Raw genomic sequence first — 72,089 nt, forward strand, 5'->3', positions numbered from 1 at the left:
ATGTGTTGTGACCCCCGGTACACGTCTGTGAGTCATTTTTCGTGATTATTAAAAACGATCTGAAAAAGGCAACACGAAACCTTTGGAATACTTTGATTTTCATTATTTTGGGCCCTGTGGGTCAAATGTGTTTTACTGTGTTATTTTCTGAGAAATCAAAAATATTTTTAAAAATCCTCAGAGTTAGTGAACCGGGGTACACGCATGAGTGTTATTTCGAATATTTCTTAAAATGAAATTAAGGACGCCTATTTTGGTCCCCAAGTAGACTTAGGTTTCTAGTGCATTGATTTCTAGATGGTAGAAGTTTATTATGAAGCCATTTTTCTAAAGATTTCAACAATTATATAAAATATCAATGTTCAATGATGCCGGGTACACGCGTGTTAGGCATTTTTCGTGATTATTTAGAACCATATTAGTAGGGCAACACGAAATCTTTGGAAGACATTGGCTTTCAATATTTGGGGCTCTTTGGGTCAAATGTGCTTTACAGTGCTATTTTTTGAGAAATCAAACTTATTTTTAAAACCCTCCGAGTTGATGAACCGGGGTACACGCCTTAGTGTTATTTCGGAGATTTCTTAAAATTTAACTAAGGATGTCTCTTCTGGTCCCCACGTAGCCCTAGGGTTCCTCTGCATTTATTTTTAGACAGCACAAGTTCATTCTTAAGCCAAATTTCTAAAGATTTCAACAATTCTTCAAAGTATCAATGTTGAGTGACCCCCGGTACACGCCTGTGAGGCATATTTCATTCGTGATTATTAAAAACTATCTTAAAAAGGCAACACGAAACTTTTGGAATACTTTGGTTTTCACTATTTGGGGCTCTTTCGCTCAAATGTGCTTTACTGTGCTATTTTCTGAGAAATCAAAAATATTTTTAAAAATCCTCGGAGTTAGTGAACCGGAGTACACGAATGAGTGTTATTTCGCAGATTTCTTAAAATCAAACTAACGACGCCTCTTCTGGTCCCCAAGTACACTTACGGTTCCTGTGAATTGATTTTTAGAAGGTAGAAGTTCATTCTGACGCCAATTTTCTAAAGATTTCAACAATTCTTTAAAATCTCAATGTGTTGTGACCCCCGGTACACGTTTGTGAGGCATTTTTCGTGATTATTAAAAACCATCTTAAAAAGGAAATACGAAACCTTTGGAATACTTTGATTTTCACTATTTTGGGCCTTTGGGTCAAATGTTTTTTTACTGTGTTATTTTCTGAGAAATCAAACATATTTTTAAAAATCCTCAGAGTTAGTGAACCGGGTACACGCATGAGTGTTATTTCGAAGATTTCTTTAAATCAAACCAACAACGCCTTATCTGGTTCCAAAGTAGGCCTACGGTTGCTGTGATTTGATTTTTAGACGGTAGAAGTTCATTATGACGCCAATTTTCTAAAGATTTCAATAATTCTTTAAAATCTCAATGTGTTGTGACTTTCGGTACACGTCTGTGAGGCATTTTCGTGATTATTAAAAACTATCTTAAAAAGGCAACACGTAACCTTTGGAATACTTTAGTTTTCACTATTTGGGGACCTTTCGGTCAAATGTGCTTTACTGTGCTATTTTTCTGAGAAATCAAACATTATTTTAAAAATTCTCAGAGTTAGTGAACCGGGGTACACGCATGAGTGTTATTTCGAAGATTTCTTAAAATCAATTTAAGGACGCCTCTTCTGGCACCCATGTTGACTTAGGTTTCCTCTGCATAGATTCCTAGACGGTAGAAGTTTATTATGAAGCCATTTTTCTAAAGATTTCAACAATTATAAAAAATATCAATGTTCAATGACGCCGGGCACACGCCTGTGAGGCATTTTTCGTGATTATTTAAAACCATCTTAATAAGGCAACACGGAACCTTTGGAAGACAGTAGCTTTCACTATTTGGGGTTCTTTGGGTTAAATGTGCTTTACAATGCTATTTCTGAGAAATCAAATATATTTTAAAAAACCCTCCGAGTTGGTGAACCGGGGTACACGACTGAGTGTTATTTCGGAGATTTCTTAAAATTAAAATAAGGATGCCTCTTCTGGTCCCCACGTAGACTTAGGGTTCCTGTGCATTTATTTTTAGACAGTAGAAGTTCATTCTTAAGCCATTTTTCTAAAGATTTCAACAATTATTTAAAATCTCAATGTTTAGTGACCCCCGGTACACGCCTGTAAGGCATATTTCGTGATTATTAGAAACTATCTTAAAAATGAAACACGAAACCTTTGGAATACTTTGGTTTTCACTATTTGGGGACCTTTGGGTCAAATGTGCTTTACTGTGCTATTTTATGAGAAATCAAAAATATTTTAAAAATCCTCAGAGTTAGTGAACGGGGGTACACGCATGAGTGTTATTTCGGAGATTTCTTAAAATCAAACTAACGACGCCTCTTCTGGTCCCCAAGTAGACTTACGGTTCTTGTGAATTGATTTTTAGAAGGTAGAAGTTCATTATGACGCCAATTTTCTAAAGATTTCAAGAATTCTTTAAAATTTTGAATGTGCTGTGACCCCCGGTACACGTCTGTGAGACATTTTTCGCGATTATTAAAACCATTATAATAAGGCAACACGAAACCTTTGGAATACTTTGGCTTTCACTATTTGGGGCACTTTGGATCAAATGTTCTTTACTGTGCTTTTTCCTGAGAAATCAACCATATTTTTAAAAATCATCCGAGTTAGTGAACCTGGGTACACGCATGAGTGTTATTTCAGAGATTTCTTAAAATCAAATTAGGACGCTTCTTTTGGTACCCAAGTAGGTTTAGGCTTCCTGTGCATTGATTTCTAAACTGTAGAAGATCATTCTGACGCCATTATTCTAAAGATTTCAGGAAATTTTTAAAATGTCAATGTTCAGTTGCCCCCGGTACAAGCCTTTGAGGCATTTTTCGTGATTATATATAACCATCTTAAAAAGGCAACACGAAACCTTTGGAAGATTTTGGTTTTCACTATTTGGGGCTCTTTGGTTCAAATGTGCTTTACAGTGCTTTTTCGTGAGAAATCAAACATATGTTTAAAAATCCTCCGAGTTAGTTGACTGAGGTAACGCATTAGTGTTATTTCAGAGATTTCTTAAAATCAAATTAAAGATGGTTCTTCTATTCCCCAAGTAGACTTATGGATTCTGTGCATTGATTTCTAGACGATAGAAGTTCATTCCGATGCCATTTTTCTAAATATTTCAATAATTTTTTAAACTTTATATGTATACTCCTTTGAGACAATTTTAGTGATTATTTAGAACAACTCTAAAAAGGAAAAACATAACCTTTGGAAGGCTTTTGTTTTCCACTTTTGGGGTCCTTTGCGGTCAAATGTGCTTTACAGTGCTATTTTGTGAGAAATCAAACATATGTTCAAAAATCCTCTAAGTTAATGAATCGGGGTACACGCTTGAGTGTTATTTAAGATATTTCATAAAATCAAACTAAGGATGTCTCTTCTGATGCTCGAGTAGACTTAGGGTTCCTTTGCATTGATTTATAGATGGTAGAAGTTCATTCTGACGCCATTTTTCTAAAGATTTCAACAATTCTTTGAAATCTCAATGTTCATTAACCCTCTGGTACACGCCTGTGAGGCATTTTTGTTGATTATTGAAAACCATATTAATAAGGCAACACGAAACCTTTGGAAGACTTTGGTTTCACTATTTGGGACCCTTTGGGTCAAATGTGCATTACAGTGCTATTTTTTTGAGAAATCAAACATATTTTTAAAAATCCTCTGAGTTAGTGAACCGGGCAACACGCATGAGTGTTATTTCGGAGATTTCTTAAAATCAAACTAAGGACGCTTCTTCTGCTCCACAAGTAGATTTAGGGTTCTTGTGCATTGATCTCTAGATGGTAGAAGTTCATTCTGACGCCATTTTTCTAAAGATTACAACAATTTTATAAATTCTCGATGTTCAGTGACCTCCGGTACACGCATGTGAGCATTTTTCGTGATTATTTAAAACCATCCTAATAAGGCAACAAGAAACCTTTGGAAGACTTTATCTTTCCACTACAAAAAAAAACTTATATAGCGACGGATTTTTGGAGACGGATATATATCCGTTTCTAATTTAGAGACGGAATATTAATAATCCGTCTCTAAATTTATTTAGAGACGGATTTTTTAAATCCGTCTCTAAATTAGAGACGGATTTTTAAATCCGTCTCTAATTTAGGGACGGATTTTTAAAATCCGTCTCTAAATTTAGAGACGGATTCTAAAAATCCGTCTCTAAATTCAAATACGAATATTTTATTGCGCTTCTTTAATTTAGGGACGGATTTTAGAAATCCGTCTCTAAGTTAGAGACGGATTTTAGAAATCCGTCTCTAAATTAGAGACGGATTTTCAAATCCGTATCTAAGTTAGAGACGGATTTTCAAATCCGTCTCTAAGTTAGAGACGGATTTTAGAAATCCGTCTCTAATTTAGAGACGGATTTGAAAATCCGTCTCTAAATTAGAGACGGATTTTAAAAATCCGTCTCTAAATTTAGAGACGGATTCTAAAAATCCGTCTCTAAATTCAAATACGAATATTTTATTGCGCTTCTTTAATTTAGGGACGGATTTTAGAAATCCGTCTCTAAGTTAGAGACGGATTTTAGAAATCCGTCTCTAAATTAGAGACGGATTTGAAAATCCGTCTCTAAGTTAGAGACGGATTTTAGAAATCCGTCTCTAATTTAGAGACGGATTTGAAAATCCGTCTCTAATATATCTTCTACATATTACCAATATTATGTAGAGAAGTATACAAGTTGTATTGGGTGTAGTTGGTTGGAGCTTCTTCTCGTTTCTTTGAGGTTACAAGTTCGATTCCTACGAACAGCGATTCTTGCGACTGTGGAGTCTTCTTATCCTTTCCCTTGTAGAGCTGAACCGGGTTTACTTAAGGGATATTCCTAAATGGTAATGAGATCAACTTGAACTAGGTAGGTAATAATAGGTGATTAAATATAATCATGATAATATTAGGAACTATCGCGTTGTTAATTTCGTTTATATATTTTATATTTTCAGCGAATTTAGAGACGGATTTCCAAAATCCGTCTCTAAACTTAGAGACGGATTTTGGAAATCCGTCTCTAAGTTTAGAGACGGATTTTCAAAATCCGTCTCTAGTTTAGAGACGGATTTGCAAAATCCGTCTCTAAGCTTAGAGACGGATTTTAAAAATCCGTCTCTAACTTTAGAGACGGATTTTAAAAATCCGTCTCTAAGCTTAGAGACGGATTTCTTAAATCCGTCTCTAAGCTTAGAGACGGATTTCCAAAATCCGTCTCTAAACTTTAGAGACGGATTTTTAAAATCCGTCTCTAACTCGAATTAGCGACAAGGGTTTTAGAGAGGGACAATATCCGTCTCTAAATCCGTCTCTAAGCCCATATAGCGACGGATTTGACCTATTTAGGGACGGATTTTGTCCGTCTCTAAATGGACTTTTTTTTGTAGTGGAAACTATTTGGGGCCCTTTGGGTCAAATGAGCTTTACAGTGCTATTTTCCGAGAAATTAAATATATTTTTAAAAATCCTGAGAGTTAGTGAACCGGGGTACACACATGAGTGTTATTTCGAAGATTTCTTAAAATCAAACTAAGGACGCCTCTTGGTCCCGAAGTAGACTTACAGTTCTTGTGAATTTATTTTTAGACGGTATAAGTTCATTTTGAAGTCATTTTTCTAAAGATTTCAACAATTCTAAAAAATATCAATGTCCCGGTACACGCTTGTGGCTTTTTTCGTGATTATTAAAAACTATCTTAAAAAGGCAACACGAAACATTTGGAAATACTTTGGCTTTCACTATTCTGGGCCTTTTGGGTCAAATGTGCTTTACTGTGCTATTTTCTGAGAAATTAAACATATTTTTAAAATTTCTCAGAGTTACTGAACAGGGGTACACGCACGAGTGTTATTTCGGAGATTTCTTAAACTCAAACTAAGGACGCCTCTTCTGGTCCCCAAGTAGGTTTAGGGTTCATGTGCATTAATTTTTAGACGGTAGAAGATCATTCTGACGCTATTTTTCTAAAGATTTCAACAATTCTTTAAAATCTCAATGTTCAGTGACCCCCGGTACACGCCTGCGAGGCATTTTTTGTGATTAGTTAAAACTATCTTAAAAAGGCAACACGAAACCTTTGGAAGACTTTGGTTTTCACTATTTTGGGCAATATTTTCTGAGAAATAAACATATTTTTAAAAGTCATCCGAGTTAGTGAACCGGGGTACACGCATCAGTGTTATTTATGAGATTTCCTAAAATTAAACTTAGGACGTCTCTTCTGGTCCCCAAGTAGACTTAGGGTTTTTGTGCATTAATTTCTAGATGGTAGAAGTTAATTCCGACGCCATTTTTCTAAAGATTTCAACAATTCTTTAAACTCTATATGTACACTCATGTGAGGCATATGTTCATTAAGTACCTTGTCAATTAACCTTAATTAAAATCTATTTATTGGAATATCTTTTTATGATTCACACTAGAAAAAGCCTCATTTGGTACGTGACAAATATTGTGGATTTTTAAGAAAACATAATATTTATGATCACCAAAAAGAAATTTGACTTAAGGTTGTGAAATGATATTCTTTTGTTGAAAAACGCATAATTTGGATAAGTAAAATATAGGAAAAATTGACGATAAAGGTCTCAACTTTGGGTGATAATTTTTAAAAGGTCTGAACTATTGATTAACCTGTGTAGGTCCCAACTTTAGGGTGTATTAACTTTTAGCGGGCCTTAGTGACTTGAAACTGGTTTAATAGGTCATAACTTGTAAAACTTGGGTCACACGAGAAGACTTAATTGAGGGAAGGAAGTAGGAACTAGGTGAGATTTAAAAAAACATCGTCAGTTTTAAGTCACCGAGACCCTCTAAAAGTTAAGTCCCCTAAAGTTGGGACCTACACAGGTTAATCAATAATTCAAACCTTTTAAAAATTATTGCCCAAAGTTCAGACCTCTATTGTCAATTTTGTTCTAAAATATATAATGCTCCGGTTACTATAATGCGAGAAATGGGAGCATTTGGAAATGGACTAATGCCCACTTCACTGCATCTCTGTTGCTCCTCATTGAATCTAGCCTCTTAGCGACAATGAAGCTCATCTCCTCAAAGTTTGTTTTTGTCTCCTCCAAGGTGGTATGCTCATTCACTCAATTCTCTCACATTAAAAAGTATACATGCAAACTGTACATTCTGTAATGACTGAAAACTTGTTTTCTAGAATACGCACACCATCAAAACCCTAAAATAGTTCCAATCTGCGCCGCCTCGAGCCGGCTCGCTGGTGGCTGGCTGAGCGCGCGCCGCTCTCTTAGCCGCCGGCGAGCCTGCTGCCAACCTTTCCGACGGTTAGATTTTAGTTTTCTTCAGTTTCTAGGTTAGTTTGGTTTTTCCTTTCGTTGTTATACTTCCCCCGCCCCGTCATCCTCCGTAGCATCCGTCCGTCCGTCTCAACCTCCGGCGTGTACCCCTCCGTCGTCGTTCCCCTTCCCGTCAGTTTTTTAGCCCTCCTACAACCCCTGTTTCCAGTCGTCCTTACGCTCCCTCTCCCCGCGTTGTCCTCATCGTCTCCCTCCCCCGTCCCTGTCGTCGAGTCCGTGTCGGATTGCCCACCACAGTGTCCTCCAGTTTCCCTGTGTGCCGTGAGTCCCCCTGCGTTGTCCTAGTTTTAGGGTTAGTTCCCCCTCCCCATACCCCTGTTTCTTAGTGCTTGAAGTTAGGATTAGTTTTCCCCTTCCCCGTCCCCTTGTTCGTTGTCAAAGTGGTTAGTTCTAGGTTCCCCTCCCCATACCCCTGCTCTGTTTTGAGCTTTAGTATTAGTGTCCCCTTCCCGTTCCCCTCTAGTGTTCAGGTGTCGGTTTGTTGGCCCGCTCAGGACTCCGTCGTCGGCCGTGAAGATTCCGCAGTTTGTATGGTGCTGGTTTTGGTGTAGTGGTGTGGTATCCATCTATCATGTACTGGTTGTTGTTTTGTTTTGGGTATCTTGCTTCTGTTCCTTTTTTACGTTTTAATTTAGGGTTATTCAGATCTAGTTATGAATATCTAGGGGTTGCAGTATTGGGTAAGATGAGAGGTGATGATCTTTTGATTCCTGTTGTGGTTAGATCTTCTAGGTTTGTGATTGCAAAGACGGATTTTCGAATCCGTCGATTGGGTGATTTTATTCATTATAAGTCGCCTACTTTTACAGTGATGACCTTTGCCGTCATCACACCTCAAAAATGCATCTTGTGGGAGGCCTTCCAATTTAATTTGGAGCAAGTTATGTCCTCCACGCATTTCGAGTTTCAGTCTTGCGAGACTAAACTCTGGTTACCCTTGGTTACTTTCATCAGTGGAATCACAGGGAGGTGTTTCCGTTCAAGGACCTTGGGATTTTGTGGTTAGTGCACTTTCGAAGTTACTAGCTGAGTTGCGGCAATCTCCTTTTGAAGATCGGTTTTGTACTGCCTTTCAATAGGTTCCCTCACATTTTACGTCTGTTTCATCAAGACCTTTGTCCCCCATCCTCATCGTTTTGCTCGAGATTAGTCTAAGTTGTTATGTAATAGTTTGTTTTTCTTTCGTAGAGTATGTACGAGCAAATGAAGCTCTTCTAGCTTCATTTGCTTTGTCATCTGTGTCGTTATACTAGCATTAGGTTGTACTTTCATTTTTAATTAATGCAACTTAACTTGATGTCAAAAAAAAAAAAATCTCTCACATTAATCTCAAGATTTAACATTTCCAAATTGACTCGTTTGAAGATTGACTCGGTAAGGTCCGATCCAGACCTGATATAATTGCCCGAACTGATAGTGGAAGCAATTATATCATTATAATTGCCCGAACTGATAGTGGAAGCAATTATATCATCCAACAGTTACAAGTCTTACAACTGTCTATAATTACTATTATCAGCGTGTGTGTTCCATACGGTAGCATATACACCTAAAATAAGTTAATTAAATAAATGCGTGTGTATTTATTCCTATGAAATATTTACTTTAGTGACAAAGTGCTTAGTTGTGAGATCGAAGAATTGCATGGCCATATTGTGTTAGACTCCTCTTACCAGTCACTTACAAAATTTTAGTAAATTGATTGTAACTTTTTATATGTTTTTTGAAAAATTATAACTTTTTATATATATTGTGAAAAATTATAAATTTTGTTCACTGAATAATATGAAAATTGAAACTGAAACATTTGACTATAAGGGTCTGTTCTCCCCAGCTTATTTTCAGTTCAGTTCAGTTCAGCTCCAATCAGTTCAGTTCAATTCAGTTCAGTTCAGCTCCAATCGGATCAGTTCAGTTCAGTTCAGCTCCATTATTTTATAACCATTTTGTTAAATATTATTATTATGTTGGTGTAATTTATTTTACTAATTACTCTTATTATTATTATTATTATTATTATTATTATTATTATTATTATTATTATTATTATTATTATTATCATTATTATTATTATTATTGTTGCTGTTGTTGTTTCCATATATTATTTTGTTTATTATAGCTTTACTCATTATTATTACTATTATTATTAGGAGGAACATGGTTTAGGTCAAAGCACAAATAAACCTACGTTTTTTAGCCCATAAACCAATCAAATCGCGTCAAAACGGTTTATAATGTAATTTTCGTGGTCCAAACCAATCATTATTTTTATTACTAAATATTATTATATTATTAAATCTAATTATTAAAATAATAATATTAATTTACTTCTTAGATATTATTGTTATTATATATCATCATCAAGTATTAATATATTAATACAAATAATATAACATAATTATTATTAAGTATCATTATTATCATTAATTATTATTATTAATTTATGATTATTAATATTATTTATTTATAACTATCGTTTAAAAATATCCAAAATACTATTATTTATTCTTCTTCATTATTATTACTTATCATTATAATTATTATTTAATATTCATATTATTATTGTTTAGATATTATTTATATATATATATTACATTCAATTTAATTCAATCAATTCAGTTCAGTTCAGTTCAGTTCGCTTTAGTTCAGTTCAGCTCCAATCAGTTCAGTTCAACTCCAATCAGTTTTGTTCAGTTCAACTGTTTTATGCCGAAGAGAACATACCCTAAGTTACAATTTTATGACAAGAGAATAACAATATCATTTATGAGAAATCATAGGGCATCAAACTACATAATAGTTACTTTTGTGACTAATTTCTCCACAAAAGTACCATAAACATATGCATGGCATGTGAAGGATAAGATACATTCAGCACTACAGATTCACAATTCTACAATGTCTTCTAACTTCACCTTGTGAACTAGTTAAGACCTCAATTGAACCCATACGAGTCATAGCATCAACAAACGTAGGCATCCAAACTCTCCCATACTTAGCAAACCTCTTCACCATCTTTGATGTCAAAGGACTATCCATTAAAGCTTGATCAGACGCCAACAAACCTCGCCCCTTCACTAAGTTTCTATAGTACTTATTGTCCAACCTACTCGGCGTAAGACCATCAAGCGGCACCTTAACTTGCTCAGACGCCGCCAACGAAGGGCACTTATCCTTCATTTCACTAGCAAATTTTACTTCCATGGAAGGGTCTTGTAAATGAGTAGCATTGAAAGTGTGAAGTCTATGCGAAAATAGTGAACATCTTGTCATACCTATTGAATGTGCACCAGAAAGTGCTACTATGTCTTGTAAATTTAAGCCTTTGTTAGAAAACATTTGTTGTAGTTGTTCAACAGTTGAGTTTGGTGAAGGGATGTTTGTTGTTGCTTCGTCTTTGATGGAAATTGTGCCGTCTTTCCTGCCTGAAGGGACGTTGTAGCTGATGCCCCCGAGTTCTTGGACTGAATCTCGGGCAGCAAATGCTAGGATGTCCGCACATGAGACGGTTCTTGGACAGATTATCTCGAGTTCTGCTTTCGCCTCGTCGATCACCTCAAATCCTCTTAGGCTTGGACCGTTTGCTGGGCTTTCCTTTTCTGATGAAGGATTGCTTAGCGTCGAATCAAGTAATATAGATGCATCACAACCCTATTACGAGTATTTAAAAACAAACATATAATTTTGTTAGAAAAATTGGTAGAAGTCGTGCTGGTTGGTTTATTTGGCTTGTTTTTAACACGCTGTTTTATGCAAGATAATCAAATTTTAAGCGAAATAAAGATATTCAAGTGAGGAAAAGCTCGAGTCACTTTTTCCATTTAGCTGAAAAAGTGACTTTTAAGCTACGTACCTTAAAAACTTTTTATCAAACATTATTTTTTTGTTTGTATGACTACCACGAGGTAAAAGTCAATCAAAGTAATTGTTTAGAGCTTGGAACACTTACGAAGATTATTAGATTAATTCTAAAACTAATAAGCATTAGGAAGGGTATTATAACCGTTCCAAGTTACAAATACAAGGCCAAACTACATGCATATTATTTAGGACAGTAAAGAAAAACTAGGAGGATGAATTACCCTGACAAAGCAATCATGGAAATGCATTCTAATTAGACCTGCACCTAAACCAGGATCTTGTGTTATGGCCCTGTTCACTGCTCTTCTAACAATCGCCTCGGCCGAAGGGCATGTTGATTGGTAGTATCCGATGTCGAGGGTCGCAGTGGAGATGATGCACAAAGATAGATACAAGAACAAGCAAAAGATTAGACATGGCATATTGTGTTTGCAAATGATAATGAAATAAGCCATCTTTGTTTTCTTTGGACAAACAATAGTGCTACTTAGCTGAAATCAGGCAAGTATTGTGGAGAAAACAAGGACGGGCATAATATACATCTATATAAAGGTATGATTTAATTAAGCGTGTGGGTTTAAGAATAATGGTTGGTAAGGAATAAGGATAGTCTTGTTCTCTCATTACTACAAGAAACCGAGTTACATACTGCATAGTGACATAGTGTTAACTATTAAGTGTTGCTATCATACTGATTACTGGCTAACCTAACAGTTGGAAAAATAATACTACATAGTTTTTATATATAGTAGTTCACTCATATGATGTTTTGATTTTAATGCATATACTCTTACCTGCAACCATGCCTATAATCTTTACCCGTTCAAATGGCCTAGAAGAAATCCTTTCTTTTACCTAATACGAAATTCATTTTGGCACCCTACTGTTCTTTTATGGTCATAATAATACACATATTTACGCCTTGTTCAACAATAATAACTTAGTTATTTACTTTGTTTGAAGTTATGTGTAATGGACAAGCTAAGCAGAAAAGCCAAACTTTGTAAATTGTACTCTCTCCGTCCCACAAAATAGTCTCCGTTTCATTTTTCATGGTCAATCTTATAAACCTTTGACCAAATATTCTCATTGATATATACAAAATAATATTATCATACGGGATCTTGTTATGTCCGTCTCATTGTGTAGTTTTATAATGTCATTTTCTTAATAATTTGTATTAATATGTAACTAAAGATATTGATGGTGAAAGATCCGTGCTGGAGATCGTGCAAAAATAAATGGATACTATTTATTTGGGACGGAGAGTAAATTAGAAAGAAACAAAGGTAGCAATATTTATCGAACATTACCTATCAAAAATAAAATTTCCGAACATTATTACGCTTGTGTTTACTCTCTAGAATTAGTTGACGTACACTTAATACCCCCTTTCGTTTATTTTCAATAGTTATACTTTTTTTTAAATCGTTATTTTTTAATAGTTACAATATATATATATGGGAGACTTTGTTTTTCTAATAGTTATATCCATGTGAGAGTTTGGAGACTTTGTTTTTGGATTTTTGTGTAATTCAAGATGTTGATTTGTTGATCGAAATTTGTGCGGAGTTGCAAAAGATGTCAAGACTTCATCTACAATCACTTGAATTAAATCCAGTTCTACTTCAAAACTACAAAAGATCGATAGACCCCCTTGTAGAAGGCTGCATCAGACAGCGATGTGAAAGACGAGGGTTTTCAGAATTGTTAGATCTATTCAACGGTCGTGGTTTTGTCATATTAGAATTGTATTTATTTCATTTTGATATGTATTTGTTTAGTTTCTGCTTCTATTGTAGATGTCGTATGACTTTGAATCAATGAATTAATGTTAATTTCAAAAAAAAAAAAGTAATACAACCCACAAATTTTGCTTTTTCTCCAACTGGCGTTGCACTCTCTCGTAAATTGCTTTCTCACTTCCGCTCACATACTTTATCCATTTGTCTAAATTTAGGGGTGATAATGAGCCTGACCTGTTCGTGAACAGTTCGAACTCAATTCGGTCAAAGCTCGACTTGTTGTAGCTTGACACCAAAAGCTCGTGAACAGGCTCAATTACATTTTTATATACGAAAAAATGTGTTATATATGTATACATAAATATATTTATTCTATCTATTACATAATAATAAGTTAATAGTTTTATTATCAAAGAATAAACTTTTAAAAAAAGATATTCAAAAAATAAATATAAAGAAGACGAGAAAACTAAAGATAATAATAGGTTAAGCTTATTCATGAATAGCTCGATAACGGCTCAATCAACGCTAGTCACAGCTCGACTCAGTCACAGCTCGGTTTTCGTCAAGTTTCGAGCTCCATTTGAGTTCGAATAAACACGAGCCGAGCTAACAAGAGTTCGGACTCGGCTCGACCGATAAACACCCCTATGTCTAATCTCAATATATTATCCCAAAAATAAGTAAAGTATAATTGTAAAAATAAGAACAGAGGAATAATAAGAGTATTAGCTACAAAACATCTTTCAAAGTTTAAATCTCTACCTATAGTGCTGAAATGTGAAAAATGCAAATAAATATCTTTAAAAGTGTAATATTTCATTATTTTGAGCGCAAAAGTAAATGGTGGCTAGTGCCTAGTAGACGTAGTATTCCAAAATCTCTACCATACACCATGCATATACCTAAGATTTATTTTTATGATCATTCCTATTTTTTGCTCACTTGGAGCTCTATAAATGAGAAATTAGCAAATAAATTATCTTGGATATGTGGTACATTCGGGTGCATGTACAATATAAGTTGCACTAGTAGTCGCGGCCAACCACTTTAAAGTTTGATTTCTAAAAACCTTAGTACTATATATGTCAGAAAAAACTTTATCTACCCAGTGGGTCAACAACCCACTACTAATATAAACAAATAAATAATGGAATCCAACTCATCACTTCTAATAGTTTTTTAATACTTTATTTCTAGTGAGTTAAGTACCCACCGGGTAGATGTAGCATTGTCCGTCATTGTAGGTGCCAGTAAATAGTGATCACCAATCCCTACAGAATTGTCAAGGCTGCATTTATAATGTGTTTGTAATGCTTTGAAACAAAATCTTGAAAAATAAATGAAAGTCAAAAATAAAATGTGATTAATAATTGAAAAGGTCAAGCAGATAATATTACTAGATGCGCAAAGAATACGAAAAAGGATAAGTCATATATAATCTTTGTGCATTGTAATTTATAAATATTACAAACAAGATTTAGTATCACTCAATTACTTGCATACATCTTTTTGACAATAATTTAAATATTATCCTCTTTTGGTACAATTGAAAAACAGTACATAATAAATTAATTAAATTAAGTTTATGAAAAAATAAACGAATATCATTGTGCATAACGTACATACACTACTAAGTACTAAGTAGTAGTAAATTAGTAATTAACAACCCTGCAATTTCTCCTGATCTCTCCTTGATTACCAGTGAGCACCTCAATGGAACCCATATGAACCATAGCCTTAGCAAACTTCTTAGCCCAATCTCCACCTTTCGAGCCGAACGACCTCACCATGTGCACCGTGGTTGGCCTAGTCATAAGAGCTTGGTCCGAGTTCAATATCCCCCTATTATGTTGCAAGTCTTGGTAGTATCTATTATCCAACTTATTGGGTGTAACAAAATCTAGTGGAACTGTTGGATCATTATTAGCATTAAAAGGAGGGTTAGGGCATGTGTTCCTCAACACATTGGCTAGGCTAGGATCCAAAGTAGGATATTGTGGATGAGTTTCATTGAATGCTGAACAATGGGAGACTCCAATAGAATGAGCCCCTGAAAGAACAACCATCTCCTCTAATGAAAGACTTTTCCTATTAAAACTATCTTCAAGTTGTTGTAAGTTGAAAGAGGGTAGAGGGATGTTTCCTCTTGGATCATTTAAGTTTGATATTCTTCCATCTCTTCGTCCTGATTGTACCTCGTACTTGATCCCTCCTAGCTTCGAGGCACTGTCTCGAGCTGCAAAGGTTATGATGTCTGCACAAGAGACAACTCCAGGGCATTGAGCTTCGAGCTCTGCCTTGACATCGTCGATGACTTCATAACCTCGTAGACTTGGGTTGTTTGCTGGATGTTGTTTCTCTACTTGATTTCCTGGTGTTGGGTCTAGTAGTATTGATGCATCACATCCCTGAAATTAAACGATTAGCATGAGTACGTATAAGGTATAACCATATCGACTGGAAATTAACTAGAAAATTTATGTTCATGTAGGCTCCATTTGGTAGGGTGTAAAACATTTTCAGTATAAAATGATTTTCATGGAAAATAATTTACAATGAAAAACACAAGTCCAAAATTAGTTTTCCGCTGTTTGGTTCGATGTAAGAAAAATGATGAAATGAAAGGAAAAATGAAAGGGAAAGTAAGGAGGTAGTGAGAGGAGTGTACAAGAGAGATAAGGAAAATAGTTTTCCCTTTATTTTGAAAGGAAAATGGTTTTCCATCAGTGGGAGAGTAATTTTACCCCAAGGGAAAATGGTTTTATATTCTTTTGCCAACCAAATAATGTAAAACTAAAAATAGAGGAAAACATTTTTCCGGAAAAATGTTTTAGGCCCTACCAAACGGAGCCGTAATGATAATTTTGTTACAAGTTTGTAGCAATACATACCCTAACAAAGCAGTCATGGAAATGCATCCGAATAAGTCCTGCTCCTAAGCCAGGATTTTGTGAGATAGCTTTGTTTACGACATTATTGACTATTGTTTCAGCTGATGGACAAGTTTTGTGATAAAAACCAACTTTAAGATTGGATGCCAAGGAAACTGTGGATATGGTTGACAATATAGCAAGGAAGAAAAAGAAGCTCAAGTGGATGGATTTTTGCATGTTTGCTTGATTTGGAAAAATAGACAAGTAATTTGGTGGGACGATGCAAGTACGAAAAATAGAACTTTTGTCTTATTGTGCAATTACAAGTGATAATAAAGATGAGAGACAAAGGTAGGAAATTATAGATATATATAGAAAGTTGTAAATGAGTTTTGATTATTCAAAGTTTTGAACAAAAACATGTGACAAGAACAACCTGTCGATGTAAAGAGATATAGAGAAAAGGACCTTGAACTTGTCTTCAATTGAACTGATCAACAATTTCATGCGAGTTTATGTGTATGCTTTTCTTCAACCACTCCTGTAGTGTGGTTAATTATACAAGTAATTGAGTTTCTTGAACAACTTAGTGCGTCTTGACTTTTTCATATTTGAAAGGCTTTTGCTAACTTGTTTGATTAAGCTAATTAAAAGCTAAAGAATGGAGTAAGTGTCAATACATCATCAATACATGTACCAGAGGTTGGTAATGGAATAAGTATCATTGTGTGAATGGTTAATACAAGCTATGAAATTACAAACATAGTGTTAAAAATGTGATGCACTGACTTCATAATAATGTCGTGTGTTTAGGAAATTGAGAATAATAAGTTATTGGTGATAAAGGTGATAATGGTAATGCATTGCAATATAAAGTTATACGGAAATTTTCTAGGTCATTAAGATTATGTTTTCATCCCCAAATACCCATTTTCTTTCTAAAATTTCATTACCACTTGGAAAAATGGTACTAGTCATTGGATGGTAATCAATATTTATAAAAAAAATGTTTTATGATGAAATTTCATTACTGTGATCTAGTATTGATTTTTAGGATCTTTTTACAAACTTACGCTAAATTACATTACCATTACCACCCTATATGACCACTAACTAAGCGGCGGTTAAAGTGATTGTTATCTTCTAAGAAGAGTTACTAGTATCTCTAGTACATAGTCTAAGACAAGTCAGTTTGTAGGAACTAATGATTTCCCTCCGAATCCAAGATCACATGTAATAGTTTCTCCTAGTACTTGATCTAGTATCCTACTTCTACCCAAAAAAGAAGGCCAACCCAACAATACTAACTAGCTTTTGTGGTTATTTATGGTGGACAATATTTTGCATGTTAGGGCAAAAAAAGCGTCCAACGATGGCAACAACCATCGTCCGATAGTGATGATTAGTTTAAGATGCATGATAGCAAATGTTATTGTGATGATAAATTTCTTCTTTGGTTAAGTTAACGACATGGTAGATATGAGAAGATGGAAGCTATGCTCTTCTGAATGAGGCTATCAGATATAACCTTTTGTCAATAAAAAAAGTACATTATATATTTTGAAATATAATAACATATAAGTAACATCTAGCATGGTGGTTAGAGTATGCCATGATACACAAAGAATATGGAGTATATCCTTAGGAATTGTTGTAGTTAATGGGAAACATCTAACAATTCAGGAGTGGATAAAAAATTGCTTAAACCTCTTCAAGAAGAGAAAGAGATAGGAAGGTTTAACCATGGAAATAGATTTTGTCTCAACTCTATGGGGCATATGGGTTCACCGGAATGAAATCATTTTCAGAGAGGTGCCTCCGAATCCTGAACGAATCATGAGCATTGTCAAGGATCACTCCTACAGATCAAGCTACAAAAAGAAGGATCATATAATGGATAAAGAAGTCCAAAAGCAAGGGTCGGAAGATATCAAGCAGCACAATCAGGAATGGTCAGTTGGAGACAAGAACACTATCAATGTGCAAATGATCGTCGTGGACGGAGCTTGGAAGAAAAATGCGCGTACAAATCAATGGCAAGCTGCAATAGCGTGGAAAAATGTAAACAATGATCCTAACGAGGAAACAGCAACAAAGATCTTCGCTAACTCAGCGGAACAAGCGGAAGCATATGCAATTCTGAAAGCAATTTCTGATATGGAATGGAAAAGTGCTGGTCTTATAATAAAGACAGATAACACAGAGGTCATTTCAGCATTAAAGAACAACAAAGGCTGTAATAAGAATCTTGACAATATAATAAGAGATATAAAGAGGCTAGCAAACAGTTTTATGTTCATTTCTTGTATTAAGGTAAGTAGAAAAGAGGTTAAATTAGCACATAATCTTGCTACTAAAGCAAGGGAAAGCTAATCCCCTCTCTTTCTCTTGTTTTACCCTTTGTCAAAAAAAAAAAAAGAGATGTAAAAGGTCTTGCATTTATAACTCATTAATATGCATCATAGTATCAATATAATCATCATGTATCTTGGTACAATAAATCAATAATATTACGATAATATTGCTAGAAGCCTAGAAGGTTATAACAAAAGTGTTTTGGATATTTGTACAGAGGGGGTGATAATGAGCTCGGCTTGTTTGTGAACAGTACGAGCTTCACTCAATCAAAACTTGGTCAAAGCTAGCTGGTGGTAGCTCAACTCCAATTCGGGCTGAGCTCGAGACCTTAACGAGCCAAACCAGAAAAAAAATAATATAATTAGGCCAAACTCGGCTCGAAAAGCTCATGATGAACAAGCTCGATGATTATTCTATATAGAAAAATTAACATAACTTAAAGCCTTTAAAAAGTTATTTTATGCTAAAACACTTTAAAAAATTATTATACGTATCCTTTTATACCATTTTTTACATTGACCAATTCATGTGCTTTTTCTTTTTGTATATTTTTTAATCTAGTTTGTCAATTTTTTATGCGTATTTGTAAGTAATTGATTTGGTTAGCATGAAAAAAAGAAATAAAATATGCTTATTCTTGGTACTTTTTGCATTTAGTTTATAATTTTACAAGAACTATCAATTTTTTTGTAAATGTCGAATATGAATTTTCTGTTTGGTTTAGTGTTGTTTGGTTTATTCTTAATTTGTCTCAAATCGAGCTCGAAGTCGAGCTCCCGAGCCGAGCAGATCACGAGCTCGAGCCGATCACGAGCTTGAGCCGATCGAGCACGAGCTCGAGCCGAGCTTCACTTATCGAGCTCAAGAGTTAAGCCGAGCTAAAGGATACATGAGCCGACCCGAGCACAGTACAGTTCGGGCTCGGCTCGTGCGATGAGCACCCCTATGAATCTTTAGGGCTTGTGCGATAAGCACCCCTATCGTACAAATTTTTTATCCTGTGCAGATGCGTATCCTATTAACTTGTAAGTCCCAAATTTAGGGGATCTTAACTTTTAGTGGGCCTTAGTGACTCAAAACTGGCTTAATAGGTCACAATTTATCAAATTTGGGTCACATCAGAAGGGTTAATTGAGAGAGGAAAGTAGGAACTAGGTGAGATTTAAAAAAAAATCGTCAATTTTAAGTCACCGAGACCCGCTAAAAGTTAAAACCTCTAAAATTGGGATCTACACATGTTAATCGATATTCGATAGTTCAAACCTTTTAAAAATTATACCCCAAAATTCATACTTTTATTATCAATTTTTCCTAACAAAAATATGCAATAAACACATGAGATAATGTGAAGAGAACCTAATCTTCCATTTTGGTAGTATGGCGTTCTTTCTTCAACAACTTTGACTATATTTGGCAAATAATATCAAATTAAAAAGACGACTTTTATATCTTTCAACTATTGGGATAAGAAAAGGAGGATATGGACTTCCGATACACCAATATTTTAAAACAGAAAAGCCGGAACAGTGCAACAAGCAAGAACGACCATTAACCAAATTAATTCAAGCTAGGAACATATCATCTCTCTGTTTCCGAAAATTCTTCCTATTTTAACCAATTTTTTTTTACAAAAAGATTATAAATAAGAACAATAAAACAAACCAGATAAAATAACTATCTCTTCATCATATACACTAAAATACCCCATGTCACGGGCAGTCTGGCACCAAGTGTTAATTACACGGGTATTTACTATTTAATTAGTATATCTTCAGTTCTATCTTTTGATTACTATTATATGTGTCAATTAATATTAATGGTTCACATTTTTGGATCTAAACAAATTTTTTATTTAAAAAAGTAAATAAGATAAAGAATAATTAATATTACAGTTTTTTCACCAAGTACCCCCAAATTTTCGTTTTATTCACAGATACCCTCGTACTTTTCAAAATACACCAGGCACCCCTCAGTTTATTGGTAATACATCAACATGTCCTTAGTGACTAAAGCCAGTTAACTCTGTTAGTCTTAACCTTAACTAAGCCTCAATTAACCTAAGTAAATCCTAAACCCTAATCCCTAGGCCCTAACTCCTAACTCTAACCCCAACTCTAACCTTAACCCTACCCTTAACCCTAACCCTAACCACCACTATCCAACCCCCACCCCATCCCTGCAGCTTCCGCACCCCTCCCCCACCCTTGTTGATTTCCGCACCCCTCCCCCCACTGATTCCCTCAACCAGTCGCGTTCCTTCACCGGAAACCACTAGCAACGCAGCTACCTTTTTCTTCCTCTGTGTTTATTTACCCCCTTCTTTAGATCTATTTCTCGAGCTCCATAAAAATAAGGGAAGTGTCGGGCTGCTGAAGTCGGTGGGGTAGGGGAAGGGGTGCGGAAATCGAGGTGGTGGAAGGGTGCAAAAGATGTAGAGGTGGGTGGGGGTGTGGGGGGCTGCAGGGGTGGTGGGAAGGGGTGGTGGACTGGTGGTTAAGGTTAAGATTAGGTTTAGGGTTTAGGGGTAGGGGTTAGGATTATGGGTTAATTATGGTTTAATTATGGTTTAAAACAGAAAATTAAACTAACGGAGTTAACCGATGTTAGTCATTAAGGGCATTTAAGAGTATTATCGTGAAATTGAGGGGTACCTAGTGTATTTTGAAAAATGCGAGAATATCTCGTGAATTTCCTCAAAACTCGGGAATACTAAGTGAAAATACCGTTAATATTAATAATTGATTGATACGAGCAGACCCGGCTATTAGGCTGTGCAAACAACCCAATAGCACAAAGCTCCGAACTTCCTGGGGCCCCTAAATCTGGAAACAAAAACATATAGTTGATTGTGGCGCTAAAACAATCAACTATATGTGTTAGCAGAGTTGGTATTTGAGATTAATATTCCAACAAGAACACGCAAGTTCGACTCATGTTCCGGGAATATTTTTATATACTTTTTGCAAGTATTTATGATATTTTCTTGGAGTTTGAGCATTCCACTCATCTTCCCACCACTTCATACTTCCTTTCCCACTACTTTTCTTACCTTTTTTTCAATACTTGTTTTTTGATAAATTATTTTTTTCAATTCTTTAGGGTACTTTTTTTTGTTAAATTATCCTTTTTTCAATTCTTTAGCGTACTTTTTTTTTTGAAGTGTATATTTGCCCAATAAGAATTGAATAATTTCCGACCTCAAGTTTACTAGTTTACAGGTTCAGCTACCTTGCTTATCACATTAATTTTCTTTTTTTCTATTGTACCTTTTCAGAGTGAGATAGAAAAATTATTATTGTTATCTTTGTAAGTAGAACATAAGTAATAATGTGGTTTTATATTGAGTTGTTACATGCAATTCAAATGAGTTTGAGGTTTTAGTTTTTCGATTTACAAGATAAATATATATATAATTGTAATATTATAAAAGTTTTTGTATTAAATTTAAGTTGCAAAAAATGACATTAGGGATCCAATGCTAAAATTAAAACAGAGCTCCAAAATGTTTAAGACGACCTTGGATACAAGACAGTATACAACAATTGTTAAACTCGTTCAAGCTCAAGAACCACTCATTCTTATTTGTTATGAGCTTGACAACTAGATGACATAATTTTTTTTATTAAACTTGTGTATACAAATTTGCATATTACTTTTATTTACATCTTGGTTTATAGAATGTTTTAGGGATTAATGGTAAGAGTACTTTTTATTTTTATTTTTTTTGGGGGGAAGGGTGGGGGATTGTTTACTAACTAGCTTGTATAAACCTTGTTTATTACTTGATTTAGTCTTGCTACTAGCTCAGCTCAAGTTTGATCAGCTTAAAATTTTAATTAAGTGAAGAAGCTCAAGACAAGCTTGGACAACCTAAACATAGATGCAAGACACTCAATGTTGAACAATTATGGGTCAAGCAGGATAAAAGTCGGACCCGCTCGATGCATGTCGATTCATGAGTCCTTTATTTTAAGCCTTAATTTCTACTTCTAATAATAACCAAGTTAACTTCATCTCAAGTAGGGTTTTCACGTGCAATCATCATAGTCAAAATACAATAATTATTTTAATAAGGCGTCCAAAATTAATGAAGAACGCGTCTAAAACTAATGAAGGAGACAATGAGTGCTTATATTTTTGCTATTACATTTTGACTATTTGATATATTAAATTTGACTATACTATTTTTTACTAATATATTTTTTTAAAAAAATAGTTTGTGTTAGATGTTTTAGACTGATTTCAATATATATTTTTTACCACTAATATATAATTTACAATATATATAAAAGGATGGTCAAAGTTATGCTTTGAAAAACATACTATTACCGTTCTTTTTCTATTTCAACAATAGGTTTGGACAAGGTTCTAAAGTAAGTGAAAAAGATGGGTGATTAACAATAAAGGTATCCTCTAATTTACTAGAGTAAGAGAAAGAAACGAAAACTTTTTTTTTGAAGGGACGAGAAACAAACATTTAATAAAGTACAAGTATCCCCTTAACAATAAAAGATGGGTTGGTGAACAACTAATGATAATTTGAGTAAGATAAGATAAGGATAATAATAATGTTAACTAAAATTGTTTTTTATACCAAAAGTAAAATTGCTGCGATAAATTTGAAACTATTTAACGTTAGTAGTTACAATAGAAAAAGAACGGAAGAAGTAAGTATATGTTAAAACAGAGTATCTAGTACTTCTATATAACTACATATGATGAACAAACTAGGAAGCAACTATTTGTCAGCGGCTAGTGATTTAACACAGTATTGCCTAGAAATGCCAGGTCTGATATTAGTTATAATATTGCATGGAATTGGGAACTATTCAAAGCTTCAATAAAAGACAGCAAATAATAATTAAAGCTGCTTTGGTGGCCACACGCTTTCGTGGATCAACATTTTGAACATATTATATACTAACTCCATCTTCCTATATAAGCTCAACCCCTTACTCCATTTCTCTTCATCCTTGATTTCTACATACATTTATAACACCAAAATTTTCATCATATACCACGGTTAAGTTGTTAACATATTACATACTCAATATCCTAAACAGAACACTACTTATATACACGTAACCAAGTAAATTTTCTCGAGTAAAAATGTCGAGTTCATTCTTTTCCATGCTCTTCTTATTTCTTGCTATGACACTCGCATGTATGTGCACATCTACTATCTCTTTGTCTTCGTCGTCGTCGTCATCTCTGATGGTGGGATTCTATCAACAGACTTGTCCGTCAGCGGAAGAAATAGTGAGGAATGTAGTAAACAATGCAGTCACAAGAAATCCTGGATTAGGAGCTGGTCTTATCAGGATGCATTTTCATGATTGTTTCGTGAGGGTAAGTACTTAAATAGTTATACCTACATTAAGTTACATGGAGAATTTCATATAGTAAATCGTATTTGCAAATCAACATACTATTTCGTAAGTTAAAATTCTATATTCAACAAGCTTTAAAAACTAAAAAAAAGTCAAATATAGTATAATGTCTTAGTTAGCACCTGTTGAGATCCCACGAACAACCCACATGTATTATGTGCGTGTGTCAGTGTTGTCTAGTACTCTAGTTTGAACAAGATTCCGGATTATAATCTAGCTTTAATGAACTCCATGGTTCTATATATCCTGATTTGGTCCAACGTGCGATTTCAGGGTTGTGATGCTTCAATTCTACTTGATTCAACTTTGGAGAACCCATCGGAGAAAGAAAATATAGCCAACAATCCAAGTATGAGAGGTTACGAGGTGATTGACGAGGCAAAGAAACAACTCGAAGCTCAATGCCCACAAGTCGTCTCTTGTGCAGATATCATAGCCTTTGCAGCACGAGATAGCGCCTCCAAGTTAGGAGGGATCAACTATGGAGTAGAATCAGGTCGACGTGATGGGAGAGTCTCGCTTAAGGATGATCCAACCCAAAACTTACCACCTCCATTTTTCAACTTAAATCAACTCAAAGAAAACTTTGAAAGAAAAGGACTTTCCTTAGAGGAAATGGTCATCCTTTCTGGGGCACACTCTATTGGAGTATCACATTGTTCATCATTCACACAAAGACTTTACTCCTTCAATGCTACTCACCCACAAGACCCTTCCATGGATCCTAGATTTGCTAGCATGTTGAAATCCAAGTGCCTTAATAATTCTCCTAACAATGTTGATCCTACTGTTTTACAAGATTTTGTTACACCTAATAGGTTGGATAACAAATACTATCAAAATTTACAAAATAAAAGGGGTTTATTAACCTCAGATCAGACTTTGGTAACTAGCCCTGAAACCGCGAATATGGTGAGGAACTATGGTGGGAGAAGTAGTGATTGGGCTAATAAGTTTGCTAAAGCTATGGTACATATGGGTTCAATTGAGGTTCTCACTGGCATTGAAGGTGAGATTAGAAAGAATTGTAGGATTGTTAATTGATCATAGAGTGTGGTACAACAATTCTTTGGATTATTTTCGGCTAGGAACAATTGTAGAGGAATATTCTTTGATTCTTTCATTCTTTGATTTGTAAGTAGTTGGAGTCCCAATAATAGTTTAATATTCTATCAGTAAGTGTATGTATGTTTAGTTCGTTTAACTTCTTTCTCCGGGGTAAGTAAATGTATGTTAATTGATTCATTTGTAACTAAAATTTATATAGACTAATTCTGGTTATATTGACACTTACATGATTATGTTTTTTTTTTAATGATAGTCATTGCTAAGGAATCGAAATACTTTTGACTATTTGTTAGATGATTATATTGGGCTCACACATTTTGAAGTGACATAATGATTATCGATATTCGAAATTTAATTACTACTGTCTACTATACCAAAAATTAAATAATCAAGTAAAAAAATGAAACAATTTATTTAATCAAAGGCATGAAAGATGAACAAGGAAAATGATGATATATGTCATAAGTCCACATGGAGTATGATTTTCTAAATCATATTGCCCACCTTCCCCAGTCTTTCCGTCCGTGTCCTTGGGCTTCCTCTCTAGCCCACATACGCCTGGCCCAACTTCCTCACCATAGCCCACAAAGGCCCAGTCCTCCTGATTTCAGCCCAGCCACAACTTCCTCTTTAACCGGGCCTATAACTCCTCTCATTGCAACTGTTGATCCACCAGAAACTCATTTATGCAAACACGAGTAAGGTCGAGAGTTAGAAGCCCAATCCAAAATACTTTCCCACTATCACCTCTACAAATGTCTCCTCTTCCCGTCACTAGTCCACCACCTTCAAGGACTCGTAACTAAGGCCTTGTTTGGTTGACAAAATAAATCATGGAAAGTGCAAATTCCTAGGAAGTAGAAGTATATGAAGTTGTTTGGTTGGCAAAATCATGGGAATTTGCACTTCCTAGGAAGTTCTACTTCCCACACAATGGGGAAGTTGCTTACCTAGTTCCCCCTAGGTAAGTGTCACTTCCCATGGGAATTCCAACTTCCCATAGCCAACCAAACAATTTTGTTTACTTCCTAGGAAGTGAAATTTCATGGGAAGTGAAAAATCAAGGGAAGATCAACTTCCCAAGTGCAACCAAACGATACCTAAAAATCTAAAATGCTTCCATGTGTTACACACTTACGAGTTATGACTCACTCCGAGGGTGCCGGACCGTCACTCCGAGGGTGTGCACCGGTACGATTTTGGATTGAAATTTGTATTTTTTTATTCAAATTTTTTTTATTGCTAAGGTTTAAATATATTAATAAAGTCGATAAATTTAAAGTGAATGATACTAAAAGTAATAATCTTAAAGGCAATAAAGATGAGGTTTTAACTTTCTAACTTTTCTAATAAGTTTTAAACTTCAAACTTATTTTTACAACAAAAAAACCGGTCATTTCCGATCCGGACCGAAAACCCGGAATCCCAAGTTTTCATGGACCGGAGATCGGACCGAAAATTCCTATTCGGTCCGTCTCGTTCCGAATTTCACTCCTAGTCCAAAACTGCACACTCCTACTTACGAGTATAATACTACTTCTGTTTTTCTTAAATGTAATATTTAATTATTTTAATTCACTCATTAAAAAGACAAAAGTTTCATCTTAAAAAAAAAAGAAAAAGAAATGTAATAAAACTTGGGATTTAGTACATCGCCGAGAGGGAATCAATGTCAATAGGTGTATTCCGTGCATATGATTGTTTAAACATAATTTCTTGCGTGAAAAAGTCGCCCCTAATTATATTTGCTATCTTCATGTGCCTTCCTCATCTCGGTATATGATGACATTCTCACAAAAAAAAAAACCTCCCTTATTCATTGTTCTTGGATCTTCTATCTAGTCTGAGCGTTTATCCACCTCTCGCTTCAATTATATTAGGGTGTATGAAAATAAAGTACGTCTTATAAGTATGACGGTTACATCATAACTTATTGTGTAACAAAATCTTACATGTATATAATGATACATACTACACCAAAAATGACATGGACGGGACCACACACATATAATAACGGAATTTGATGTCATTTCATTATTTATTTTATGTAATTTGAGTTTTGTTTTGATGTGATCTAATGTAATGTTTATTTTTCTAAATAATAATATTGATATATGACTTTGTTGAACCATCTAATAGATTGAGATAGAGTAGATTCCTAACATTTCATACATGAATCTTGGGAAAACTTGTGGCGTGGTTTCCACTTTCCAGTACCACGATATGGGACATTGGGACTACGGGGTAAAGTCAAGTCAGAATTACAACTACTGAAGATTCAAGACTGAAGAGCCGAAGAGGTAGGTAAGAGTTTTGAGTACGAGTGAAAGTTCCTTTAAATTTTAATGGAAGTCTTCCAGTCAGCAAGTCAAGCAATTGGTGAAATGGATATCAAATTTGGCAAAAGTGTTTTACATGCAGCTGCTAATGCACCTCAGCACCTGCACCAGCATTTATCTCCTTGTAATTTGTAACAGTTGTAAGTACTCTCTCCGTTTCACAATATAAGGCACGCACGATGTTTGAGGTCGAACTTTGACCGTTAATTACTCTCAATTTATGTTGATATAAAATTTTAAAAAATAATATTATTATAGTATTTTTCAAAACGAATCCAACGGTATAATTTTTATAATTTTTACTTATCGTATTTGAGAGATTTTTGTGGTCAAAGCAAATTTTCGTAAAGCGTAAATGACTTATATTTTGAAACAGAGGGAGTATTGTATTACCATAAATTACCTCTTTTGCCGAGGTAAATAGTAGGTGTCGATGTGTCGTGTTTTAAATGTCCGAGTTTTGTTTTTTCAGATTTGAAATTCATCGATACAGACTATAGTTGCACGCAAGCTCGTCTTGAACTATATAGAGGCTTGTGCAGCTTTATATTTGAAATATTCAATAAATGTAATAGTTCATTCATTTATGATTATTCTTTACTTCATATAATCATATTATGAAAAAAAGTAACCCAAATAAGTAGATAAACATTTTCTTTTTACTACTTGGACTTTCTCTATTTTGGAGCCTTCAATTAGGGGACCGTGTTCCATGGAACATGTTGAACATGGTAAAACCTGACCCTGGTTGCACGCAATGCATGTGTGTATAATAGTCATAGTATTATTAATATTGAAGTTTAAAACACTGAAAAAAAAGGCATCTAAGATATTTGAGGTGGATATCGAATTCTTCAAGAATTTGATCATATAATAGAAATATTCCATCAATTTGTGTAAGGCAAATATAATGCTAACGGTCACGGTAGGGCTTTAGGTGAAAAGTCTATAAGATAATATCTCCATCCTAGAAGTATATAATTAACCAAAACCTACTCCCTCCATTTCTTTATTAGAGTCAGAGTATAGAGATTTTGACCGTAATTTTGTATAAAAAATACAATCAAGGACAAGTAGAGTCTTGTTACGTTTATCATAATGCTATATCAAAGCTTACATAAGTCACGATGCTTAATATGTAATATACGACGAGGACATGTGGGGGGCATGTTTCCAACACGTTTTAATTATAATACTAGTTATTAGGTCCGGGTTATGTCACAGGTAAGAAAAAAATTCATTTATTAATATAATAACATTAAATACATCGTAGCCTAGTGGTTACAACATTAGTATATGTACTTGAGGTCTCGGGATCAAACCCTATACTCTACAATTTCTTAATTTTTTAATTGTACATGGATTACATGAACTAAAACTCCTAGAGGTGATCATTTGGGCCCGGCCCGTTTTTGGGCCGGGTTTTTTTTGGCCCGCTGGCCGGGCCGCCCGCCCGTATTTTTTTGGCTTTGGACGGGCTTGGGGCAAGCCAAAAACGACTTTTTAGTCTATTTTTTGGCCCGGCCCGTTTTGGCCCGCAAAAGCCCGCTAATCTAGGCCCGAAATAGCAGGCTTTGGACACAAAAATTTGGCCCGAATTTAGGCCCGACCCGGCCCATTGGGAATTTATGCGAGTAGAATCTTTTTTTTTTTTTTTGATAATTTGTAGTTGCTTTTTATTGAGGAAAAATCCAAATATTACGGAAGGGATATGGAATCACAGTGAATACAGTTCGAACTTCCTCAAAAATACAAAAAGCAAGCTATCCTACAACCAAGCCACGAACTCGTCTGCCCTTGAAAGTCCTTGCTTTGTAAGAAGATCTACCACTATATTTGACTCACGGCTTCTGTAGAAGATTTCGAATCTCATACCACGACACATCGCGTTTCGAATGAAATTAATGGTGAAATTTAGATTCCAAGGCCCCTCATTCATATTATTGCACCAATGAACCGCGTTTTGAGAGTCCGATTCAATCTCTATTTTTGACTGAGAGAGATAATCAATTGAGGATGATAACTTGATTGCTCTGTGGATGGCCAAAACCTCTGCATGATTAATCTCCATAAAAGGGATAGGACTTGAGAAGATGCATAAAAATTTGCCCTGGTAATCCCTTAGAACCCACACCAATAGCTGATTTGGATTCACTTAGCTTCAAGGAGGCATCTACATTCCATTTATACTTGAATTGATCGGGGGGGGCCCAGAGCTAGAGGTGATCATGGGCCGGGCCGCGGCCAAAAAAATTTGCCCATTGGCCGGGCCGGGCCGGGCCGGGCCTAAATTCGGGACCCTTAGTGGGCTGGGCAGATTGTGGCTGGATCTGAACTGGAGCCCAATCAAGACATTGGGGGTATCTGAGCACTTCATTTGGTCCATATGGGAATGGATCAACACATCCCTTGACCCACCAGCAAAGTCGAATAATGACAAGCTCCTGCAATTGAGAGATAGAGGAACAAATATTTTCGAAGCACCTGCAATTCCTCTCTTTCCAGAGGGACCACATTATAATGAAGAAGCTTGCCGACCATATTTTTTTAAAGAACAAACCACTTTTCGAGGGAAGCCATTGATCGAAAGCTTCACGAGTGGATGCAGAAAAAATCCATCGAACATTCCGTAGTGAGAGCCACCAATTCCACAGTGATGAGGCCACCGGGCAATGAAGAAATAAGTGGTCACTCGATTCTAGACCGGAGTTGCATAAGATGCATTGAGCGTTTGAAACTTCAATGATACCAAGGTTAGGTAATCTGTCTTTTGTATTGAGTTTTCCAAGGAAGGCAAGCCAGGAAAATATTTCAATTCTATGAGGTACTAAACCACCCCATAATTCACGCTTTATTACTTGCGGTTGATGAGGACTTGATTTGGCCAACTCAAAGCAAAATGATTTGACTGAGAACCACCCTTTTTTGTGGGGAGACCAAGAGTAAGAGTCTGAGTCTAGAGGAGAGAGGCTGGCCTGAGAAAGCATATCAATCAACGCTTTATGCTCCACAATATCTTGGGGGCCAAGTGGACGGGTCCAAGTAAGAGCCCAGTTCCACCTAAGCCCATCCCAGAAACAATTATCCACAACCGTGGCTTGTTTTATCTCGGCTATTAGAAACAATCTGGGACATAATGATTTTAGAGGCCCATTATTCCCAATCCATGTGTCGTGCCAAAAGGAAGATCCCAGCCCATTTCCAATTTTTTTTCCGAAAACCGGCCATGATGAGAGATTTTGAGAGAGGGTTTGATAATAAGGAAGAGCACAAACCTTTCCATGGCCCAACATTTGATGGAATTCACCATCCAGGACTTATGCGAGTAGAATCTAAGAGAGATAGTAAAGATTTTTTCTTTATTTAAATAAATATTGTATGAGAAAAAATGATTTTAGGAGAGAGAATGGAGAATAATTAGTGAAAGAGCACTCATTGTAACATTTTGGTTGAATAAACAAAGGAAAAAACAAAATTCAAGAAGCATATAAATGATGGGACACGATTTTTCTAGACAAATTACGAAAAAATGTGGAAATGGGAACTATAGTTTGGGACACCAAAAATGAAAATGGGAACTCTATTTCGGGACGGAGGGAGTACTTATAACTGAGCATTCAGATCATATAGGGATTTCGACTTCCAAACACTTGATTACCCTATCACTGAGCAAATCCATCTAGCATATTGAATATGTATGGAGTAAAGTACACAAAGAAAATAACGTCATTTAAGTACATGTCCTTGGGTGGTTGGTGCCATTCTTGTGCAATTCATTGCGGCTTCATACTTTATGTTGATCCCCATTCTTAATATAGCTGAATACAGGTAAAAATGATAAAAATGAGCTCACATTTCAGGATATTCTCTTTAATTTTCTTAGAATGTCAAGCTAAATGGGGTTAATTGTTTCATTAATTGTGAAACACAGACTGCATCAGATACACTATAATGCTTATTACAAAATCAGGAGAACCACTAATCTAACGCATATACTGTTGGAGTTTATAATAAATGTTTGTGAAGGAAAACTCAAGAGTTGCTTCAAAAGAGAATGTGAAGAGTCCCACATTGATAGAATAATAGGTAGTGTAAGGGGTTTATATACATTACTCTTTCTATACCCTTTGAGTTGTGTGACAAAAGGACTTTTAGTGGGCATGTGGTGAGTGGAGTCACCACACGCGCCCGCCCGGTCCGGGCCTTGGGCCTTGGGCCTTGGGGGAATAAACTTAACTTAACTAAAGTTTTGGGTTAAAAATCTGTGGTTTTTAGCCAGTAATTAGGTTACCGTTTTTTCCTAAATTTCCTCCCTTAATGAGCCGTTATTTCCTAATTTCGGGCCATGATCTCCTCCCACTAAGTCGGCTGGTAACCACGTTTTAACCCTATTATCCTTTTATAAATACGTAGGTTACTGTTCTCTTAAACACACAGAAAATCATAAACACCTTCTTCTTCCACTCTCGAAAATCTCTTTCTGGGCAATATTCAGGATCGTTCTCAATCTGATTTTTCATCTACACTGGAAACTCAGAGACCGTGTACCCCTGGAGGTTGATTGCTAAGAGGCCGTGTGTTGTAGCGGGGCAAATTCAACTTTAGGGCAGTGAATTCTTCACGCCACGGTTTTCAGATAAGTTAAATTTATATTGTTAGCGGTTTTAGTTCCTACATTCTAAAGTTGAATTTTTTCAAAATAATTTTTTCTTAATCCCGGAACTATGGCTGCTGATATTCCGAATGAAGGTACCCGTATTTTAAATGCTGTTCCTATAACCAATCCCTTTGTCCCTGATATGTCAAAATTAGAACCTTTTGATGGGAAAAACTATAGGATGTGGTCTGATAAAATGGAATTTTTCTTGGGAAATTGGTGTTGATTATTGTTTGTCTGTTGATGTTGCTCCTGAAAATTCTGTTAGGGATTTCGTAAAAGATAATAAGACCTGTCGTGGGATGTTATTGCATTATATGACTGCTTCCCTTTACTGATTTATAGTAAGTCTAAAAATGCTAAGGAGATTTGGGATGGTTTGAATGCGAAGTATGGGACTGATGATTTTGGGACTAAAAAATATGCGTGTAGTCGTTGGTTGAAATTTTCTATGAATGATGAGAAACCTGTCCTTGATCAAGTTCATGAGTATGAACATTTATGTGCTGATATTGTTGCCGAGGGTATGGCTATTCCTGACCTTTTCCAAGCCAATTGCCTTCTAGAAAAATTGCCTGCTTCTTGGGAGAATTTTGTTCATTCCTTAAAACATAGGCAGAAAGATTTTACCCTTCAAGAGTTAGTGTCCCATATAAAAATTGAGGAGCAGAACCGTATCCAAATAAAGGGAAAATCAGTTGATCATTCTTCTAGTTCTGCTAATCTTGTGGAAACTAAGACTGCTGCAGGTAAAGGACCAAAAGGCAAAGGTCAAAATCAGTTTCATGGTACCAGGCAGAATAACAACAACTTCAAGGGAAAAGGCAAATTTAAGGGTAACTGTTTTGTGTGTGGTAAGTATGGGCATGCTGCCAAGGAGTGCCGTCAAAGGAAGGAAACCCCAGTCAAATAAAGATGGCAAACCTCAAGCTAACCTTGCTGAAGATGATGATGTCATTGCTGCTGTGGTGTCCGAGGTAAATCTGGTAAGCAATGTTTCAGAATGGATCGTGGATACTGGTGCAACCCGTCATATCTGTGCCAACAAAGAAGCGTTCCAGGAATACCAGAAAGTTCCAGAATCAGAGTGCATCTTCATGGGAAACTCAAGCACTGTGAGTGTTTTAGGCAAAGGAAAGGTTTTCCTGAAATTAACATCCGGGAAAACCATTGCTTTGCAGAATGTCCTGCATGCTCCTGATATCCGCAGAAATCTCATTTCTGGTTCACTTTTAAACAAAGCTGGGATTAAGTTATCTTTTGAATCTGATAAACTTGTATTAACCAGAAATGGTATTTTTGTGGGTAAAGGCTTTTGTAATGCTGGACTTTTTGTTTTGGATGTTGTTATTGATAATAAAAACTCTGCTGCTTCTGTTTATATTGCTGAGTCTGTTTCTTTATGGCATTCTAGACTAGGTCATGTGAATGTTGCCTCTATTAAAAGGCTAAAACAACTTAGTCTTATTTCTGACTTTAGCAATACTTCTTTTGATAAATGTGAAGTGTGTGTAGAAGCTAAGCACCCTAAGAAAGCATTCAACAAAAATGTGTCCCGTTCCTCTACTTTATTAGAGTTAGTCCATAGTGACTTAGGTGACTTTAAGAATTCCATGAGTAGGGGAGGAAAGAAATACATATTACTTTTGTTGATGACTTTTCTCGTTACACTAAGGTTTATTTATTGAGTTCTAAGGATGAGGCAGAAGAAAAATTTCTTATTTATAAAGCCGAAGTAGAGAACCAATTGGACCTTAAGATTAAAAGGGTGAGATCAGATAGGGGTGGAGAATATGATGGTACTTCCCTTAAGAAATTTTGTGAGTCTAATGGGATTATTCATGAGGTTACAGCCCTTATACCCCAGAACAGAATGGAATAGCTGAGCGGAAAAATAGAACACTTAAAGATATGATGAATGCTATGCTTATTAGTTCAGGTATGCCTACTAATATGTGGGGTGAAGCTATCCTTTCTGCTTGTTATGTCCTTAATCGAGTTCCCCATAAGAAGTTAGATAAAACTCCCTATGAATTGTGGAAAGGCTTCAAGCCGAATTTGGGATACCTCAAAGTGTGGGGGTGTTTGGGAAAGATAGGACTTCCTGACTTTCAAAGGAGTAAAATTGGACCTAAGACTGTAGATGGTATTTTTATTGGTTATGCGTCTAACAGTGCTGCATATAGACTCATTCTTAAGGATGCATCTGGTTTTGGTCCGATTAGAGAGTCAAGAGATGTTGAATTTTTTGAGCATATATTTCCTATGAAAGTTAGTTTGCAATCATGCTTGCCTGCTGCATCTTCTTCTGTTTTGCATCGTGACATTGCATCATCTAGTGAGACCTTAGAACCTAGAAGGAGTAAGAGAGCTAGAACTGAGTCTAGTTTCGGACCTGATTTTATTACTACCTTTCTAGCTGAAAAAGAGTGCTTAGATGAGCAAGATATCAATGCTTTTGTGTTAGAAGAGAACCCGAGAACCTATGCTGAGGCCATGAGATCGGTAGACTCAAGTTTTTGGTTAGAGGCTATTAACAGTGAAATAGAGTCTATTATGAGTAATAACACTTGGGTTTTGACGACCTTCCTAGAGGTTGTAAGCCATTAAGCAGTAGGTGGATTTTTACAAAGAAATGCAAGCCTGATGGGTCTTTGGATAAGTATAAGGCTAGACTTGTAGTTGGAGGGCATCGCCAAAAACAAGGGTTAGACTTCTTTGATACTTATTCTCCTGTGACCAAGGTAGCCACCATTAGAGCTTTAATTGCACTTGCATCTATTCATGATTTAATTGTGCATCAAATGGATGTGAAAACTGCATTTTTGAATGGTGAGTTAAACGAGGAGATCTATATGAAGCAACCTGAAGGATGTGAGGTTCCTGGTCAAGAGGACAAGGTATGCAAGCTTATTAGATCTTTGTATGGTTTAAAACAAGCACCAAAACAATGGTATGATAAATTCCATCAAACTATTACTTCAAATGGTTTTTTGGTAAATGATTCTGATGCTTGTGTTTATTCCAAAATTGATGAACTTGGTTGTGTTTTCATATGTCTATATGTGGATGATATGTTGATCTTTGGGACCAATATAGACGTAGTAAATACAACTAAGTGCTTCCTAAATTCTGCTTTGAGATGAAGGGTTTAGGAGAGGCCGATGTTATTCTTCGAATAAAGATTACTAGAACGTCATATGGATATCTTTAAATCAATCTCATTATATTGAGAAAATATTAAAGAAGTTTGATCAATTTGATTGTGTTCCTGTGAAAACCCCATATGATTCTAGTATTCATTTGAAAAAGAATAAAGGTGATAGTATATCACAAGAACAATATGCAAAAATAATTGGAAGTGTAATGTTCTTGATGAATTATACTAGACCTGATATAGCTTATGCTGTTAGTAGATTGAGCAGGTATACTCACAATCCTAATCGGGAGCACTGGGTTGCCTTGATTAGATTGTTGAAGTATCTAAAAGGCACTACCAATTGGGGTCTACATTATCAAAGGACACCTTGTGTTCTTGAAGGATTTTGTGATGCTAATTGGGTGTCGGATAATGATGAGATACAATCTACTAGTGGTTATGTTTTCACTCTTGCTGGAGGAGCTATATCATGGAAATCATCAAAACAAACATGTATTGCCAAATCTACAATGGAATCTGAGTTTATTGCTTTAGAATTGGCAGGTCAAGAAGCTGAATGGATAAGGAGTTTGCTTGCTGATATTCCATTGTGGGGGAAGCCAGCTCCATCAGTTTCTATGCGGTGTGACTCGCAAGCAGCAATTGGGGTAGCGAATAATCAAGCCTATAATGGAAAGAGAAGGCATATTCGCTTAAGGCATGCCATAGTTAGAAATCTAATTAGAGAAAAGTGTTGTCACTCGAGTATGTAAAATCAGAGAGGAATATTGCTGATCCTCTCACCAAAGGCCTTTGTAGAAAAATGGTGCTGGAGTCAGCACAAGGAATGGGTTTAAAGCCTATTGGTGAGTGAATTGTGATGGATACCCTTCTTAGGAATTCCTAAGTCAAAGGGTCAAACGAAATCACAAAACAACTCAAGTTATTGATTATCTACCATTCCTATTAATAAAAGTGATGTAGTATTTTGTTTAAACTGTTATATGTGTAAGGTTGAGTATAAGCTCTTAATAAGTTCATAGCCTTATTTGAGGTGGTTTGTGACAGTACAAACTTGATGAACTTACCTATGTGAATGTGGGGGTTACGCCCAATCCCCTATGAGAGTCCAAAGGCTTAGGCTCTCTAGAGCATTCACGAGAATCCAGGCTAATTGTGGGGCATCTATATTATATTTGCGAGAACGTATCTTGATTTGAAAAAGGTTGAGTGCGCAACTATGTTTTGCTAACATCATGAAAGGTTCAAAGAGAAATCTACCTCTTATGACAGTAAGACATATTTGTATGCACTGAGTGTCAATTCAAGTCCATAAGACATTGATACTTCAAAACTCAGTATCTATTGCCCAGATCATCTGTTTTCAGCCCTGTTTTTTCCTGTTTTCCTCTTTTGAATCATGTGGGGATTGTTGGAGTTAAATAATAAATGTTTGTGAAGGAAAACTCAAGAGTTGCTTCAAAAGAGAATGTGAAGAGTCCCACATTGATAGAATAATAGGTAGTGTAAGGGGTTTATATACATTACTCTTTCTATACCCTTTGAGTTGTGTGACAAAAGGACTTTTAGTGGGCATGTGGTGAGTGGAGTCACCACACGCGCGCGCCCGCCCGGTCCGGGCCAGGGCCATGGGCCATGGGCCTTGGGCCTTGGGCCTTGGGCCTTGGGCCAGGGCCATGGGCCATGGGCCTTGGGCCTTGGGCCTTGGGCCTTGGGCCTTGGGCCTTGGGCCTTGGGCCTTGGGCCTTGGGGGAATAAACTTAACTTAACTAAAGTTTTGGGTTAAAAATCTGTGGTTTTTAGCCAGTAATTAGGTTACCGTTTTTTCCTAAATTTCCTCCCTTAATGAGTCGTTATTTCCTAATTTCGGGCCATGATCTCCTCCACTAAGTCGGCTGGTAACCACGTTTTAACCCTATTATCCTTTTATAAATACGTAGGTTACTGTTCTCTTAAACACACAGAAAATCATAAACACCTTCTTCTTCCACTCTCGAAAATCTCTTTCTGGGCAATATTCAGGATCGTTCTCAATCTGATTTTTCATCTATACTGGAAACTCAGAGACCGTGTACCCCTGGAGGTTGATTGCTAAGAGGCCGTGTGTTGTAGCGGGGCAAATTCAACTTTAGGGCAGTGAATTCTTCACGCCACGGTTTTCAGATAAGTTAAATTTATATTGTTAGCGGTTTTAGTTCCTACATATACATTGAGCATAATTGATGGGTTTAAGAAAAAATTAAAAACTAAATTTGTCTTTTTAAGTAACAAGATCAATTTTTGAGCCTTTTGCTCTTGTGCGGCTTGTTCTTAACAGTGTTTTTGAACCAATGTAATAGTCCTCGTATATTCAAAAGGAGGTTTAGTGGTGCATTAACTAATGACCATTTAGTTGGTTGTGGTAAGTGCAACACTGCAACATTACAAAAAAGTTGAAATGCCCATGAAATTAATTGGTTGAACATAAAAGTTCTACCTCCACAACTCGTCATTATTGATTTATTGTGATGGGGTAAAATTGTTATTAGTAACAAATAACCCCTTACGGCCCGTTTGGTAGCTGGTCATAAATGGTGGTAATGGAAATGAATTTGTGTGTAAATTTGTGAAAAATATCATTGTCCATTCCCATGATAATGCTAATTTATCCTAAAGTCTCCACTTTCCTTTTTGAATTTTCATTCCCATCCAATACCACCTTGTAAGGTGGTAATGAGTGGTAATGAAAATTGCTTCCCCTTGGAGACAAAAACACAAGTTTAGGAGTGAGATTGCTTTCTCATGGAGAAAAAATGTCTCCCCATGGAGATTTTAAGGGTGTTCCCTAATAAAATTACACTTAAAATCCATTCCCATTACCGCAATTTATTAACGTCTACCAAACGGGCCGTTAATGTTTATTAGTAACCTCATTAAAATTAACAATAAGTCCCGTACAACTTTAGTACTTATTATCAGTATTTTTATGTATGTATTATCAATTTATGAGTAACCTCATTAATCAGTTGTCCATGTTACACTATTAACTAATGATGCCTTCATCTACGTCGGTTAGTCATAAAACCCTAAAACTGCTCTGCCTTCTCTCTACCCCACCCACGAAACCCTAGCCTCCCTCCACCAAAATCCGCCGCAGCAGGCTCGCTGGTGGCCGACACTCGCCGGCGAGCCTGCTGCTTGGTGCCTTCATCTACGTCGGTTAGTCATCGCCGGGTTTTCATTCTTTTTTTTTTTCTTTCGCGGTTTATTTGCTTCCTTCGTTCGTATCATCGGCTCGTCGCCGCCGTGTAGGTCTATGTCGCCGCCAGTAAGGGTCTCCCCCTTCCCCCCTCCCCAGTCGCGTCAGTCAGGGATGCAGTGCCTTCCCGGTTTTCCGTCGCCGGACGGTTCTTCTCTATGCCCTGTTCCTTCGTTTACTTCGTCGGTTTTCCCCTTCCCTTCCCCTGTTTTAGTTAATCGGGCTTCCCCTCCCCTTTCCCCCCCTTTGTTCGCATGGTTCAGTCCCGATGTCACCCCATCCCCTGTTCAATTGTTCGGTCGACTCCCCCTCCCCCAGTTGTGGTTTGGTTTTGTTCGGGCATCCCTTCCTTACCCCAGTAGTTGGGCTTCCCTTTCCCCATCCCCCCTAGTTGTGTTAGTTATCAATTTTGAGGTTTTTTTCTCCGTAGGTATGCTTAGTTGTTTCGCTAATATTAGTCGAGTCGTCCGAGTTGATCAGAATTTAGTTTGTTGTTGGGTCTGGCTTCTAAAAACTATTTGCCAGTGTCATAAAGGATGGTGGTGTAAGGTTGTAGTAGTTGTTTTTGTAGTTTATTTGAATTGTTGTTTGAAGGAATGGGTATATTACCTGGATGAGCAATGCGAGTATGGTCGAGGCGTTGTTCGGTTTTCATGGTTGGACATTAAGTTTTCCGGTTTTCCAAACCGGTGGTTTGTTCATGAGCTCACCATGTTGAGCTCTCCTTTTCGCTTGGTAATGATCTTCATGGTCTTTGCCTTGAAAAATCAAAATCTGCAGGCGGTCCCCCAGTTTCATCTGGTGGTTTTCAGCTCGCCCTGTTTCTCCTATTTTCAGGAGAACCATGATGTACTCTCGCGAGAGAGTCATGAGTCACCTAGGAATGTGACTCTTTCACAGTTCATGAGCTAGAATCCCACGTTTCGGAAGTTCGTTGGGATTGCTCATGCGGCAAGATGCAACTCTTGCCTTTGGTTCGTTGTCCAGATCGTGATCGACATTTGCTTCTCCTACTGCATCCATCAGTCATCTGCGTTTTGCTTCCACCAGCACATTCATCGACCAACGGCGTACTACCTCATTGGCGACTCATTCTCAGCCTTGTTTATTTGTGTTTTCTAGGACTTGTAAGAGCTTTTAAAGCTCCTTTAGGTCTTTTTCTGTTTTGTGTGTGGTTGTTTAACTTGTTTTAGTAATAGATTGTACTTTGTTTTTCATCAATGCACGTTTTCTTGATGTCAAAAAAAAAAAAAAAAAAAAAAAAAAAAAACTAATGATGGGGTGCGTTTACGGTTTATATAGAAGAATTTCCACTGCTTACAATAAGAAGTTTCACTTAGGTAGAGAGAATTAGGTAAGCAACTTCCTTCATCTTGTGAGAAGTAAAGTTCTCGACTTCTCCTACTTGTGATAGTCGTCAACTAGACAACTTATAAACATATTGTACTTCCGAAGAAAACCAACTCTTACATATTTTTTTTATATGTCAATGTCAACCAAACAATCACATATAGTCGTATCGCTATTTCTTTTTCCTTTTGAGTACATTATTACAAACACCAAGTCACTCAACCCAGCTTCACATAATCGTATCCATTAAAGATTTTTCACATATGAGTAAGTACAACTATAAAAGCAACTTCAGTGCATAGTAATTAACACTGTAATAATCTTTCTCCTCAACAGCTTAATTAAAGCCAGCTGCAGAAATAGGTATCATTTCCTACCTCTGGAAAGTCCTATAAAAGAGGAACCCCTGCCTTACACTTCTTGGGAACTCTCAACTTGCCCTACCACTGCATTTTGCAAGAGAGGGAGAAAGAATATAGGAGGTGAAAATGGGGAGAACGAGTTTTAAGGTAATGCTAGCCTATACAATCCTTGTAATTGTAGGAGTGACCTTTCTTGTTGAGGGTGCTAGAGATTTAAAAGATGAGCCACAGAAATCAGCAAATGTGGTGCATCCTGAAAACTTATTTGAAGGCCTTGGTGGCCTTTTTCCAACCCCTGGAGGAACTGGCTTCGGGCCTAGGACCGGTACGCCTGGCCTAGGCTCGCCTATCGACTTCTGCTCTATCCCTAGCCTAGGTTGTGTAAGTGTCGAGCCCGCTAACCCGGGTTCTACTGGTGCTAGTGGGAGTGGGAGTAGTACCCCTTTACCCTTCCCATGAAAAGGAGCCTTAGCTAGCTAACTCTTTAAAAAGAGTAGGGAAATTGTTCGTTGGTTTGGTTTATTAATTGTGTGTTAGTGTGTTACTGTGTTAGTAAGGCTTAACTTGCTTGTTTTTGGTCTACTAGTAATAATATATGTACTAGACCACAAGTCGTGTAGCGATGTATGTACGTGTAATATTTGTTTCGATCGAGAGGCTGCAACTCTTTTCTAGCTAGCTATGTACTTTGCTCGTGTATTGTGATGTTTTAAATCTAGTACTGGTGTGTTTGTCTTAACTTAATCTTACATTTGCATGTAATTTTCCTTTTTGTTTCTGGTACATTGGTTCTTTCATGAAGTATTTTGGATAAAACGCTCACACAACAAATAAACCAAAGATGAGATATTGTTTCATGATTATGTCAATGTTCTCTTTAACATGGTGTAGTTTCAATCAACAAAGATAATGGCAACACTTCATGATGAGGAGCTGCAAAGAGAACTTCCTTATACAATGAGAGCACTGATAGATTGATCGGTCCATAAACAAATGCCTATCTGTACAGTGTAAATTTCATACAGCAGAAATTGTATGCATGTCCTATTTAATTGGGTCCCTTGCTCACGATTGGGGAACACAAGAACTATAGGTGAATATTATGGGAATATGGGAGTGTATAACACTGTAGTACATGATCGTTATGGGTAGGGATGGCAACTCAGTCCGGATCTCACCCTAGTCCGCTCCAACCCGAGGGGAAAAATCCAAGTTGACTCCGACAAAAAAGTAATCCGACTCCGACTTCATTTAAAAAGTCCGACTTCGAGTCGGAGGAAGGTCAGAGTCAATCAATACTTTTTTCTTATATATGTTAATGTATTATTTATGTATAACTTGACTTCGACTTTCAGCCAATTGCATTATATATGATTTTCGCGTTGAAGAAATTATTGTTAAAAATAATAATAATATTTAGATTATTTGTACTATATAAGATTTCCACATGATTATTAGAATAAATTGTAATGATTAGATTATTGTATTGTAGAAGACTATTCTATTATAATAAAAAATGGGCAAAAAAATAAGTTGGATCAGATTCGGATTTTAAGTCGGATGTTCGAATTTTATGTCGAATCGGATTCGGAATCGGATGTCCAGATTTTAAATTGGGTCGGATTCGGATTTTCGGAGTCGGGTGTCGAACTCATATTTAAAATCCGACTTCTTGTAGGGTCAGAGGCAGATTATGCGTAATCTGATCCAAGTCCGATTCATTGCCATCCTTAAATTATGGGACCTTCTTAAACGAGGTATCGTAGAAAATTGATCTTTCTGGGATTTTTGAGGTATTGGTCTTTTCAAAGTGAAATATCTACTGAAACCTATGGACGTCAAAATGTAATTAGTGAAAATTCAAAGAGTAGAATTTTTTCTAAAATCTCAAGGTACTAAAAATTAGCCATAAGAAACCACTGTCAAATTCTCTCTTAACCTTTAAACACCACAGCAGAACATTTCAGCAATTTCTTAGAATAAAGTATTTTAGGTACATAGATTACAAGTCTTTACAGAATCTCAACTAAATAGGCCAATCTTAATCTTTTTCACGAAATATTTTGGTGCATTAATTGTGAGAGATATGATAAGATGACTAGCTCTTGCAGTGCGCCACTCGTCCAAGCTCGGCCTTATTGACACACTAGAATTATTTTGCACGCGATGCGTGCTTGAATTTTTTAAGCAGAAACTCGATTTTCTTCGGCATAAGAGTCAAAATTTGAACATTAGACATATGAAGTATAATTGTTTTTGGTTGCAAAATTTGATAGGTTTAGTTTTTGTCACTTAAGTCTCTCACCATTCTTTTTGTTTTTTTTTTTTTACTTTTCAAAGGTAAATTCTATGAACAAAATAGAAATTTTATTGAATTTATTTATGATTTCTAATATTATAATTTTTTAGTTGATTTTTGAATTAAGTACAATACTTCATAAATTGTAAAGAAAGTGGACACTTTGATTTCAAATTAATTTTTTCATAGGTTGTAGTTTGTAAGTGAAGTTGTAATTTAGAAAGGAAAAGGGGACAAAATAGGCATTTCAAAAGAGGACACCATTGCTTCCCCCTTCCCTTATATAATAGAGATACACGCATCACGCACTGACGTAGGAAGGTTAGCAGATAAATTCGATAACGAAGTTCGACAAAAGAGCCTGAAATGATTTCTACTAATCGGGCTTACGGAGTCCGATTGCTTATTATGATACCTTTCTGGAAGCGGAACGGGCCAACGAGTCAAACGCACAGCTATGCCGTGACCTATAAGCTTTTTAAGCCATCCGAGTTCGTTTAAGGCCCGAAATCAGCATTTTAATTATTTCTGGATTTTATTATTTCCTTAATTTCGTATTAGAGTTTTGTGTTAAGTATTTAAACATTATTAGGTCATTATTTGGAGGCAGTTTTTCACTTTTAATAATATCACAGAGTTCCTACTTTAATCTGGTGGATTTCGGAGTTTTTACAGATTTATCGCTTGTAAATTTGTTTGTTCTTGATCGAAATTAGCGCTTGCTTTTCTCCATAATTTCCGACTGCGTCACGCGCGGTGGCTAGAGTCTCGACTTCTATATTTTAACAAATTAGGCTTATTGCTTTTTTTTTCGACATCAAGTGATTACGCATAAAAGGAGAAAGAAAACAGACCCAAAAAAAAGAGAAGTAACGAAATCAAAGATATGGAAGAAGACTAGAAAGACTATTTATACTTCGTCAGTGAACGTCACAATAAGAATCCTTGCTTTTAGCGTCTGAATTTTCCATCCGGCACAATAAGACGCAAATTAGCATCCGTTTTTGGAACGGACGCTAATTAGCGTCCGCTTTTGGAACGGACGCTAATTAACGTCCGTTATCTAAAATTTAACGTCTGTCAAACGGACGATGAAAAAGGATTTTGCTAAAAAAAATTGCTCATTGTTCAATATGACTAGACGACCATTTAACCATTCAGTAACCCTAAAATCATTCCTTACTAATTCTCTCTCCTTTTGCCCGCCTCACCCCACTTATTCTCTCTCCTCTCTTCTCTCTTCTACACTTTCTCTCTCTTTCTCTCATCTTTAACCTCTAAATCCAATTTTCATCCTCTCTAATTTTCAGCAAGTAAGTTTATCTATCTTTATTTTGTTTTTTTTTTCTTCTTCGTTTTTTTTCCTTCTTCATTTTCTCTGGGTTTTTTCTGTTTGATTTTAGAGGTATTGGGTGATTTTCTGGTGGGAATTTTGGTTGTTCAAGGTACAATTTTGGGTCAGATTTCGGGGGTTTTGGGTCTATTTACAGGTGGGGTGGGTTGCGGATTTTTGGGAGCTACGGGATTTGGTGTTGCTGGGTGGTTGTGGGCCAGCATTTTCGGGGGTGGCTGTGGGCTAAAGTATTCAGGGGTGGTTGTGGGCTCAGGTTTTTTGGGGGTGGTTTGTGGGTCAGGTGGGTTTTCGGGGGGTGATTAATGGGTCAGGTGGGTTTTCGGGGGGTGGGTTTCGGCAGGGGTGAGTGCGCGGGTGCGCGGGTGCGTTTCGGCAGGGGTTGGAGAGGTTTTCGGGTGGGTTTCGACAGGGGTGCATGGGTGGGTGGGTGGGTTTCGTTTCAGGTGGGTGAGGTTTTCGGGTTGGTTGGATTTTCGGGTGGGTTTCAGATGGGTGGGTTGGTGGGTGTCGGCGGCAGGGGTGGGCGGGTTTCGGCAATGGTGGGTGAGGTTTTCGGGTGGGTTGGGTTTTCGGGTTCTAATAAAAATAATAATATTGTTTTTTAGTTTTGTTTTTTTTTTGTTTTTCTGGCGGCTAATAACGTGATATTTAATTATAATTTTGGTTTAATTTTATTTCTAATTTTGTTTTTGTTTGTCTGATTTTGCACGTGATTAATATATCTAACTTATTCTTAGCAGTTAAACGAGTTAATTTTATGGAATTTTTAAGTAATTTTGTGTAGTTTTAATGTAATTTTGTGTAGTTTTACTGTAATTTTATGTAGTTTTAATGTAATTCTTGTGTTCTTTTGGAACAATGTACTGTAATTTTTATTTTTTGCAAGTTAAAGTATGTAAAACTTTTTTTAATATATAAAAATTATTTCTTTTGCTCCGTAATTTCGTGCTTTCATTTCCTTTCCTTCGTACTTTTGTACTGCTAGTATCTTCCAAGTAAAAAACAATACTCAAAGGACAAAAGACTACACTGCGAGTGACAGAACATAAAAGAGAAAAAAAAAGTACTGTACAAATTAATACCGACTGTCAATACACATAACCGACTGTTTAGGCAGACCGACTTTCGGTAATTACCGATCGACTTGTCAGTCGGTAATTACTGTCCGACTTTTAACCAAACGCAAATTAGCGTCCGAATTTAGAATCGGACGCTAAATCTCAAATCTCAGACGCTAAATTTTTAGCGTCTGCTTAGCGGACGCTAATTGAATAATTAGCGACCAGGGGTTTTGCATCAGCCTTTTAGCGTCCGTTGACAGACGCTAATCACTTTAGCGTCCGATCCCGCATTTTTAGCGTCCGTTTTTGGCGGACGAAAAAGGGTGATATTCTTGTTGTGCGTCATGCGGTGTGTTCTACACCAAAGAGCCAGTTGACGAGCTGCTTGAACCTGTTGATGTGTTACTGTGACGATCTAACACGAGCGCAATTGACGAGCTAGGGAACGAATCTTGTGAATAGTCCAACGAACATGAATATTATGTGTCCCATCAGAAGTTAGAATTTGTACGAATATTATGCGTAAATGCTCATAACGATTATTCACAGCCCAAATAAGTGCCTCTTGACATGCGAAAGCTGTTGTGGATATAGAGGAGGCCTCATAAACAAAATAACCTGCACGGGTCCTAGACGACGAGTCTCCCACACAAACTTCGAATGCGAAACCAGCCCTGTTGTCGGTTTTCCCCCAAGATCCAATTATTTGTAGGATTAGGGGACTAACACAGCCAAGTTCCTTGCCCGTATTGATCACCCGAAATCCAAGAGGGTGCTCATTTTCGAAGGCAAGTGTAGATGGTTCATGCCCTTGTTGTTCAAAAATAGCATGTTGATGCATACTATCCTGCAATTGAAATGAAGTAGATTGCGTCGTTGGACGTTGTTGACGGAAGACTTGTTCATTCTGCACTTTCCAGATAGGCCAAAGCGTCCTGACAAAAAGTGGGAGTCGAGAACGTTGTGCCCGTGCTTCGTTAGTAAAATGAGTTGCTCCTTGGATGAGCCAAACTTGAAAGGAATCGCACGCTGGAATTACGGATGTTATGTTGGGGTTACTTTGATCCCAAGCTTCGAGGGCTCCATAGCAATTTCGGAAGAGATGTTGAACGTCCTCCTGTTCATACAAGCAAATAGGACATTCATTGCTAATGAGGATGGCCCTGTTGAACAGATTTTGTGAAGTTGCTAAACCATTGTGCCAGAGTTTCCAAAGGAAAAGTTTCCATTTAGGCATGATGTGTGATCTCCAGATAGTACAAAAGAACTTTGTATCCACGGAAGATGTCATGCTGCAGATTTCATTTTGCTATAGAATTAGTAGCTCATACCCTGATTTAGTAGAATACTCGCCAGACTTGGTGAGGGTACCGTGAATCTTGGGTATGAGAAGAGGAGGGAAGTTCAATGCTTTGAATGTGACGAGTAGTAGTGGGTTCAAACAACTTGTTGATTTTCAGACATTCCAGCCTTGGCCGTTCGGTAGGACTTTTAAACGCGTTGTTGCAGCCAATGGGAGTGTTATCTCGAAACAAAGGTGGTACTCCAATTAGCCATTTGTGTGTAGAGATCCCAATAGTGGCACCGTTCCCAACCTTCCAAATACAATGATCATTTAGAATTTTATTAGCGAAAGAGATGCTCCGACATCCCCAAGAAAACTGGCGCGGTGTTGACGAAATGGAGGTATTATGATGCCGCAAACCATTGTAAACCTTTGAAAGTAGAAGGTGAGGATTACGTGTGATACGCCAGGCCTTCTTCATAAGTAAAGCTATATTTACACCACCCATATTACGAATTCTCAGGCCACCTAAACGACGCGGTCTTTGAATGATGTCTCTTTTCTTCCAATGGATACCCTTCCCCTGAGTATCTTTCCATAAAAAACATTGCCATCAAACTATCAATTTTGTTGACAATAGTTGAAGGTATTCGAAACACCGAGAGGTGGTGCATTATAGTGCCAAGGAGAATGGAGTTGTTGATGATTAACTTGGCTGGTTGTGAGATGTTGATGTGATTTCAGCGATTAATTGTCGTAGAGACTTTATCAATCAGAGGTGTGAAATGGCTAATTTTAGATCCCTGAATATCAATAGGATTCCCGAGATATGTACCCAGTGATTTCTTTGAATCCATTCCTAATAAAATATGATTAGGCTTATTGTGAGTAGAGAAATAGAAGGTAAAAAACCTCATATACCAAGTAGGACAAGAACTTTTTACTTCTTTTAAGAAACAACACCGTATTCTAGAGTATATATATACTTTTATTTTTAGCTTTTATGGGATTATTGAGTATACTTACTCTAACATCAATTACTCCCTATGACTATCAAGCAAGGCTTGGTCTAGTGGTAAAGGTTTAGCCTCATGACTTCAAGATCAGCGAGGTGGTCCTTCATCTTACCTACCAAAAAAAATACTCCCTATGTCTATATTTGCTTGCTATATGGAGTATTCACTCTTTTTTTTATCTTTCTCATTTTCTTGTATACATCTCCCAATGCACATCTTTGAACTTAAATTTCTTTTATTATATATTAGTAAAAATTATAACGATTGAATATTAATAATGTACTCATTGAGACGAATCAAACAAGACCCCACATGACTATATTTTTCTTATAAATTGAAAAAAAAGAAAAAATTCTCTTTAAGTATGAATAGTGTTAAGATTCTAAGTGAGAATCCATTACCCATTAAAAAGTGGGGAGTTCAAGCTACTATTCCTTAGTAACAGTGCATTGCCATTTCTGCCCTTTACCCTCCCTTTGCCACGTGTTTTCTTTTCTTCCGGTTTTCCTCTGAACCCGCCATTTTTTCTCTCTCTTCTCTCCTCTCCTCTTCATTTCTGATCTCATTCCTTCCTTTTCTCTCTCCTCTCTTCATTTCCTATCAGCGCCTCCTATATTGCGCTACAAAATCGCCAATTGCATTCACAAAACATAAACTCCAATTCAATCTCATCTTGAAGGAGCCCAAATTAGTAGAGATTCAACTAGCTCTCCTTCTTCTACAGAAACTGCTGAAGAAACAGATGATATTCAGAAGCCCTTTTGAACATTTGCTACGCTTTTGATTCCCTTGAGTCCCAGCTCGCTTCTTTGCAGGTAATTCTACAATTTTTCACCCTTAATTTTCATTTTCTTGGTGTTTTGTCTTTTCGGTTTTCTAGGGTTTGGTGATTTTGTTTATGGATGGTTGTTATTTTTTAATAAAGTCTTAATTTTGGTGTAAATTATTTAGTTATTTGAAGAGTTGTTGCAGATTTTTTTTTTTTTTTGTGTGTAGATTAATGTTTCTCTTAACGCACTTCTCCTTCTCTCTAACTCAGCGACTGAACAGTGGTTCTTCCTGAACTTTACTCTAAAATTCAATTGGGTATTTCAATTTTCAGTTTATTTTAATCAATTTTTAGAAAATTACGAGTGATTCGATATTTTCAATCATCCAAGTGTTCGTGGAATTCATTGGCTCAGGTATTACTCAAATTTATTCCATTTTTTTTTTCAATTTTGCTCTAATTTTTCCTTTTTTGCTGTTGTTTGCTATCTTGTGTTGTATTGCTATCTCATGTTTTATTGATGTAAAAAAAATCTGATTTAATTAAACTGATTTGTTTTGTATTGCTGTTTTGGTTTGCTATCTCATTCAATAAAAAAAATCTTATGATGTACTGATGTTTACTATCTCGTGTTGTATTGCTATCCAAGTGTTGTATCTCGTGTTTTGGTTGATGTCCATGTTTTGGTAAATTTGAACTCCCTTTATTAGGAATTACCCATGATGCTATAGGTAACTTTTAGTCTTTTTTTTGGATTTGTTATGATCTTAGATACACCTTGAATCAATTTAATTGAATCAGATTTTTTTTTATGTCTATCATATTTTATAATTTGGGTGAAAATAGATAATCAAATCTTATAGTCAGTAAATGGTAAGCATAAACCATTAGGCTTGAAATGATCAATTTCCTCATTAACAATAGTATCATTATAGTTGTGCATCTCGAGAGAATCATCTTGTTGAATTTAAATTATCTATTCGATTTTAAGTTTGTAGAGCTGTAATATATCATTGATGTCCAAGTGTGTTAAGCATGAATCTTCTTGCTTAACATTGTTGGTTGGGCGTAAGATTAGCTACTTGAACTTTCGCCCTCGACAACTACTACATTATGGTAGAACTCGATTTCTTTGTCTTTAAAAAGTCTTTGACAGATGGATGATTGAATCCCAAGGAGGGACTTTTCGATAGGAGATTTCGATCGTGGAAAAATGTTACGGAAATCACCTAAAAGTTCCAACTACATGTTCATCATTGACATTCCCTTGATAATACGAGATGACACATGTTCATCAGTAACTTATATGTGATTTCTCCAAAAAGGAGTCAATAGATGAGGAGAGAAAATGGATGGAGTTTGCCAATTTGTTAGAGATGGGCAAAGAATATACGATTTCCACGACATGCTACGTCTACAGGAATGCCAAATTATGAATGATGAAGTGGGTGGGATTCGCTAATTTGTTACAGGTTAGGAGAATTCGCTTCAAAATGGCATGACTAGGAGAATTGTGTGTTTGTTTTTCAGATCTTCTGATTCAATTTTTAGGCCAATGAAGCATTTCTTGCCTGGATTTGAGTTGGGCCTTGAAGAAAGCACATGGCACACATATGTATTCACAACTATACTATGGGTAAGATTAGCTTTTGTTTTGGTAATGTAAAGAGATTTTTTCCCTAGGAAATAAGATGTTTTTATTTTAGTAAACATGATAAATGAGTTTTCTTTTTATATACTTCTAGAGTTTCTCTTCTGCATACTAAAAATGAAAGACATATTAGGTAACCTGCTATTTTAGGGTTTTCGTTGTTCCACTCTTGAGTTTTGAGGTTTCGATGTCATCAATTCGACTACGAATTTGTCGATCTTGTTATAGTCTTGGTTGATTTCGTCAATTGAACACTTTATTTCTTAAGTTAAAATTCAATGTGGGATGCTAAACTCAGACAATCCCATGTCTCTTGTGGATCTGCTATTGTTTGTTCCCTTGATTTATGTCGCCTTCAACCTTTCTTGCTTTATCCTAACCAGATTCCTTTTGTGTATGGCTTGTATGATCTCTTTACGCATTCATATCTGGGGTTGACAATGATGAGATGATGAAATTACCCCCGTTTCAAGATATTGTAGTTTCTTATTGTGAAAACAATGATGTAGATTGTGATACATTAAGCTTATGACCTTTAGCTCTTTGGTTTGATCATCAATTAGAAGATAGAGCCTATACACTATATAATAATAATGAAAAAAAAGTATGATTAAGGACCTTAGAGAATTGATTGCATGCTTTTTGCTCATAACTCTCACTAGAAAAGGAGGTTTTTGCTGTTTAAGCAACTAATGAACCAGTAATTAGAAAGCAACATAATCTGTTCTCGTTGAAGAGAAAGCATTATGTATCTGAACAAGAAAGAGAAGAAGTCGCCAAGAAACTAACAGTAACAGGGACCTTCTACCATTAACTATAACCATGCATTGAGTGATGTTTATGTTATTGCGGTGTCTCTAGAATTTTGCTTTATTATTCCCCTCAAATTTTGAATTGCCATCTTGTATCAGATCCGGAACCGAACAGGGACCTCGTAGCTTTGACTTTTGAAGTGAACCAAGTTTAAAGCTTGGAGGGCTTCGGTTTATTTGAGCAAAAAAAGGTTTTCGTCTAGAAAATGAAGTAGGAATAATTTCTTAAAATGAAACAGAGTGCATAAATAAATCAACTCGAACACTATGTTTAAAAAATGAAGGTCAACATCCACTTTTTATGTTTAAACTGCATCGGTTATTTTCTGTGGAGGCATGGTGCTCAGATTCAAGACTCAAAAGACTGATTGTTGACATTGCAGGATAGAAAAAACTTTAGATAGTTTCCCAACTGTATACATGATACATGATAACTAAGGGAGAACGTCTGCTACGTAATAGAAAGGGCTAATAGTAATGGAATGCTATTACATGTGGACTCCTTTTCTTACTAGATCTTGTTCCACAATTGCTTTGCTTAATTTTATATCATTTTGTTTCTTAGCTGATTTATGCTATTAATTACTTTATGTATTTGGCTTCTAGGGTGAGCAACTGCCAGTCCATAAAATGGCTGCCTTATCAGTCTGCCTTCTCGGACATGGTTCATCAGCCTCGACCTCGTAAATTGTTGGTTAGTCTTATAAGTAGTTTGTATTTTTGTAAGCCTTAAAATTGTAAGCCTTAAATGTTCATTGGTTAGTCTTATAAGTACTTTACCCCTCCACGTTTCCACTGATAAGGCAGCCATAAAATGGCTGCCTTATCAGTCTGCCTTCTCGGACATGGTTTATCAGCCTCGACCTCGTAAATTGTTGGTTAGTCTTATAAGTAGTTTGTATTTTTGTAAGCCTTAAAATTGTAAGCCTTAAATGTTCATTGGTTAGTCTTATAAGTACTTTGCCCCTCCACGTTTCCACTGCTTCTTTCTCTTTTCCGCCGCAATACTTGTCTACCTCTTGATGTTATTCTCTCTTCCTAATTCTTTAATTACATGTGACTTAATTAATGGCTTTTGGGGTTTCATTTTCTGAGTTCACCTACCTAGGCTTCAAGTATCTAAATTTTCAGTTTCCGAATATTCAGTTTTGATAATTGGTGGCTGAATTTTTTTATTTCATAAATGTATTGAAATGCTCTTGCTTGAATTCATGTATACCATATATGTGTTCATGGATGTGTCCTGGAATTTATTTGTTTAGCTAATTTTGGTGGTTTAGTTGATATTATAGTGATTTATTGGTTGCTTTTCTTTCGAACTTTTGTAGGGTCTTTGTTGCTATTATTTTGGGATGGGTTTGGGTTGTGTGTTACTGTTGTAGTTTTTGTTGCAAATTTGATTATTGTTGATTGTTGTTGTTGCTGCGTTTTTAACTATGTTGTTGATGGTTGATGTTTTTCATTGGTAAGTTGTCACTAAATACATTGAGAAATTTGATAATAGAACTCTTCCTAATTTTCTATGACAAGGATTACAATTCTCATAATCAGCCAAAATTGAAACAATATATGAATTCAGATTCAATTCAAATGAATCAAAGCTATACCTGGAACAAAGTTACCAAACTCCATAATCTAAGGCAAGAATTTTAATTTCCAGTTATTGTGATTAAAACTAGGCTATTCCATTTCTGGCTTGAATTAATTATTTTAGACCTTTTGTTATTGATTTTATGTACTGTTAGTAGTAATCTTGTGGTGTTTTAAAATTGCTTTTTTGCCCTGGCTTTGTATGTGTTGCTTTATCTTCTAAAAATACAATTAATTCGTGACTTTTTTTTTTTGCAGACATAATTTACAGATTTTTCTCTTCACTTGGATGGAACCTCTTTAGGGTTTTGTGAGAACAAGCTTCCAAGATATCTGATGGCGGACGATGAATACGACGATTTGGAGATGGGGTAAGTTTTAATTTCGAATAATATGGAAGAAACTGATGTCCCTCTTTCCATAGATCTAAAGTGAGTCCTATCTGTAGATACTCGCTTCGTTCCGAATTAATTGTCACGTTGATAATGTAATTTGGACCCGATAACTTGACAACTAAATCCAAATCCATACCCATTAAAAAGTGAGGAATGCTTCTACTGTAGCTTTTATATAGCAGATCTTAATGTTTGATTTAGAGTGTCTAAAAGTCATACTTCCAACAGCTCATACATCACATGTTGCTTTGTCTTGTTGAGATAAGATTGGAATTTGGTTACATTTGAGGAATTAATTGAGGTGACGATAATATATAAGTCTCAATTAATGTAAAATTTGTTTTTGCAATGTGGTTGATAATATGAACCAAATTTTTCTTTTCCACTAATGTACTTGTATAGAGAATGTCAATATTAGGAATTGTGTAGTTGCATTCTTTTCCAGCCATGAAGTCATATCAACCACTATGTAAGAAAAATTACATGTTGTGACATTGATTAGCAAAAATATGGCATTTGTGGCAGATTTCCCTTAAGTCTCATTGTTTGTTAAAGTAGCCCCCCTTAACTTTAAGGGTAGCAATTTGGTCCCATTAATTGTATCCATTGTAAAATTCACCACTAATTTGACAAATTTAGTCAAAATCTCACCGTAGGCCGTGGATCATGACGTGACACATAAGATATTAGAAAAGAATATTTTTGTTCAAACATTTTCTATTAATTTAGTTTTTAATACTCCATACGTACAATGTAGTATACTATGCATTAATGTTATGGTAGAATATTAATGTGGTCAATGTTATAAGGAAACAAAAAAATTCTGTGTGTGCTGGGGTGAGAAGAGGGGGGGGGGCTAAAATGATGGTTATTTGCAGGTAAAATGATGGCCTTTGTGAGCTTGTAGCTGTGCTCTCCAAGCTTGACCATAGTAGGAAAGGATCAGAAATGAACTTTTCATCAAATGCACGAGGAATTACGGGGTTTGTTGTAGGGAGAAGTCTAGACTAGCATTCAATTTAGAATGCAGCCCACGCCTTTTCATTCAACCCAATACCAAGCTGGTGTTTGTTTGCTATAGAAGAGGTTGCGAATGTCACGGTGCAACTCATACCAGGACAGGGGCCCTCTTTAATTGTTTATCACCAATAACCCACAGTAATACCCTGCTCAAACCTTTTACTAGCATCATCATTTCCATTCCTCATCAATGAACTTGGAGATAATGAGCCACAAGACATGACTAGGCATACTGACTAAAGCAAGAACACACTATTTCAGCAACCTGGCGCAAAACAAAACTCTGGTAGTCTAATCTAAGCATCTCTCCGTAGTATAGCAAACATCAATTAAGATCCTGGAAGAGTAGATAAAAACAGCTGGTGGTCAGAGGTAAGGAAACAAGAAACATACCATATTGAAGCACATCAACAGTCAGCACAAGACCTATTTTAAAAGAATTTGAGCGATTGTATAATGTGTATGAATCAGAATTCAGAACACGATAACTTCTTACCTCATCATATACTAAGAGCAATCCAGCTTCATCACAAGCAGCACACAGTGACTGCAGGAATTCCTTGGTGGCACTATGTATGTCGGCTTCACCTTGAACAGGTTCAACAAAAACAGCAGCCACTTTACCACTCAGTTCAGTTCTCTGGCAGCTTCTGAATTTCCATATTCAATAAAAGTAACTCCAGGCATGAGTGGCTCGAAAGGCGACCAAATTTTGTTCTTCTCCTTTCGTGTAGTTGGATTTTTTTTATGCAAGAGCAACCTTAAGAGAACACCTTTTCAAGTGACATGTGATCTTTAGGGGAAAGCATAATTCCGTGCTAAGCCAGCCGGCAGCCAGCATAATTGCACTCTCTTTATAAAAATTAAAGTCCTTGGCCATTTAGCCCTGAAAGGACATAATAGACGCCATTAATACACTACGTATACCATTATATGCTGTGTGCATTTTTCGTAAGCAGTTATTGACAAAGTTGACATGCATCTCTATTGTGAACTTGATTTGTGATCTAAAACTGGATTTGGCACTATTGCAGGATTGATGAGAACATGGAGGATACTCTTGCAAATGTTGAAGGGGCGCAGAACCAGTTGACCAGGTATCTTAGCAGTATATCCTCAAACAGATGGCTGATGATCAAGATATTCTTTGTATTGATTGTATTTCAGATGTTCTTCCTATTTTTCGTTGCGTAAATGTCATTCAAGAACCTTTTTTGCTATTGTATATACATTGAGAAAAAATTTATATGAAAAATAAAGTAAATTGCTATTGTAGATTCGGCTCGATCGAACTTCATTTTAGATTGCTTTTTTTTCATTTTTTTTCCCCTGGTGGAAGAGGAGAGTGGCAGCTAAGTTTAAGTGTTGGATTGAAATAGGTTAATTTTTTTGGCAAAACAATATGTAATATCTCTTGATTGTTGTAAGCATTACTAGATGGTACTTCTAGATGACAGATTCTGTTAGCTCTTCTTTTCTCTTGGTTTTCGCCATCACGTTATTCATTATTTGATTTATGAGAATGTAAAATTGATTCAGTGGATAATATACCTACAAGAATTAGAGAAAATATATTTTATTTATGAGCTCGATTTCATTATTTATTTATATCTATTTCAAGTGGGTAGATCATCGATTATGTATGAAAAGCTTTTTTCAACATGGGGGGGTGAGATGGGATGGATTTTACCCCCTTGAGGGACCGCACTTATCACCGAAGATGTTACGAAGCCTAGAAATGATGCTACGAAGCCTAGCAATGATGCTACTACATCACCCAACCAAGAGACCCTTTGCTTATTATTTTGCTGTAAAGTCTAATGGTACATGTCAACAGTATGGCCCTTATAGTTAATCATCACATAATATGAACTAATCTCTTTTGCTAATAGGCGTAATTGAGTTTTTGCAACAGATATAACAATGACTCAAGGACATTTTAGATGATGCGAACAATCCTGCACGTGTTTTGTAACCAAAAAATAGCTTGCACTGACAAGAGTTATATGAATTTATGCTATGCTATCTAATTACTTTATCTTCCTAATTACCAAGTCACATGCTTTGGTTTGCTTAAATCAATTTTGCTAATACTTGCATTTAGTTATTCACCACCATTTTTGCTACCTTAGGGGCTTGCACTAACAAGGCTTATATGCATATGTGCTATGCGCAATCGCTACATGTTGCAATTATTAAAGAACGAGGAAAATATTACATTAACTAATATAATTAAGATATTCTGTCCAAAATAATAACACTATAAATTTTAGGGAATTCCCATTTGTAACCTTGTAGTTTTTCGGTTTTCCAATGGTGATCCTGTGATTTTCAGATTTCCAAAAATGACCTTGTACTCTTGTTAAATTCTCAATTATGACTTTTTCCGATAAATCTAACTGTTAAACCAATGCATGCAAATTGAGATATTTATTGGTTGCAAATTGAGGCGAATCTGATCATTTTTTTGCAAATCCCGACCTCAAATTTGACCCAAAAAGAGCTCAAATGACCCCCCTAAACCTTGACAGAGCCATTTTTTCAAAATAATTTGCGTTTCACAAATTTTTCGCTTTACGTGCATTATTTTGTGAGCAAAAAAAATAGCCTGATCAAGATTTTGGGGGTCAATCTAGCCCTTTATGAGTCAAATTTGAGATCGAAATTTGCAAAAGAATTAGATGCCCCTCAATTTGAATTCCACAAACATTTCGATATGCGTTTATTGAATTAACGATTAGATATAACGGAAATTTAACGGAAAAGGTCACGTTTGGGAACTCAACAAGAATACAAAGTCATGTTTGGGAATTTGAAAACTAAAGGGGTTATCATTGGGAAACCGAAAAATTATAAAGTTACCAATTGAAATTTCCTTAAATTTTAATAATTAAATTTTGCTACCTTGGGGGACCGTGCGCGCTAGCGCACGGGCCAACAACTAGTGATAAAAAAACAAAGGGAGTACCATTTTAGAATGATATTCTTAAAAAAAAGAAAATCTCAGAAAAATAAAATTCCTGCATATGGAATTCCATAGGACTTTTACCACAATTTATTGCCTAACATGTTGAAAAACATCCAATGTACACAGGAATATATACAGAGAAGTGATGGACATTGATTGAGTGACCCTAGGGGTTGCCAACCCTCTTATTATTGAATTTTCATTGGTTAGGAATACATTAAAACATTATTTTTATATCTCTTCTCTCCTCATTTAGTACATACATATTACTCCCTCCGTCCCATAATATAGTGTTTGTTTCTTTTTTACACGGTCTCCAAGATGTAACTTTGACCTTTAATATCTTCAATTTCGTATTAATAAAAAATATAAAAAGTTTATATTATGAAACTACACATTAAGATGAATCTAACAAGATCCCACATGATTATGTTTTTTATATATACAAATGAGAATATTCGGTCAAAGATTTTAAAGTTTGGTCCATGAAAAATGAAATAGGCACTATATTATGGGACGGAGGGAGTAATATTTTATTCTAATGTATCTAAGAGGGTTGGCAACCCTAAGGGTTACTCAAACATTTTCCAGAAGTGATTATTCAACCATAAAGAATGTCATTATCTAGAGGACTTGACCATATTTGTAAAAAAGAGAATTAAAGATCATGAATATTAATATATTATACGGAGATATAAATTTCAACCAATTTCCGTGTGAAGCACTATCTGAACTCCAAACAACATGAACAATCAACATTCAACAGAAGAAGACCCAATACGTGTAATTATGTAAAGACTTGAAGTTACTAAAGAAACAGGAAACCACATAGCAGAGTAACATCAGAAAAAGATAAAGTTGGTGATTCAACGTGATTCACAAGCAATTGAAAAAAGAATTTGTCTTGTAAAAGATCGTCTACTTTTAAATTAAAATTAATATTTGAACCGGATTGATACTTTTTTTGCAAACTTGATATGCATTATTTACATTCCCATTAAAATATATTAAGGAAAACTCAACATTTAAAAGGTACAAATATAATAATGTGTCATTTATGCATTTCCCATTAGAATAAAATATTACCTTATCTGGACAACTAAATAAGAATAAGTACCAAAAAATAGGAGAAAAATACAAAAGTGAAGAAATTACAAACAATGAACTTTCTAGTTTTTGCCGCATTTCCTACGAAGAACATTTAAGGGCCAAGTACTTGAATCAAACACGAGTCTTTGTCATTTCTAGTGTCGGACTCGGCTATTACATACTAAAATATGCACCAGATAAAGTGGGTATACAAATGTCAGATTGTCAAGGATCTAACGCATACACCGACACAAATTAAGAGTTTGGGTAACATAACAAGGTTTGACCAAATATTTCAGGTGAGACCGTAGTCTCAAAAGATGGTGTGTCACAAAGACCTGCAGTACACATATTGAGGCGTCATTTCGAGTGTCCAACATATATTGAGGCGTCTCCGACGTTTGTTAATGTGCAAAACGTTTCGGACACAGAACACTCCACCCGCATGAAGTGTTCATGCAACCTAAGTTACAATAAGAAGAATACATAGACATCACTCATATGAAATAGCATTATGGTCAGTCAGCATAAATTATTGAAGCTTGTCGTTCTCTTGCTAGAAACCACATAACTTTGGTTTATAAACAGAATTATGGAATTTGTCCCTTAAGTTTCTCAGAAATTAATAATTCTCGCATCACTTCTACAGTGGCTTCACATTTAAAACAACATAAGGTCCTTCCAAGAGGAAAAAGTTACAATTTGGTAAAACTAAAAGTAATAAATTAATCTCTCTACTTTGAAAGTAAGGTATTCCCAGAATTCATTGTAGTGGTTAGGAGTTCAGACTATATTACATTGACTAGTAGCCACTACGATTGATAGAGTGGTTCAAACATAGTTTTTAAGATTCAAGTCGAGCCATTTTTACAACCAAAAAAACTACAGCAGCTCAAATAAGTTTATAAGCAATGGCCTGGCCTGCTTGCATCCTCTCCTTGTTATTGACAATACTACTAGTACTCGTACAATCATCATCTATTTCTGCCCAAAATACAGGCAATATCCCAGTTGGCCGATCTCTCTCAGCCACTAACAGCTCTTCATGGCTTTCCTCATCAGGCGATTTTGCCTTTGGCTTTTCAAAATTTCCTAATAGTACAAGTCTCTTCTTGCTTGCCATCTGGTACGCAAAAATTCCTGACACCATAGTTTGGTACGGCAATGATGGCAATCCTGTTCCCCAAGGATCATCAGTTAAGATAACTGCTGACGAGGGCCTAGTTCTCAGTGACCCTCAAGGAAACAAATTGTGGGACACCTCTGATGAACTTAGCGATGGTGGTGATGTGAGCTACGGTTTCATGAATGATACAGGGAATTTCGCTCTTAAGAGAAGCAACAACGATAATTCAGTTTGGCAGAGCTTTAACTATCCCACAGACACCTTGCTTCCTAGTCAGTTTATGGATATAACTGGGGTAGTTAACTCTCGGCGATCAGAAACTAATTTCACAAAGGGGATGTTTCAGTTACGTCTGATCCCTGATGGAAACCTAGTTCTTAATAACAGGGAGTTAGTAACCGGCTTTGCTTATGGTGCTTACTATACTAGTGGCACCAATGACCCAGCAAACTCAGTTCAGAAATTGATCTACAATGAGTCTGGGTACATGTACTTACTGAGAGAGGATGGCTCAAGGTATGATCTCTTACCACAAAACAAGATGCACCCATCAGAGAAGTATTATCAAAGAGCAACTTTGAATTTTGATGGGATTTTAATATGGTATTATATCCTAAAATCTTCCATAAGCAATGGTTGGTTCATGGCTCAGGCATTACCTGACAACATATGTATGACCAACAGATCACCCGATCCAGACTTAGGCAGCGGAAGTTGTGGGTTTAACAGCATTTGTAGCCATGGGGATAACAAAAGGCCAACATGCACATGCCCACAAGGTTACTCTCTCCTTGATCCGGGTGATCAATATAGCAGCTGTAAACCCGATTTTAAGCTAGATGGCTGCGAACGATATGCAGAGAAAGCCATGAAGGGTGCGTACAAGTTAATACGCCTTCCAATAACTGATTGGCCATTCAATGATTATGAAAGGCTTGATCCTTCGAACGAAGAGGATTGCAAGAATTCTTGTTTGAAGGACTGCTTCTGTGCTGCTGCCAATTTCAACGATAATGGTTGTTCCAAGAAGAAGGCACCACTATCCAATGGAAGAAAAGACACCACAGTACGCAGGACCACTTGGATAAAGGTAGGAAATCTAAACTATACCAATGATTTATTCAAACCTAATGTTTCATTTCCACCTCCAAGTACAAAAAACAAGGTAAAACTGTTAAGTAAAGTTCTGTTTGGTGGCTCGATATCTGTTAATATACTTCTTTTAAGTGCCATCGGTCTGGGAATCTTCTTCATATATCATAAGAAGCAATTGAAGGTGTTTGATGTGGGTCAAACAGTTAGACAGAGGGAGTACAGTAACATCCATTGTTTCGGATACCAAGAGCTCAATGAGGCGACAAATGAGTTCAAGGAAGAGTTGGGAAGAGGGTCATTTGGTATAGTTTACAAGGGTATGATCAATAAAGGAGATACTCCAGTTTACGTTGCTGTCAAAAAATTAGATCGAATATCAAGTGATACTGATAAGGAGTTCAAAACTGAGGTTAATGTGATTGGCCGGACACATCACAAGAATCTAGTTCAGCTTGTAGGATTTTGCAAGGAACAGGATCAACGGTTGTTAGTCTATGAATATATGAGCAATGGTAGCTTAGCAGATTACCTTTTCGGAGATTCGAGGCCAAGATGGGTAGACAGAGTTCAAATTGCTCAAGGGATATCAAAGGGGCTCTTGTACTTGCATGAGGAGTGCAGCACCCAGATCATTCATTGTGATATAAAGCCCCAAAATATAATCCTAGATGAATATCAGAATGCTCGTATTTCTGATTTTGGGTTGGCAAAGCTTTTGGTTCTAAACCAAACCCATACAAATACAGCAATCCGAGGGACAAAAGGGTATGTTGCTCCTGAATGGTTTAGAAACAAGCCAGTTACAGTGAAGGTAGACGTCTATAGCTTTGGGGTTTTGTTATTGGAGATCATATGTTGTAGAAAAAGTGTATGCATGAAACTCATTGAGGAGGAAGCAGCTATTTTGACGGATTGGGCATTTGATTGCTACCAAACTAACAGATTAGATTCGCTTGTTAATGATGATATGGAGGCCCTCAATGACATAGCAAAGTTGAAGAGGTTTGTGACAATTGCCCTTTGGTGTATCCAAGAAGACCCAAGTTTACGACCAACAATGCGAATGGTCACACAAATGCTAGAAGGCCTTGCTGAAGTACCTAATAACCCTCCTGGTCCAACCTCATTTTCAGTTACTACACAATCTTAAACTAGCTGGTCTTCTGATCACTTGCAATTTGGGTTTACCTTATTGATAATCTGGCAATGTAGCCATCAGCCTTCTAGTACCAAATTTAAAAAATAAACGTGAATTTAGTTTTAAGGTGTAATTGTTGTATAATTTTGCTATCAGAAATATATCAAGCATTTTTACAGATTATGTAGGCACCATCGATGTTGTTGGAGTGCTATCCATAAGTTTAATTTTTACACCGAGACAATTGAAAGCTAAAAAACTAATGATTTGATGTGATCTAAACCAAATATATCAGCTTGCTTATCCCAACCAAAACTCTGGTTATTTAAGCAGCAACACCTATAATATGAAGCAATTGGAGATAGTAAAGATAGCCCCAAACTCCCAACTCCAAAACAATAATGTTTACGGAAGTTCTCTTTCTACCTCTACCATATCTGATTTCTCTATATTGTCCTAACTCCTAACCTATAATATACTGGACAATATTTTTGTATCAGAAAATTAAGATCATGAAAGAAAAACATAACTGCAAGACTTACGGGTGAAAGTTTCATCGAAAATCTACTGGCATGAAAGTTCTTCTGATATCCTGCTTCATATCAATACAGAACATGACACAAGCTGGTCATCTGAACCATACACATATCAGCACAAGGTTATCAATACGCGTAAGGCATCACATATTGAAAGTCTATTGAAAACATCTGATACTCAAGAAAAAGGAACAATAGTGAATTGTATCATTACCAGTGACAATTTTGTCAGCAGCTGCTCCACTAGTTGCATTTTCTCTTATATTACACCAGCGGTGGTGGTGGTGGTGGTGGTGGTAAAAGAACTTTTCGGTCAAACTCGCATTTATTTACTTATCTATTACTCAATGGTACTAAATTTAAGAGAGGATAGAAGCAAAGTAAACAAGTCCGCCATATGTGACATACTATATCACTATAGTTACCATGATAGTCACGTAATATAGTAGACTCTTCTTGTGGCTTCAAAGACGTTCCAAAACATGTAAACAACCACGTTTCTTCTCCTAATATACAAGCATACACAAAAGCTCATCATGAACACTTAAGCAACCAACCAAATTGTGTACGGATAAAATACTAAATTCTCCCCTATCCCAAATTAGTACTCCTAGTCGCATATAAATTTTTAGGTTTTTTCAGAATAAGTGGTCACATGATATTTCTATTGTTTATGATTCAATTTACTAACAGTTTAATATAGCACACATAAACTAAGTAACAAACAAGCAGAAATAACATACTAGCTTCATTCCTTCGTTTCTAAATGCATGCAACACTTCCTGTCTACACGCTATACTGCACTACTTTGTTCCTCAATAATTTTAAGAATGTATCAACAAAAAAGTAAATATTATGAAAGTATGCATCAAGAGGAATCAAATACATGTGATAAGGTGGGGAGATGAATAGTGGTTACTATGCAAATGTTGTACGAATTTCAGCTATAAGAAATAGAGGAAGTAAGTATTATTGCTGACAATTAATTTGGAACGGAGGGAGTATCATTGAATACTCACTATTCTAAACAATAATACAAATTTAAATGATTTCATAAGTCACAAACGGATCATAATGAACTAGTACCTCGGCTCCAGCCTCCAGGCTCCAATACACGGGTGCTCAAGATAGAAGAAAGAGAAACAACACGGTATACTTAGGATGCGCAACTAATATCTACTCTCTAGCCAAATTTTTCCTAAGATAAAAGCTTAAAATGATGGTTGAGGTCCCAAAAATAAAATGTGTGGATGAGATTCAAATTCGTGACCTTTTTGTCACGCTGGCTCTTTGATTGAATGATTGATACTATGTCAAAGGACCAACTCAACCAAAAGGCAGATGGTTGAGGTTCAAGGATAGATCTATACTCGATCAAGAAACCCGTAATATAATGTGTAATATCTTAATTCTTAGCAATATAAACCTGTCGTTGTCAAAAAAAAAAATACTAAGTTACTAACCTTCTTCTTCCTTATTCATCATCATCATGTTTCTGTTTTGAGTCCTAAAGAGAAAAGAAAAAACAGAAATTAAGCAGAAAAAATAAAGTGAAATAATTGTAAAACAAAGCAAAAATGGTGATTCTAATTTTATCAGAGATTCTATTAAGAATAAAAACTGTAAAGATAGACTTACATTTCTGCCAATTTTGTTGTCTGGCAAAGAAATTGGCCCGTATATTAGTATATATTACCGTTCGCGATTAGTGGAATTTCTTCAAACCGATCAAAGGTGAGAGGATGTGGAATACCAATGAAATCCTTGATATATATTCCTAATTTCCTACCTAATGGCTAACCTCTGCACAAATTTCTATCAGGTGTACCAGGAGCAAAGCTATTTTTTTTTTTTTTTTACTGATTGTTCATTTACCTCCAAATGAATATAATTACATAATAGCTAAGCTCCAAATGAGCAAATGAGAGAAAAAAAAATCCAAACCGGAGTTTTTTTTTTGGATAAATTAGAGAGGCACAAGGGTAGAAAACGTGACGATATTTTATTACAACCTCCCACGTATCAAATATCACCTTTTATAACTTTAACCAACTAAACTAGTTAACATCCCTCTAGTATCTTCTTTGTAGTAGTTATAATCTAGTTGGTTGGTCAAAGGTTAAAAATATGTACATGAATAGAACACTTCATTTATTTCATATTAGAATTTTTTGCACGCGATACGTGCTTGAATTTTTTCGAAACAGAAATTCGATTTTCTTCGGCGGAAGAGTCAAAATTTGAACATTAGACATACGAAGTATAATAGTTTTTAATTGCAAAATTTGATTGGTTTAGTTTCTGTCACTTAAGTCTCTCACCATTCTTTTTGTTTTTTTTTTTTTTTTTACTTTTCAAAGTTAAAATTCTATGAACAAAATAGAAATTTTATTGAATATATTTATGATTTCTAATATTAAAATTTTTTAGTTGATTTTTGAATTAAGTATAGTACTTCATAAATTGTAAGGAAAGTGGACACTTTGATTTCAAGTCAATTTTTTCATAGGCTGTAGTTTGTAAGTGAATTTTTGAATTTTTGTAAAGTTTCCTCATCTTAGTGATTTGCATAACGTAAATTATGCAATTTTATGATTTTAGTTGACTTGTGAGTGATTGTTATAATTATATTTTTGGTATTTTTGTTTGAAGCCCCCTTTGATTTGTAAGTGAATTTGTAATTTAGAATGGGAATGGGGTAACATAGTCTCTTTATTCGGGGGACACCATAGCTCCCCCGGCCCTTCCCTTATATAATAGAGATATGTTGTACTTTAATTCTTGAATGATATTTTACATAAACATTTTTACCTTGATAATTAATCTCTATTATATAATAGAAAAAGATAGGTCCAAATATATGTAAACGTTTCATTATATATAGGAAACATTATAAAAAAGCAAATATTTTTTTTCCTTGTCTAACTTCTAAATTTCGATTTCACTACAAATACAACTCTATTTTTTTTTTATCATGACTCACCATTAATTGTGAATTGTTCTTGAGAATAGTGATTTGTAAGTAATTTTTGTAAATGTTTTTGTATGTATTGACATTCTAGGTTATTAGTTTTAGTTACTATGTTAATTTTAAGTTTTAACAAAGTTTCCTGATTATTTGAGTGATTTGCGTGATTTTTAAAACGTGATTTTCTCAATTGTATGAGTGATCTGTAAAGTTTCTTCTTTCAATTGATTTGTGAGTGAGTGTTGTAAATTAATTTTCGGCAGTTTTCTTTGAGTGTCGATTTTGATTTTGACATTCCTTTTGTAATTTAGAAAGGAAAGGGGGCAAAATAGACATTTCAAAAGAGGACACAATTGCTCCCCCCTTCCCTTATATAATAGAGATTACTTGAAATATTTCTTCGGACACGCTTGTCGATGATCAAGTTTAATCATGAATATTATAATTTCTTAGAAGTAAAAATTATAAAAATTTCATATTCTGAAACTAAATGTTGAGGTGATCAATCTAACAAGATCTTACTAATTAATCGGTTTTTCATAGGTACCCCTGAGGTTTCTTAATATTCACCTGGTACAACTCGCGTTTTCCAAAATTCACCAGTTGCCCCTGTGGTTTTGAAAAATTTCTAACGTGACCCTACCGTGAACTTTTCGTTCAATATGACCCTAAAAAACTTAATTAACCCTAATTTCTAACCTTACCCTAACCCCTAACCTTCCTGTCACCCCCTCCCAGCCCCTCCCCCACCCCCTGCGCAACGCCTCCCTCACCCTCACTCCCACCCCCACCCCCGCACAACGCCTCTCTCACCCTTCACAGCCCCTCCCCCACCCCTCACAGCCCCCAGCGAGATTTCCCCTCCCATCTCCAAAAATCAACAGGGGTGGGGAGCGAAATTCGACAGGGGTGGGGGTGGGGAGCGAAATTCGACGGGGTGGGAGGGAGGGGAAATCAACGCTGCGAGGGGTGGGGGCTACTGGGGTGTGGAAGGGGGTCAGTGGTGGAGGGAGGGTGGGGAGTGGTTGTGTCGGTGGTTAGGGTTGCGACATTGAAAAGGAAAAGCTAGGTTTGGGTGCTGCGACTGCTAGGTGGTGGTGCTGGGTTGACGGTGAGGTGGGGTTGGGGTTGTTGTTAGTGTTGCCACTGCTGGATAGGGGGCTGCAAGGGTGGGGTGAAGAGAGGTGGTGGGGGTTGGGTGGTTGGACATTAGGGGGGATGGGGTTAGGGAGAGAGATAAGTTAATTAGGTTTTCAAAGTATTAATTAGGTTTAATTAGAGTTAACTATGATTAATTAGGTTAATTAAGGGTTCATTTGGTTGATTTAACCTTAATGACTAACGGAGTTGACGGTCGTTAGTCATTAAGAGTATTCTGAGTATTTTTCAAAACCTTAGGGGCACCAGGTGAATTGTTGAAAAGGCGAGGGTACCAGATGAATACTGTGAAACCGGGGGTGGGTACCTGGTGACAAAACATTATATTTTCCTTATATAGAATTTACAAATTATGTTCAAAAGATGTGTGTGAAACTGTGAATAGTGGAAAAGCCAAAACGTTTCAAGCATTTTGATACAGTGGAAATATACGAAAAAAAAAGAATTTATACAAACATATTAAAAACCGTTTCTATCAAAGGAACGGTGCCACGTGGCACTCTTCTCAAGATTCGAATACACATGCTTATAATCTCAATAAAAAATATTAACAATGTGTAGTTACTAGGATTCAAACACACAACCATTGAAATAAAATGTGAGAGTTTAACCACTAATCCAATACAATTTCAATGCTTAAAGTTTCAAAGTAAAACATTATAAAGTCTCATAATTATATGTAATTATAAAATCATGTAGACAAGGTTTTTGATCTTAAACCCTCTTATTAACTAATAACATTTTTTTACGCGAATCACATTGAAATTATTACTTTTATCCCCAGGCCAGTTCCTCATAAGTTTTATTTTTAACAACTTATAATGCCATAATGTCCATTTTTCAATTTCGTACTAGACAAAATATTGCGAAAAGTTGAGAGAATCAAAAATGAAATTTATGAATAATATATTTAATAATTATAACTGACCCGGGGCATCGTCCGGGGTAAAATACTAGTAAATATATTAAAAGGCGTGTATAAATAAGAAGTTGTGTCACGTGGCGCTCTTCCTAGGGAGTTTTAGTTCATATAACCCATGTACAATCATTTTTTTTTGAAATTGCGTAGTATAGGGTTTGATCTCACGTACATATACTAAAGTCTTAACCACTAGACTAAGTTGTATTTAGTGTTATTATTATAAAGTATTATATTTAAAATGAAATTTTTTCTTACCTGGAGCATAGCGCGGGCCTAATAACTAGTTAAACAACCAAAAGTTGTTCAAGGGAAAAACAATTTTGTTTTTCTTAATCATGAATGAATAATGAACCTTTGTTCAATGATTTGGAAATCCAAACGGTTTATGAATTTGGTTCACCCATGAATCATTACCAAATACCAAGTGTCGAATCTGTATGGTCCAAAAAAAGAAATATACTCATCTTTAAAATATTTATATTAAAACATATATTTTGAAAAAAAAACCATCAAAAAAAAAATTAATTTAGGGAGAGGTGGTAGTTCAGTGAAATACCACCCGGATTACAGGGCATTGTCTAAAGTTCGAATCCTCATCCCAACAATATGTTGGTGTCAATGGACTTTTATGCCTATTGTCTTCTGATCTTATACCCAACTTTTGACCTTATATGTCCTACAAACTAGTAGCCTAGTACGGGTTGGTTTTCGGAAATCGGACTAATTATCTTTCTTAATGAAAAAAATAAAATCATCAAAATTCATATCTAGGATCATAGAGAGTGATGAATCTTTTTTCAATTTGTTGATGGTTAATACTTTTTTTGGTTGGGTGTAAAACATTTTCAGTGTAAAACGATTTTCATAGAAAACAATTTACAATGAAAAACACAATTTCAAAATTTATTTTCCATTGTTTGGTTCCATATAAGAAAAATGATGAAACAAAAGGAAAAATGAAATGTAGTGAGAAGAGTGTGTAAGAGAGAGATAAGGAAAAGGAAAAGGAAAAAAAATAATTTTCCCTTCATTTCAAAAGAGAAATGGTTTTTTTTTACATTTCATAGTAAATCAAAATACCATTTGATTAAGCACTTCTCTTTCCCCTCAAAAAAAAAATAGTAAATCAAAATACCAAACAATATAAAACTGAAAAAGAAGATTTTTTTTTCAAAAAATTAATGTTTTACACCCTATCAAATGATAAAAAAACTAATATGAACCCGGTACACACTAATTAGTGTGCACCCGATCCATATCACGTGAGTTTATAATAGTGTATGTTGAAATGATATAGTGTATGTTGAAATGATATAGTGTATGTTAAAATGATATAGTGTATATGTTAAAATGATATAGTGTATATTAAAATGATATAGTGTATGTTACAGTTATATAGTGTATGTTAAAGTGATATAGTGTATGTTAAAGTGATATAGTGTATGTTAAAGTGACATAGTGTGTGTTAAAATGATATAGTGTATGTTAAAGTGATATAGTGTATGTTAAAGTGATATAGTGTATGTTAAAGTGATTTAATGTGTGTTAAAATGATATAGTGTATGTTACAATGATATAGTGTATGTTAAAGTGATATAGTGTATGTTAAAGTAATATAGGGTCACATGCCTGGGCTTGGTCCATACTATTTTTAGTGTGAACCGGGTCCACGCAAGTCGGATTGATCAAATGAAGCCTCATAATGATTTGTGGACGAGAGAGAAAGATTAAGAGAGGAGGAGGAACATTTGTATGTTTAGTTGTTTACTGAACAAGAGAGTTGGTCAACCAAATTTAAATTTGCCTCCGCAATCAACCAACCCTCAAAAATCCGCCCCAAAGTCCACCGCATGATCGGCAAACACACCACCATCTTCATCGAAACTGCACTCCAAAAATGCAATTCTCTCTCTCACATCAAGCAAATCCAATCACATCTCATTTCCACTTCTCTCTTCCAATTTTCTCTCTCCTCTCGCTCCAAACTTCTCGAACTCACCTCCATCTCCTCCTATGGCGACCTCTCTTACGCCACTTTAATCTTCAATTACATCAACCACCCATTAATATATGACTATAATGCCCTCATTCGAGGCCATGCCCAGAGCTCAAATCCCCAAATTGCCCTCTACCTCTTCCTCTCCATGTTAAGGGCTTCACAAAAGCCTGACGCTCTCACGTGCTCTTTTGTCCTCAAGGCATGCGCACGTGCCTTGGCGAAGTTTGAGTGTTATTTGATGCATTCTTTGGTTTTTCGATCTGGGTTTATGGTGGATATGCTTTTGCAGACTACATTGATGGATGTTTATTGTAAAGTTGGTGAGTTTAGGGATGCTAAGAAGGTGTTCGATGAAATGCCCAAGAGAGATATTGTTTCTTGGAATGCTTTGATTTGTGGGTTGGCTCAAGGGAGCTTTCCTAATGAGGCTTTGAAGTTGTTTTATAAGATGTTAGGAACGGGGTTGAATGCGGATGAGATCACCGTGCTCGGTGCTCTGTCTGCTTGCTCTCAAATGGGGGCTTTGAAGGAAGGTGATAAGATTTGGTGTTTTATCAAGGAGGAGAAATTGGATATGAAGGTTGTAGTGTGTAATGCAGGGATTGATATGTATAGTAAATGCGGGTTTGTGGATAGAGCGTACGAGGTTTTTAGGACTATGAGGTGCAAGAAGAATGTTATTACGTGGAACACGATGGTTATGGGATTCGCAATGCACGGGCATGGGATAGAAGCGATTGCGCTACTTAAGGAGATGGAGTGTGTTGGGGTTTTCCCTGATACATTAACCTATCTAGGGGTGTTGTGTGCTTGCAACCATGCAGGTTTGGTTGACGAAGGGTTTCGATTGTTTAACTTGATGGAGGAGAAAGGGATTGTTCGTAATGTGAAGCATTATGGTACTGTGGTTGATTTGTTGGGAAGGGCAGGGAGGCTTAATGAAGCTTATGGAATTATTAATTCAATGCCAATTGTGCCTGATGTTGTCCTTTGGCAAACTTTGCTAGGTGCTTGCAAAACTTATGGAAATGTGGAGTTAGCGGAGATTGCATCACGAAAACTTGTGGAAATGGGATCAGATAGTTGTGGAGATTTTGTGCTCTTATCAAATGTATATGCTACATATAAGAGGTGGAATGACGTAGGGCGGGTTAGGGAGGCGATGAATAGTAGGGTTTTGAAAAAGGTGCCTGGATTTAGCTACACTGAAGTTGGTGGCATTTTGCACAAGTTCATTAATGGAGATCGGAGTCATCCAAGTTGGAGAGAGATTTATGCAAAACTGGATGAAATCATGTACAAGATTAAGGAGCACGGGTATGTCCCTGGGACGAGATTTGTGTTGCATGACATAGGGGAGGAAGATAAAGAGTATGTGTTGTCTTATCATAGTGAGAAGCTAGCTGTGGCTTTTGCACTGTTAAAGTCAAGCCAAGAAACCCCAATTCAAGTTATCAAGAACCTCAGAATATGTGTGGATTGTCATGCTGTACTTAAGCTTGTGTCAAAGGTTTATAATCGTGAAATTATAGTGAGGGATCGAGCTCGCTTTCATAGGTTTAAGGAAGGAACTTGTTCGTGTAAGGATTATTGGTGAAATCGCAATGCAAAGACATGATTCAAGTCATTCTAGACGGAGACATTAGAAGTTTATTTGACCAGCTAATAGCTCGGGTACTCCTTCATCCGCAGGACTATTCACAAACTATAGAGTAAGATAGTGTGCAGTTCAGCAGTTCAACTTTTTTTTTTGCTTATTTTAGAAGAAAACGTTGAATAAAACACACCCCAAGAATCTTGTATTAACACAGTTATTTCCAATTCTTTCAGGCAATGTGAATTGTGGCACCTGCTGTATGAGTCAATGAAGTAAGGTTTTGTTCCTACAATATGCCTTACTTTTCTGACACAGCGTATTCTGAGTACACTTTTCGTAGTCTGGTATGTAGCACAGAAGCTTGGACTAATCACCAAGGCAATGGAGTCATATGCAAGGATTATGCATATTTGAGTACTCTCTATGTTTTTGTTGGGAGCTCAAACGAAAAGGTTCGCTGTTGGAGTGAGCTGCATAATAGGTGTGTTCTTAAGTAGTCAGATTACAAAATCTAGAGAAATGAACTCCTCTTGCTTAACTTTCTGCAGCTTATGATTGGCAGGTTGTCACTGGTACAGCGCGACATCAGCTGGTCCTCGATGAAGCACGAGAATTTGTTGTGTAGTTGGTATTGATGGAGAAATGCAAGTAACATGAGAGTATGAGGATTATGTATGTTTGACATCTTAGCTCATTTGAACTCTGTAAATCAAGGTTGTTACATGCTATGTGTATACTTATCAAAAGCTCGACGATAGCAAGGCATTCTGAATAAAGAAATCGAAGTTGTAAACAGAACTTGGTCCATTAGAGCATATATGGAGCAGGGGAAGGTAGGAATAGGATATGATACTGATGTATGTCAAACAGAAATAACAATCTATTACAGCTTTTCCAATAGGCAGTCATAGAAGGGTTGGAATGGTTATAAATTTTCATTGCCGGGTTTTGGTCTGATGGGGCGATGCTTCAATGTGTCAATGGTAATGCTAAGTGATAGAATTTGGTAATGATAAGCTCCAAATACACCATTTTTATTACCATGAATCCATTATCACAATTCACGCACATTACTTTACGTGCATATCTCAAATTTCATTTACACCAAGTTTTGCCAAATAACGTCCTAAAATTACTTTTCCAATTTGTATCTTGTAATGCCTTCATGGCACATATGGATAAAAAAAAATGTATACTTTCAATTCTTTTCATTTTCCATTTTTTTTTTTGTCTCTCTCTTTTTTCCTTCCCCATTCCCTACCACCACCATCACCACTGGATTCGTCACCACCAACACTGACACCACCACAACAGTAAGAAACATCCAACAATCCACCATCAGTCCTGAAATTTTTACTAAGACCCTTTTACAAGTTATGAATCTTTACAATACTTAGCCCATAATCAAGCAAAAATTTTACCAAAATTCGCAAATGAAAAATACCAAAAGTCTGAAGGATATGGCGCATCCACAACATAAAAAGTAGAATCTTTATAGAAAATTGATGGATTTAGTATTTTTGTATCTAGTGCTAGTGTTAGGATATTAGTATTAGTGATATAGTAAAATATAGTCTTTTTGTATCTAGTGCTAGTATTAGTGATATAGCATTAATCAATCTTACACACTTAGGCCTTATTTGGTTGAGTTTTTTTAGAGTGTGAAATGGATTCAGTAATCTGAATCCATTGCTCCTTGTTTGATTTGGGTAGTGCGTTAACCATTAATGATACTCTTCAAATGAGAGGAGTAACAAAATTCTTTTCATTCCCTTACAACTAATTCTTTTCCATTGTTGAACCAAACACCAATAAAAGTAATAATTATTATTACCATTCCTTCCCTCTACTTGATTTCATTCCCTTTCCATTCCTCTATTTGAACCAAACGCCCTCTTTATTAGGAAAAGGGGATTGCTAAATCTAATCTCTCCTTGATACTTCAAAATTAATTTCTGTATAAGTCTGTTTAATCTGCTAGCTCTGAAACTATAATAAATTGGCCTTTTCTGATGGGATCATAATTAAGATTATTTTTGGCTGACCTTATTTCAAATCATATTTAGATTATACATATAGATATTGTTCGATATAGAATGACAGTAGAGATTGAGTCTTTAAACAAAGGATATATTACAATTAATACTACCTCCGTTTTTTATTATGTGCAACGATTTGACATAAAGTAGAGAAGGAAAATATCTAATCGTTGCAAATAATAGAAAACGGAGGTAGTATATAATTTGTGCAATGAGCTTATACAATATGGAACAACCATTGAGATAGTTGGAAATACAAGTAGTTGTCTAACTTTAAACAACAGTTCCAATGACTTCTACTATAGGAGGAAATGTTTATCAGATTACTATAGGATACTGCTTAGCACCAGGTTACCAGCGCTGTAAAGCTGTTGCTGAATACTTGGATA

General features: G+C 36.1%; 5 protein-coding genes and 2 long non-coding RNA genes across 14 annotated transcripts in view; 3 read left to right on the top strand and 4 right to left on the bottom strand.

The window, feature by feature from the left end:
- Nucleotides 1-10,159: 10,159 nt before the first annotated feature.
- On the bottom strand, nt 10,160-11,785 carry LOC104890653 (peroxidase 5). Its single transcript, XM_010676222.3, has 2 exons — nt 11,492-11,785; nt 10,160-11,060 (listed from the first exon to the last, which is right to left on the bottom strand). The coding sequence occupies exons 1-2, from the start codon at nt 11,723-11,725 to the stop codon at nt 10,287-10,289; spliced, it is 1,008 nt and encodes a 335-aa protein (XP_010674524.1). The 5' UTR covers nt 11,726-11,785; the 3' UTR covers nt 10,160-10,286.
- A 2,725-nt stretch (nt 11,786-14,510) lies between these two features.
- Nucleotides 14,511-16,232, bottom strand: LOC104890728 (peroxidase 5). The gene is made up of 2 exons (XM_019248714.3): nt 15,910-16,232; nt 14,511-15,426 (listed from the first exon to the last, which is right to left on the bottom strand). Exons 1-2 carry the CDS (start codon nt 16,126-16,128, stop codon nt 14,671-14,673), a joined length of 975 nt encoding a protein of 324 aa, XP_019104259.1. The 5' UTR covers nt 16,129-16,232; the 3' UTR covers nt 14,511-14,670.
- Nucleotides 16,233-23,212: 6,980 nt separating this feature from the next.
- LOC104890652 (peroxidase 5) lies at nt 23,213-24,929 on the top strand. The gene is made up of 2 exons (XM_010676221.4): nt 23,213-23,598; nt 23,913-24,929. Exons 1-2 carry the CDS (start codon nt 23,359-23,361, stop codon nt 24,681-24,683), a joined length of 1,011 nt encoding a protein of 336 aa, XP_010674523.1. The 5' UTR covers nt 23,213-23,358; the 3' UTR covers nt 24,684-24,929.
- A 25,732-nt stretch (nt 24,930-50,661) lies between these two features.
- On the top strand, nt 50,662-55,056 carry LOC130591009 (uncharacterized). Of its 2 annotated transcripts, none has more exons than XR_008968886.1 (3): nt 50,662-50,754; nt 51,909-52,021; nt 54,100-55,056. It is a non-coding gene; the product is annotated as an uncharacterized LOC130591009 (long non-coding RNA). The 2 variants fall into 2 exon arrangements; XR_008968885.1 differs by lacking the exon at nt 50,662-50,754 and adding an exon at nt 50,868-50,938.
- Nucleotides 55,057-57,066: 2,010 nt separating this feature from the next.
- On the bottom strand, nt 57,067-63,002 carry LOC125497035 (uncharacterized). Of its 6 annotated transcripts, none has more exons than XR_007273560.2 (4): nt 62,656-63,002; nt 62,481-62,524; nt 61,024-61,523; nt 57,067-57,585 (listed from the first exon to the last, which is right to left on the bottom strand). It is a non-coding gene; the product is annotated as an uncharacterized LOC125497035 (long non-coding RNA). The 6 variants fall into 6 exon arrangements; XR_007273562.2 differs by having other exon boundaries at nt 61,024-61,113; nt 62,656-62,998; XR_007273563.2 differs by having other exon boundaries at nt 61,024-61,073; nt 62,656-62,993.
- A 4,790-nt stretch (nt 63,003-67,792) lies between these two features.
- On the top strand, nt 67,793-70,879 carry LOC104890649 (pentatricopeptide repeat-containing protein At1g34160). 2 transcript variants are annotated; one of them, XM_048643314.2, is made up of 3 exons: nt 67,793-69,776; nt 69,895-70,142; nt 70,210-70,879. In XM_048643314.2, exon 1 carries the CDS (start codon nt 67,916-67,918, stop codon nt 69,659-69,661), a length of 1,746 nt encoding a protein of 581 aa, XP_048499271.1. In that variant the 5' UTR covers nt 67,793-67,915; the 3' UTR covers nt 69,662-69,776; nt 69,895-70,142; nt 70,210-70,879. The 2 variants fall into 2 exon arrangements, with proteins under 2 accessions (XP_048499271.1, XP_048499272.1); XM_048643315.2 differs by having other exon boundaries at nt 70,224-70,879.
- An 891-nt stretch (nt 70,880-71,770) lies between these two features.
- The window catches only part of LOC104890648 (aspartic proteinase), an 8,186-nt gene continuing 7,867 nt past the window's right edge, over nt 71,771-72,089 (bottom strand). Inside the window, exon 13 of the mRNA XM_010676213.4 lies at nt 71,771-72,089. This exon is cut by the window's right edge and continues 147 nt beyond it. The gene's annotated coding sequence lies outside the window, so the exon portion shown is untranslated.

The sequence above is a fragment of the Beta vulgaris genome, chromosome 4, assembly GCF_026745355.1.
Source record: "Beta vulgaris subsp. vulgaris cultivar EL10 chromosome 4, EL10.2, whole genome shotgun sequence".
Lineage (NCBI taxonomy): Eukaryota > Viridiplantae > Streptophyta > Magnoliopsida > Caryophyllales > Amaranthaceae > Beta > Beta vulgaris.

Bases quoted from the DNA above. Each gene is read 5' to 3' on its own strand.
- LOC104890653 (XM_010676222.3), bottom strand. From the start codon at position 11,725: ATGGCTTATTTCATTATCATTTGCAAACACAATATGCCATGTCTAATC. The intron at 11,061-11,491 runs GTAATTCATCCT...TACTCGTAATAG, and splicing joins TCCATGATTGCTTTGTCAGG to GGTTGTGATGCATCTATATT.
- LOC104890728 (XM_019248714.3), bottom strand. From the start codon at position 16,128: ATGCAAAAATCCATCCACTTGAGCTTCTTTTTCTTCCTTGCTATATTG. The intron at 15,427-15,909 runs GTATGTATTGCT...GTTTAATTTCAG, and splicing joins TCCATGACTGCTTTGTTAGG to GGATGTGATGCATCAATACT.
- LOC104890652 (XM_010676221.4), top strand. From the start codon at position 23,359: ATGTCGAGTTCATTCTTTTCCATGCTCTTCTTATTTCTTGCTATGACA. The intron at 23,599-23,912 runs GTAAGTACTTAA...GTGCGATTTCAG, and splicing joins TTCATGATTGTTTCGTGAGG to GGTTGTGATGCTTCAATTCT.
- LOC104890649 (XM_048643314.2), top strand. From the start codon at position 67,916: ATGATCGGCAAACACACCACCATCTTCATCGAAACTGCACTCCAAAAA.